The sequence below is a fragment of the Saccoglossus kowalevskii genome, chromosome 20 (genome assembly GCF_978046115.1).
Source record: "Saccoglossus kowalevskii chromosome 20, keSacKowa6.1, whole genome shotgun sequence".
NCBI classification, from domain to species: Eukaryota; Metazoa; Hemichordata; class Enteropneusta; family Harrimaniidae; genus Saccoglossus; species Saccoglossus kowalevskii.
In genome coordinates this window covers 2,635,115-2,707,203 of record NC_140660.1, presented here as the reverse complement: position 1 = coordinate 2,707,203, position 72,089 = coordinate 2,635,115, and the positions used below count along the sequence as shown (strand labels likewise).

Here is a 72,089-nt window from a genome sequence, read left to right as displayed (position 1 = left end):
GAACACGTTGCAAAACATTGAGATGGCTTATAGAAATGAATAGGGTCCATTTGCCAGCCAGTCACTGCGTATGTACGCGTCGCAAAACGTATAGATGGCCTATAGAAATGAATAGGGTCCATTTGCCAGCCAGTCACTGCGTATGTACACGTCGCAAAACGTATAGATGACCTATAGAAATGAATAGGGTCCATTTGCCTGCCAGTTACAGTGTATGTACACGTCGCAAAACATTTAAGTGGCCAATAGAAATGAATAGGGTCCATTTGCCAGCCAGTCACTGCGTTTGTACACGTCGCAAAACGTATAGATGTGCTATAGAAATGAATAGGGTCCATTTGTCAGCCAGTCACTGCGTATGTACACGCACACAACACGTATAGATGGCCTGTAGAAATGAATAGGATCCATTTGCCAGTCAGTCACTGCGTATGTACATGCACACAAAACGTATAGATGGCCAATAGAAATGAATAGGGTCCATTTGCCAGCCAGTCACTGCGTATGTACATGCACACAAAACGTATAGATGGCCTATAGAAATGAATAGGGTCCAATTGCCAGCCAGTCACTGCGTATGTACACGTCGCAAAACATATAGATGGCCTATAGAAATGAATAGGGTCCAATTGCCAGCCAGTCAATGCGTATGTACATGCACACAAAACGTATAGATGGAATATAGAAATGAATAGGGTCCATTTGCCAGCCAGTCACTGCGTATGTACATGCACACAAAACGTATAGATGGCCTATAGAAATGAATATGGTCCAATTGCCAGCCAGTCACTGCGTATGTACACGTCGCAAAACATATAGATGGCCTATAGAAATGAATAGGGTCCAATTGCCAGCCAGTCAATGCGTATGTACACGTCACAAAACATATAGATTGCCTATAGAAATGAATAGTGTCCATTTGCCAGCCAGTCACTGCATACGTACATGTCGCAATACATATAGATGGCCTATAGAAATGAATAGGGTCCATTTGCCAGCCAGTCATTGCGTATGTACACGTCGCAAAACATATAGATGGCCTATAGAAATAAATAGGGATCATATGCAAGTCAGTCATTGCGCATGAACACGTTGCAAAACATTGAGATGGCTTATAGAAATGAATAGGGTCCATTTGCCAGCCAGTCACTGCGTATGTACGCGTCGCAAAACGTATAGATGGCCTGTAGAAATGAATAGGGTCCATTTGCCAGCCAGTCACTGCGTATGTACACGTCGCAAAACGTATAGATGACCTATAGAAATGAATAGGGTCCATTTGCCTGCCAGTTACTGTGTATGTACACGTCGCAAAACATTTAAGTGGCCAATAGAAATGAATAGGGTCCATTTGCCAGCCAGTCACTGCGTTTGTACACGTCGCAAAACGTATAGATGTGCTATAGAAATGAATAGGGTCCATTTGTCAGCCAGTCACTGCGTATGTACACGCACACAACACGTATAGATGGCCTGTAGAAATGAATAGGATCCATTTGCCAGTCAGTCACTGCGTATGTACATGCACACAAAACGTATAGATGGCCTATAGAAATGAATAGGGTCCAATTGCCAGCCAGTCACTGCGTATGTACACGTCGCAAAACATATAGATGGCCTATAGAAATGAATAGGGTCCAATTGCCAGCCAGTCAATGCGTATGTACACGTCGCAAAACATATAGATGGCCTATAGAAATGAACAGGGTCCATTTGCCAGCCAGTCACTGCGTATGTACACGTGGCAAAACATATAGATGGCCTATAGAAATGAATAGGGTTCATTTGCCAGCCAGTCACGGCGTATGTACATGCACACAAAACGTATAGATTGCCTATAGAAATGAATAGTGTCCATTTGCCAGCCAGTCACTGCGTACGTACATGTCGCAATACATATAGATGGCCTATAGAAATGAATAGGGTCCATTTGCCAGCCAGTCATTGCGTATGTACACGTCGCAAAACATATAGATGGCCTATAGAAATAAATAGGGTTCATATACAAGCCAGTCATTGCGTATGTACATGCACACAAAACGTATAGATGGCCTATAGAAATGAATAGGGTCCAATTGCCAGCCAGTCACTGCGTATGTACACGTCGCAAAACATATAGATGGCCTATAGAAATGAATAGGGTCCAATTGCCAGCCAGTCACTGCGTTTGTACACGTCGCAAAACGTATAGATGGCCTATAGAAATGAATAGGGTCCATTTGCCAGCCAGTCACTGCGTATGTACGCGTCGCAAAACGTATAGATGGCCTATAGAAATGAATAGGGCCCATTTGCCAGCCAGTCACTGCGTATGTACACGTCGTAAAACGTATAGATGACCTATAGAAATGAATAGGGTCCATTTGCCAGCCAGTTACTGTGTATGTACACGTCGCAAAACATTTAAGTGGCCAATAGAAATGAATAGGGTCGATTTGCCAGCCAGGCACTGCGTTTGTACACGTCGCAAAACGTATAGATGGCCTATAGAAATGAATAGGGTCCATTTGCCAGCCAGTCACTGCGTATGTACACTACACGTCGCAAAACGTATAGATGGCCTATAGAAATGAATAGGGTCCATTTGCCAGCCAGTCACGGCGTATGTACACGTCGCAAAACGTATATATGGCCTATAGAAATGAATAGGGTCCATTTGCCAGCCAGTCACTGCGTATGTACATGCACACAAAACGTATAGATGGCCTATAGAAATGAATAGGGTCCATTTGCCAGCCAGTCACTGCGTATGTACATGCACACAAAACGTATAGATGGCCTATAGAAATGAATAGGGTCCAATTGCCAGCCAGTCACTGCGTACGTACATGTCGCAATACATATAGATGGCCTATAGAAATGAATAGGGTCCATTTGCCAGCCAGTCATTGCGTATGTACACGTCGCAAAACATATAGATGGCCTATAGAAATAAATAGGGTTCATATGCAAGCCAGTCATTGCGTATGTGCATGCACACAAAACGTATAGATGGCCTATAGAAATGAATAGGGTCCAATTGCCAGCCAGTCACTGCGTATGTACACGTCGCAAAACATATAGATGGCCTATAGAAATGAATAGGGTCCAATTGCCAGCCAGTCATTGCGTTTGTACACGTCGCAAAACGTATAGATGGCCTATAGAAATGAATAGGGTCCATTTGCCAGCCAGTCACTGCGTATGTACACGTCGCAAAACGTATAGATGGCCTATAGAAATGAATAGGGTCCATTTGCCAGCCAGTCACTGCGTATGTACATGCACACAAAACGTATAGATGGCCTATAGAAATGAATAGGGTCCATTTGCCAGCCAGGCACAGCGTATGTACATGCACACAAAACGTATAGATGGCCTATAAAAATGAATAGGGTTCAATTGCCAGCCAGTCACTGCGTATGTACACGTCGCAAAACATATGGATGGCCTATAGAAATGAATAGGGTTCATTTCCCAGCCAGTCACGGCGTATGTACATGCACACAAAACGTATAGATTGCCTATAGAAATGAATAGTGTCCATTTGCCAGCCAGTCACTGCGTACGTACATGTCGCAATACATATAGATGGCCTATAGAAATGATTAGGGTCCATTTGCCAGCCAGTCATTGCGTATGTACACGTCGCAAAACATATAGATGGCCTATAGAAATAAATAGGGTTCATATGCAAGCCAGTCATTGCGTATGTACATGCACACAAAACGTATAGATGGCCTATAGAAATGAATAGGGTCCAATTGCCAGCCAGTCACTGCGTATGTACACGTCGCAAAACATATAGATGGCCTATAGAAATGAATAGGGTCCAATTGCCAGCCAGTCACTGCGTTTGTACACGTCGCAAAACGTATAGATGGCCTATAGAAATGAATAGGGTCCATTTGCCAGCCAGTCACTGCGTTTGTACACGTCACAAAACGTATAGATGACCTATAGAAATGAATAGGGTCCATTTGCCAGCCAGTCACGGCGTATGTACACGTCGCAAAACGTATATATGGCCTATAGAAATGAATAGGATCCATTTGCCAGCCAGTCACTGCGTATGTACATGCACACAAAACGTATAGATGGCATATAGAAATGAATAGGGTCCATTTGCCAGCCAGTCACTGCGTATGTACATGCACACAAAACGTATAGATGGCCTATAGAAATGAATAGGGTCCAATTGCCAGCCAGTCAATGCGTATGTACACGTCGCAAAACATATAGATGGCCTATAGAAATGAATAGGGTCCATTTGCCAGCCAGTCACTGCGTATGTACACGTGGCAAAACATATAGATGGCCTATAGAAATGAATAGGGTTCATTTGCCAGCCAGTCACGGCGTATGTACACATCGCAAAACATGTAGATAACCTATAGAAATGAATAGGGTCCATTTGCCAGCCAGTCACTGCGTATGTACATGCACACAAAACGTATAGATTGCCTATAGAAATGAATAGTGTCCATTTGCCAGCCAGTCACTGCGTACGTACACGTCGCAAAACATATAGATGGCCTATAGATATGAATAGGGTCCATTTGCCAGCCAGTCACTGCGTATGTACATGCACACCAAACGTATAGATGGCCTATAGAAATGAATCGGGTTTATTTGCCAGCCTGTCACTGCGTATGTACACGTCGCAAAACATATAGATGGCCCATTGAAATTAATAGGGTCCATTTGCCAGCAGGTCACTGCATATGTAAACGCACACAAAACGTATAGATGTGCTATACAAATGAATAGGGTCCATTTGTCAGCCAGTCACTGCGTATGTACACGCACACAACACGTATAGATGGCCTGTAGAAATGAATAGGATCCATTTGCCAGTCAGTCACTGCATATGTACACGTCACAAAACGTATAGATGGCCTATATAAATGAATAGGGTCCATTTGCAAGTCAGTCATTGCGTGTGTAGACGTAACAAAACATATAGATGGCCTATAGAAATGAATAGGGTCCATTTGCCAGCCAGTCACTGCGTATGTACACACACTCAAAACATATAGATGGCCTATAGAAATGAATAGTTTCATTTGCCAGCCAGTCACTGCGTATGTACACGCACTCAAAACATATAGATGGCCTATAGAAATGAATAGGGTTCATTTGCCAGTCAGTCACTGCGTATGTACATGCACACAAAACGTATAGATGACTTATAGAAATGAATACAGTTAATTTGCCAGCCAGTCACTGCGTATGTACACGTCGCAAAATATATAGATGGCCTATAGAAATGAATAGGGTTCATTTGTCAGCCTGTCGCTGTGTATGTACACGCACAGAAAACGTATGGATGGCCTATGGAAATTAATAGAGTCCTTTTGTCAGCCAGTCACTGCGTATGTACACGCACACAAAACGTATAGATGGCCTATAGAAATGAATAGGGTTCATTTGTCAGCCAGTCACTGCGTATGTACATGCACACAAAACGTATAGATTGCCTATAGAAATGAATAGTGTCCATTTGCCAGCCAGTCACTGCGTACGTACATCTCGCAATACATATAGATGGCCTATAGAAATGAATAGGGTCCATTTGCCAGCCAGTCATTGCGTATGTACACGTCGCAAAACATATAGATGGCCTATAGAAATAAATAGGGTTCATATGCAAGCCAGTCATTGCGCATGAACACGTCGCAAAACATATAGGTGGCCTATAGAAATGAATAGGGTCTATTTGACAGCCAGTCACTGCGTATGTAAACGATGCAAAACATATAGATGGCCTACACAAATGAATAGGGTCCATTTGCCAGCCAGTCACTGCGTATGTACATGCACACAAAACAAATAGATGGCCTATAGAAATGAATAGGGTCCAATTGCCAGCCAGTTACTGTGTATGTACACGTCGCAAAACATATGGATGGCCTATAGAAATGAATAGGGTCCAATTGCCAGCCAGTCACTGCGTATGTACATGCACACAAAACAAATAGATGGCCTATAGAAATGAATAGGGTCCAATTGCCAGCCAGTTACTGTGTATGTACACGTCGCAAAACGTATAGATGACCTATAGAAATGAATACAGTTAATTTGCCAGCCAGTCACTGCGTATGTACACGTCGCAAAATATATAGATGGCCTATAGAAATGAATAGTGTCCATTTGCCAGCCAGTCACTGCGTACGTACATGTCGCAATACATATAGATGGCCTATAGAAATGAATAGGGTCCATTTGCCAGCCAGTCATTGCGTATGTACACGTCGCAAAACGTATAGATGGCCTATAGAAATGAATAGGGTCCATTTGCCAGCCATTCACTGCGTATGTACACGTCGCAAAACATATAGACGGCCTATAGAAATGAATACATTTAATTTGCCAGCCAATCACTTCGTATGTACACATCGCAAAACATACACATAGCCTATAGAAATGAATAGGGTCCATTTGCTAGCCAGTCACGGCGTATGTACACGTCGTAAAACGTATAGATGGCCTATAGAAATGAATACAGTTAATTTGCCAGCCAGTCACTGCGTATGTAGACGTGGCAAAACATATAGATGGCATATAGAAATGAATAGGGTCCATTTGCCAGCCAGTCACTGCGTATGTACATGCACACAAAAAAAATAGATGGCCTATAGAAATTAATAGGGTCCAATTGCCAGCCAGTCACTGCGTATGTACACGTCGCAAAACATATAGATGGCCTATAGAAATGAATACAGTTAATTTGCCAGCCACACTGCGTATGTACACGTCGCAAAACATACAGATAGCCTATATAAATGAATAGGGTCCATTTGCTAGCCAGTCACTGCGTATGTACACGTCACAAAACATTTAAGTGGCCAATAGAAATGAATAGGGTCGATTTGCCAGCCAGTCACTGCGTTTGTACACGTCGCAAAACGTATAGATGGCCTATAGAAATGAATAGTGTCCAATTGCCAGCCAGTCACTGCGTATGTACACGTCGCAAAACATATAGATGGCCAATAGAAATGAATAGGGTCCATTTGCCAGCCAGTCACTGCGTATGTGCACGTCGCAAAACATATATATGACATATAGAAATGAATAGGGTCCATTTTCCAGTCAGATACTGCATATGTACACGTCGCAAAACGTATAGATGGCCTATAGAAATGAATAGGGTCCATTTGCCAGCCTGTCATTGCGCATGAACACGTTGCAAAACATTTAGATGGCTTATAGAAATGAATAGGGTCCATTTGCCAGCCAGTCACTGCGTATGTACGCGTCGCAAAACGTATAGATGGCCTATAGAAATGAATAGGGTCCATTTGCCAGCCAGTCACTGCGTATGTACATGCACACAAAACAAATAGATGGCCTATAGAAATTAATAGGGTCCAATAGCCAGCCAGTTACTGTGTATGTACACGTCGCAAATCATATAGATGGCCTATAGAAATGAATAGGGTCCATTTGCCAGCCAGTCATTGCGTATGTACACGTCGCAAAACATATAGATGGCCTATAGAAATAAATAGGGTTCATATGCAAGCCAGTCATTGCGCATGAACACGTCGCAAAACATATAGGTGGCCTATTGAAATGAATAGGGTCTAATTGCCAGCCAGTCACTGCGTATGTAAACGACGCAAAACATATAGATGACATATAGAAATGAATACAGTTAATTTGCCAGCCAGTCACTGCGTATATGCACGTGGCAAAACATATAGATGGCCTGTAGAAATGAATAGGATCCATTTGCCAGCCAGTCGCTGCGTATGTACACGTCGCAAAACATATAGATGGCATATAGAAATGAAAAGGGTCCATTTGCCAGCCAGTCACTGCGTATGTACATGCACACAAAACAAATAGATGGCCTATAGAAATGAATAGGGTCCAATAGCCAGCCAGTTACTGTGTATGTACACGTCGCAAAACGTATAGATGACCAATAGAAATGAATACAGTTAATTTGCCAGCCAGTCACTGCGTATGTACACGTCGCAAAATATATAGATGGCCTATAGAAATGAATAGGGTCCATTTGCCAGCCAGTCATTGCGTATGTACATGCACACAAAACAAATAGATGGCCTATAGAAATTAATAGGGTCCAATAGCCAGCCAGTTACTGTGTATGTACACGTCGCAAATCATATAGATGGCCTATAGAAATGAATAGGGTCCATTTGCCAGCCAGTCATTGCGTATGTACACGTCGCAAAACATATAGATGGCCTATAGAAATAAATAGGGTTCATATGCAAGCCAGTCATTGCGCATGAACACGTCGCAAAACATATAGGTGGCCTATTGAAATGAATAGGGTCTATTTGCCAGCCAGTCACTGCGTATGTAAACAACGCAAAACATATAGATGACATATAGAAATGAATACAGTTAATTTGCCAGCCAGTCACTGCGTATATGCACGTGGCAAAACATATAGATGGCCTGTAGAAATGAATAGGATCCATTTGCCAGCCAATCGCTGCGTATGTACACGTCGCAAAACATATAGATGGCATATAGAAATGAAAAGGGTCCATTTGCCAGCCAGTCACTGCGTATGTACATGCACACAAAACAAATAGATGGCCTATAGAAATGAATAGGGTCCAATAGCCAGCCAGTTACTGTGTATGTACACGTCGCAAAACGTATAGATGACCTATAGAAATGAATACAGTTAATTTGCCAGCCAGTCACTGCGTATGTACACGTCGCAAAATATATAGATGGCCTATAGAAATCAATAGTGTCCATTTGCCAGCCAGTCATTCCGTACGTACATGTCGCAATACATATAGATGGCCTATAGAAATGAATAGGGTCCATTTGCCAGCCAGTCATTGCGTATGTACACGTCGCAAAACGTATAGATGGCCTATAGAAATGAATAGGGTCCATTTGCCAGCCAGTCACTGCGTATGTACACGTCGCAAAACATATAGACGGCCTATAGAAATGAATACATTTAATTTGCCAGCCAATCACTTCGTATGTACACGTCGCAAAACATACAGATAGCCTATAGAAATGAATAGGGTCCATTTGCCAGCCAGTCACGGCGTATGTACAGGTCGCAAAACGTATAGATGGCCTATAGAAATGAATACAGTTAATTTGCCAGCCAGTCACTGCGTATGTAGACGTGGCAAAACATATAGATAGCATATAGAAATGAATAGGGTCCATTTGCCAGCCAGTCACTGCGTATGGACATGCACACAAAAAAAAATAGATGGCCTAAAGAAATTAATAGGGTCCAATAGCCAGCCAGTTACTGTGTATGTACACGTCGCAAATCATATAGATAGCCTATAGAAATGAATAGGGTCCATTTGCTAGCCAGTCACTGCGTATGTACACGTCACAAAACATTTAAGTGGCCAATAGAAATGAATAGGGTCGATTTGCCAGCCAGTCACTGCGTTTGTACACGTCGCAAAACGTATAGATGGCCTATAGAAATGAATAGTGTCCAATTGCCAGCCAGTCACTGCGTATGTACACGTCGCAAAACATATAGATGGCCAATAGAAATGAATAGGGTACATTTGCCAGCCAGTCACTGCGTATGTGCACGTCGCAAAACATATATATGACATATAGAAATGAATAGGGTCCATTTTCCAGTCAGATACTGCATATGTACACGTCGCAAAACGTATAGATGGCCTATAGAAATGAATACAGTTAATTTGCCAGCCTGTCATTGCGCATGAACACGTTGCAAAACATTTAGATGGCTTATAGAAATGAATAGGGTCCATTTGCCAGCCAGTCACTGCGTATGTACGCGACGCAAAACGTATAGATGGCCTATAGAAATGAATAGGGTCCATTTGCCAGCCAGTCACTGCGTATGTACATGCACACAAAACAAATAGATGGCCTATAGAAATTAATAGGGTCCAATAGCCAGCCAGTTACTGTGTATGTACACGTCGAAAATCATATAGATGGCCTATAGAAATGAATAGGGTCCATTTGCCAGCCAGTCATTGCGTATGTACACGTCGCAAAACATATAGATGGCCTATAGAAATAAATAGGGTTCATATGCAAGCCAGTCATTGCGCATGAACACGTCGCAAAACATATAGGTGGCCTATAGAAATGAATAGGGTCTATTTGACAGCCAGTCACTGCGTATGTAAACGATGCAAAACATATAGATGACATATAGAAATGAATACAGTTAATTTGCCAGCCAGTCACTGCGTATATGCACGTCGCAAAACATATAGATGGCCTGTATAAATGAATAGGGGCCATTTGCCAGACAGTCGCAGCGTATGTACACGTCGCAAAACATATAGATGGCCTATACAAATGAATAGGGTCCATTTGCCAGCCAGTCACTGCGTATGTACATGCACACAAAACAAATAGATGGCCTATAGAAATGAATAGGGTCCAATTGCCAGCCAGTTACTGTGTATGTACACGTCGCAAAACATATGGATGGCCTATAGAAATGAATAGGGTCCAATTGCCAGCCAGTCACTGCGTATGTACATGCACACAAAACAAATAGATGGCCTATAGAAATGAATAGGGTCCAATTGCCAGCCAGTTACTGTGTATGTACACGTCGCAAAACGTATAGATGACCTATAGAAATGAATACAGTTAATTTGCCAGCCAGTCACTGCGTATGTACATGTCGCAAAATATATAGATGGCCTATAGAAATGAATAGTGTCCATTTGCCAGCCAGTCACTGCGTACGTACATGTCGCAATACATATAGATGGCCTATAGAAATGAATAGGGTCCATTTGCCAGCCAGTCATTGCGTATGTACACGTCGCAAAACATATAGATGGCCTATAGAAATAAATAGGGTTCATATGCAAGCCAGTCATTGCACATGAACACGTCGCAAAACATATAGGTGGCCTATTGAAATGAATAGGGTCTATTTGCCAGCCAGTCACTGCGTATGTAAACAACGCAAAACATATAGATGACATATAGAAATGAATACAGTTAATTTGCCAGCCAGTCACTGCGTATATGCACGTGGCAAAACATATAGATGGCCTGTAGAAATGAATAGGATCCATTTGCCAGCCAATCGCTGCGTATGTACACGTCGCAAAACATATAGATGGCATATAGAAATGAAAAGGGTCCATTTGCCAGCCAGTCACTGCGTATGTACATGCACACAAAACAAATAGATGGCCTATAGAAATGAATAGGGTCCAATAGCCAGCCAGTTACTGTGTATGTACACGTCGCAAAACGTATAGATGACCTATAGAAATGAATACAGTTAATTTGCCAGCCAGTCACTGCGTATGTACACGTCGCAAAATATATAGATGGCCTATAGAAATCAATAGTGTCCATTTGCCAGCCAGTCATTCCGTACGTACATGTCGCAATACATATAGATGGCCTATAGAAATGAATAGGGTCCATTTGCCAGCCAGTCATTGCGTATGTACACGTCGCAAAACGTATAGATGGCCTATAGAAATGAATAGGGTCCATTTGCCAGCCAGTCACTGCGTATGTACACGTCGCAAAACATATAGACGGCCTATAGAAATGAATACATTTAATTTGCCAGCCAATCACTTCGTATGTACACGTCGCAAAACATACAGATAGCCTATAGAAATGAATAGGGTCCATTTGCCAGCCAGTCACGGCGTATGTACAGGTCGCAAAACGTATAGATGGCCTATAGAAATGAATACAGTTAATTTGCCAGCCAGTCACTGCGTATGTAGACGTGGCAAAACATATAGATAGCATATAGAAATGAATAGGGTCCATTTGCCAGCCAGTCACTGCGTATGGACATGCACACAAAAAAAAATAGATGGCCTATAGAAATTAATAGGGTCCAATAGCCAGCCAGTTACTGTGTATGTACACGTCGCAAATCATATAGATAGCCTATAGAAATGAATAGGGTCCATTTGCTAGCCAGTCACTGCGTATGTACACGTCACAAAACATTTAAGTGGCCAATAGAAATGAATAGGGTCGATTTGCCAGCCAGTCACTGCGTTTGTACACGTCGCAAAACGTATAGATGGCCTATAGAAATGAATAGTGTCCAATTGCCAGCCAGTCACTGCGTATGTACACGTCGCAAAACATATAGATGGCCAATAGAAATGAATAGGGTACATTTGCCAGCCAGTCACTGCGTATGTGCACGTCGCAAAACATATATATGACATATAGAAATGAATAGGGTCCATTTTCCAGTCAGATACTGCATATGTACACGTCGCAAAACGTATAGATGGCCTATAGAAATGAATACAGTTAATTTGCCAGCCTGTCATTGCGCATGAACACGTTGCAAAACATTTAGATGGCTTATAGAAATGAATAGGGTCCATTTGCCAGCCAGTCACTGCGTATGTACGCGACGCAAAACGTATAGATGGCCTATAGAAATGAATAGGGTCCATTTGCCAGCCAGTCACTGCGTATGTACATGCACACAAAACAAATAGATGGCCTATAGAAATTAATAGGGTCCAATAGCCAGCCAGTTACTGTGTATGTACACGTCGAAAATCATATAGATGGCCTATAGAAATGAATAGGGTCCATTTGCCAGCCAGTCATTGCGTATGTACACGTCGCAAAACATATAGATGGCCTATAGAAATAAATAGGGTTCATATGCAAGCCAGTCATTGCGCATGAACACGTCGCAAAACATATAGGTGGCCTATAGAAATGAATAGGGTCTATTTGACAGCCAGTCACTGCGTATGTAAACAATGCAAAACATATAGATGACATATAGAAATGAATACAGTTAATTTGCCAGCCAGTCACTGCGTATATGCACGTCGCAAAACATATAGATGGCCTGTATAAATGAATAGGGGCCATTTGCCAGACAGTCGCTGCGTATGTACACGTCGCAAAACATATAGATGGCCTATACAAATGAATAGGGTCCATTTGCCAGCCAGTCACTGCGTATGTACATGCACACAAAACAAATAGATGGCCTATAGAAATGAATAGGGTCCAATTGCCAGCCAGTTACTGTGTATGTACACGTCGCAAAACATATGGATGGCCTATAGAAATGAATAGGGTCCAATTGCCAGCCAGTCACTGCGTATGTACATGCACACAAAACAAATAGATGGCCTATAGAAATGAATAGGGTCCAATTGCCAGCCAGTTACTGTGTATGTACACGACGCAAAACGTATAGATGACCTATAGAAATGAATACAGTTAATTTGCCAGCCAGTCACTGCGTATGTACACGTCGCAAAATATATAGATGGCCTATAGAAATGAATAGGGTTCATTTGTCAGCCTGTCGCTGCGTATGTACACGCACAGAAAACGTATGGATGGCCTATGGAAATTAATAGAGTCCTTTTGTCAGCCAGTCACTGCGTATGTACACGCACACAAAACGTATTGATTGCCTATAGAAATGAATAGTGTCCATTTGCCAGCCAGTCACTGCGTACGTACATGTCGTAATACATATAGATGGCCTATAGAAATGAATAGGGTCCAATTGCCAGCCAGTCACTGCGTATGTACACGTCGCAAAACATATAGATGGCCAATAGAAATGAATAGGGTACATTTGTCAGCCAGTCACTGCGTATGTGCACGTCGCAAAACATATATATGACATATAGAAATGAATAGGTTCCATTTTCCAGTCAGATACTGCATATGTACACGTCGCAAAACGTATAGATGGCCTATAGAAATGAATACAGTTAATTTGCCAGCCTGTCATTGCGCATGAACACGTTGCAAAACATTTAGATGGCTTATAGAAATGAATAGGGTCCATTTGCCAGCCAGTCACTGCGTATGTACGCGACGCAAAACGTATAGATGGCCTATAGAAATGAATAGGGTCCATTTGCCAGCCAGTCACTGCGTATGTACATGCACACAAAACAAATAGATGGCCTATAGAAATTAATAGGGTCCAATAGCCAGCCAGTTACTGTGTATGTACACGTCGCAAATCATATAGATGGCCTATAGAAATGAATAGGGTCCATTTGCCAGCCAGTCATTGCGTATGTACACGTCGCAAAACATATAGATGGCCTATAGAAATAAATAGGGTTCATATGCAAGCCAGTCATTGCGCATGAACACGTCGCAAAACATATAGGTGGCCTATAGAAATGAATAGGGTCTATTTGACAGCCAGTCACTGCGTATGTAAACGATGCAAAACATATAGATGACATATAGAAATGAATACAGTTAATTTGCCAGCCAGTCACTGAGTATATGCACGTCGCAAAACATATAGATGGCCTGTATAAATGAATAGGGGCCATTTGCCAGACAGTCGCTGCGTATGTACACGTCGCAAAACATATAGATGGCCTATACAAATGAATAGGGTCCATTTGCCAGCCAGTCACTGCGTATGTACATGCACACAAAACAAATAGATGGCCTATAGAAATGAATAGGGTCCAATTGCCAGCCAGTTACTGTGTATGTACACGTCGCAAAACATATGGATGGCCTATAGAAATGAATAGGGTCCAATTGCCAGCCAGTCACTGCGTATGTACATGCACACAAAACAAATAGATGGCCTATAGAAATGAATAGGGTCCAATTGCCAGCCAGTTACTGTGTATGTACACGTCGCAAAACGTATAGATGACTTATAGAAATGAATACAGTTAATTTGCCAGCCAGTCACTGCGTATGTACATGTCGCAAAATATATAGATGGCCTATAGAAATGAATAGTGTCCATTTGCCAGCCAGTCACTGCGTACGTACATGTCGCAATACATATAGATGGCCTATAGAAATGAATAGGGTCCATTTGCCAGCCAGTCATTGCGTATGTACACGTCGCAAAACGTATAGATGGCCTATAGAAATGAATAGGGTCCATTTGCCAGCCAGTCACTGCGTATGTACACGTCGCAAAACATATAGACGGCCTATAGAAATGAATACATTTAATTTTCCAGCCAGTCACTGCGTATGTAGACGTGGCAAAACATACAGATAGCCTATAGAAATGAATAGGGTCCATTTGCTAGCCAGTCACGGCGTATGTACACGTCGCAAAACGTATAGATGGCCTATAGAAATGAATACAGTTAATTTGCCAGCCAGTCACTGCGTATGTAGACGTGGCAAAACATATAGATAGCATATAGAAATGAATAGGGTTCATTTGCCAGCCAGTCACTGCGTATGTACATGCACACAAAAAAAATAGATGGCCTATAGAAATTAATATGGTCCAATTGCCAGCCAGTCACTGCGTATGTACACGTCGCAAAACATATAGATGGCCTATAGAAATGAATACAGTTAATTTGCCAGCCACACTGCGTATGTACACGTCGCAAAACATACAGATAGCCTATAGAAATGAATAGGGTCCATTTGCTAGCCAGTCACTGCGTATGTACACGTCACAAAACATTTAAGTGGCCAATAGAAATGAATAGGGTCGATTTGCCAGCCAGTCACTGCGTTTGTACACGTCGCAAAACGTATAGATGGCCTATAGAAATGAATAGTGTCCAATTGCCAGCCAGTCACTGCGTATGTACACGTCGCAAAACATATAGATGGCCAATAGAAATGAATAGGGTCCATTTGCTAGCCAGTCACGGCGTATGTACACGTCGCAAAACGTATAGATGGCCTATAGAAATGAATACAGTTAATTTGCCAGCCAGTCACTGCGTATGTAGACGTGGCAAAACATATAGATAGCATATAGAAATGAATAGGGTCCATTTGCCAGCCAGTCACTGCGTATGTACATGCACACAAAAAAAATAGATGGCCTATAGAAATTAATATGGTCCAATTGCCAGCCAGTCACTGCGTATGTACACGTCGCAAAACATATAGATGGCCTATAGAAATGAATACAGTTAATTTGCCAGCCACACTGCGTATGTACACGTCGCAAAACATACAGATAGCCTATAGAAATGAATAGGGTCCATTTGCTAGCCAGTCACTGCGTATGTACACGTCACAAAACATTTAAGTGGCCAATAGAAATGAATAGGGTCGATTTGCCAGCCAGTCACTGCGTTTGTACACGTCGCAAAACGTATAGATGGCCTATAGAAATGAATAGTGTCCAATTGCCAGCCAGTCACTGCGTATGTACACGTCGCAAAACATATAGATGGCCAATAGAAATGAATAGGGTCCATTTGCCAGCCGGTCACTGCGTATGTGCACGTCGCAAAACATATATATGACATATAGAAATGAATAGGGTCCATTTTCCAGTCAGATACTGCATATGTACACGTCGCAAAACGTATAGATGGCCTATAGAAATGAATAGGGTCCATTTGCCAGCCTGTCATTGCGCATGAACACGTTGCAAAACATTTAGATGGCTTATAGAAATGAATAGGGTCCATTTGCCAGCCAGTCACTGCGTATGTACGCGTCGCAAAACGTATAGATGGCCTATAGAAATGAATAGGGTCCATTTGCCAGCCAGTCACTGCGTATGTACATGCGCGCAAAACAAATAGATGGCCTATAGAAATGAATAGGGTCCAATTGCCAGCCAGTTACTGTGTATGTACACGTCGCAAAACATATGGATGGCCTATAGAAATGAATAGGGTCCAATTGCCAGCCAGTCACTGCGTGCACACAAAACAAAACAAATAGATGGCCTATAGAAATGAATAGGGTCCAATTGCCAGCCAGTTACTGTGTATGTACACGACGCAAAACGTATAGATGACCTATAGAAATGAATACAGTTAATTTGCCAGCCAGTCACTGCGTATGTACACGTCGCAAAATATATAGATGGCCTATAGAAATGAATAGGGTTCATTTGTCAGCCTGTCGCTGCGTATGTACACGCACAGAAAACGTATGGATGGCCTATGGAAATTAATAGAGTCCTTTTGTCAGCCAGTCACTGCGTATGTACACGCACACAAAACGTATTGATTGCCTATAGAAATGAATAGTGTCCATTTGCCAGCCAGTCACTGCGTACTTACATGTCGCAATACATATAGATGGCCTATAGAAATGAATAGGGTCCATTTGCCAGCCAGTCATTGCGTATGTACACGTCGCAAAACATATAGATGGCCTATAGAAATAAATAGGGTTCATATGCAAGCCAGTCATTGCGCATGAACACGTCGCAAAACATATAGGTGGCCTATAGAAATGAATAGGGTCTATTTGCCAGCCAGTCACTGCGTATGTAAACGACGCAAAACATATAGATGACATATAGAAATGAATACAGTTAATTTGCCAGCCAGTCACTGCGTATATGCACGTCGCAAAACATATAGATGGCCTGTAGAAATGAATAGGGGCCATTTGCCAGCCAGTCGCTGCGTATGTACACGTCGCAAAACATATAGATGGCATATAGAAATGAATAGGGTCCATTTGCCAGCCAGTCACTGCGTATGTACATGCACACAAAACAAATAGATGGCCTATAGAAATGAATAGGGTCCAATAGCCAGCCAGTTACTGTGTATGTACACGTCGCAAATCATATAGATGGCCTATAGAAATGAATAGGGTCCAATTGCCAGCCAGTCACTGTGTATGTACACGTCGCAAAACATATAGATGACCTGTAGAAATGAATAGGGTCCATTTGCCAGCCAGTCACTGCGTATGTACACGTCGCAAAACATACAGATGACATATAGATATGAATAGGGTCCATTTGCCAGCCAGTCACTGCGTATGTACAAGCACACAAAACAAATAGATGGCCTATAGAAATGAATAGGGTCCAAATGCCAGCCAGTTACTGTGTATGTACACGTCGCAAAACATATAGATGGTCTACATAAGTGAATAGGATCCATTTGCCAGCCAGTCACTGCGTATGTACATGCACACAAAACATATAGATGGCCTATAGAAATGAATAGTGTGCATTTGCCAGCCAGTCACTGTGTATATACACGTCGCAAAACGTATAGATGACATATAGAAATGAATAGGGTCCATTTGCCAGCCAGTCACTGCGTATGTACATGCACACAAAACAAATAGGTGGCCTATAGAAATGAATAGGGTCCAATTGCCAGCCAGTCACTGCGTATGTACACGTCGCAAAACATATAGACGGCCTATAGAAATGAATACAGTTAATTTGCCAGCCAATCACTGCGTATGTACACGTCGCAAAACATACAGATAGCCTATAGAAATAAATAGGGTCCATTTGCTAGCCAGTCACGGCGTATGTACACGTCGCAAAACGTATAGATGGCCTATAGAAATGAATACAGTTAATTTGCCAGCCAGTCACTGCGTATGTACACGTCGCCAAACATATAGATGGCCTGTAGAAATGAATAGGGTCCATTTGCCAGCCAGTCACTGCGTATATACACGTCGCAAAACATATAGATGGCCTGTAGAAATGAATAGGGTCCATTTGCCAGCCAGTCACTGCGTATGTACATGCACACAAAACAAATAGATGGCCTATAGAAATGAATAGGGTCCATTTGCCAGCCAGTTACTGTGTAAGTACACGTCGCAAAACATATAGATGGCCTATAGAAATGAATAGGGTCCAATTGCCAGCCAGTTACTGTGTATGTACACGTCGCAAAACATATGGATGGCCTATAGAAATGAATAGGGTCCAATTGCCAGCCAGTCACTGTGTATGTACATGTCGCAAAACATATAGATGACCTGTAGAAATGAATAGGGTCCATTTGCCAGCCAGTCACAGCGTATGTACACGTCGCAAAACATACAGATGACATATAGATATGAATAGGGTCCATTTGCCAGCCAGTTACTGCGTGTGTACAAGCACACAAAACAAATAGATGGCCTATAGAAATGAATAGGGTCCATTTGCCAGCCAGTCACTGCGTATGTACATCCACACAAAATATATAGATGGCCTAAATAAATGAATAGTGTGCTTTTTCCAGCCAGTCACGGCGTATGTACACGTCGCAAAACATATAGATGGCCTATAGAAATGAATAGGGTCCATTTGCCAGCCAGTCACTGCGTATGTACATGCACACAAAACAAATAGATGGCCTATAGAAATGAATAGGGTCCAATTGCCAGCCAGTCACTGCGTATGTACACGTCGCAAAACATATAGATGGCCTATAGAAATGAATACAGTTAATTTGCCAGCCATTCACTGCGTATGTACACGTCGAAAAACATACAGATAGCCTATATATATGAATAGGGTCCATTTGCTAGCCAGTCACTGCGTATGTACACGTCACAAAACATTTAAGTGGCCAATAGAAATGAATAGGGTCGATTTGCCAGCCAGTCACTGCGTTTGTACACGTTGCAAAACGTATAGATGGCCTATAGAAATGAATAGTGTCCAATTGCCAGCCAGTCACTGCGTATGTACACGTCGCAAAACATATAGATGGCCAATAGAAATGAATAGGGTCCATTTGCCAGCCAGTCACTGCGTATGTGCACGTCGCAATATATATATATGACATATAGAAATGAATAGGGTCCATTTTCCAGTCAGATACTGCGTATGTACACGTCGCAAAACGTATTGATGGCCTATAGAAATGAATACAGTTAATTTGCCAGCCAGTCATTGCGCATGAACACGTTGCAAAACATTTAGATGGCTTATAGAAATGAATAGGGTCCATTTGCCAGCCAGTCACTGCGTATGTACGCGTCGCAAAACGTATAGATGACCTATAGAAATGAATAGGGTCTATTTGCCAGCCAGTTACTGTGTATGTCCACGTCGCAAAACATTTAAGTGGCCAATAGAAATGAATAGGGTCGATTTGCCAGCCAGTCACTGCGTATGTACACGTCGCAAAACATATAGATGACCTATAGAAATGAATAGGGTCCATTTGCCAGCCAGTCACGGCGTATGTACACGTCGCAAAACGTATATATGGCCTATAGAAAAGAATGGGGTCCATTTGCCAGCCAGTCACTGCGTATGTACATGCACACAAAACGTATAGATGGCCTGTAGAAATGAATAGGTCCATTTGCCAGCCAGTCACGGCGTATGTACACATCGCAAAACATGTAGATAACCTATAGAAATGAATAGGGTCCATTTGCCAGCCAGTCACTGCGTATGTACATGCACACAAAACGTATAGATTGCCTATAGAAATGAATAGTGTCCATTTGCCAGCCAGTCACTGCGTACGTACACGTCGCAAAACATATAGATGGCCTATAGATATGAATAGGGTCCATTTGCCAGCCAGTCACGGCGTATGTACATGCACACCAAACGTATAGATGGCCTATAGAAATGAATAGGGTTTATTTGCCAGCCAGTCACTGCGTATGTACATGCACACAAAAAAAATAGATGGCCTATAGAAATTAATATGGTCCAATTGCCAGCCAGTCACTGCGTATGTACACGTCGCAAAACATATAGATGGCCTATAGAAATGAATACAGTTAATTTGCCAGCCACACTGCGTATGTACACGTCGCAAAACATACAGATAGCCTATAGAAATGAATAGGGTCCATTTGCTAGCCAGTCACTGCGTATGTACACGTCACAAAACATTTAAGTGGCCAATAGAAATGAATAGGGTCGATTTGCCAGCCAGTCACTGAGTTTGTACACGTCGCAAAACGTATAGATGGCCTATAGAAATGAATAGTGTCCAATTGCCAGCCAGTCACTGCGTATGTACACGTCGCAAAACATATAGATGGCCAATAGAAATGAATAGGGTCCATTTGCTAGCCAGTCACGGCGTATGTACACGTCGCAAAACGTATAGATGGCCTATAGAAATGAATACAGTTAATTTGCCAGCCAGTCACTGCGTATGTAGACGTGGCAAAACATATAGATAGCATATAGAAATGAATAGGGTCCATTTGCTAGCCAGTCACTGCGTATGTACACGTCACAAAACATTTAAGTGGCCAATAGAAATGAATAGGGTCGATTTGCCAGCCAGTCACTGCGTTTGTACACGTCGCAAAACGTATAGATGGCCTATAGAAATGAATAGTGTCCAATTGCCAGCCAGTCACTGCGTATGTACACGTCGCAAAACATATAGATGGCCAATAGAAATGAATAGGGTCCATTTGCCAGCCGGTCACTGCGTATGTGCACGTCGCAAAACATATATATGACATATAGAAATGAATAGGGTCCATTTTCCAGTCAGATACTGCATATGTACACGTCGCAAAACGTATAGATGGCCTATAGAAATGAATAGGGTCCATTTGCCAGCCTGTCATTGCGCATGAACACGTTGCAAAACATTTAGATGGCTTATAGAAATGAATAGGGTCCATTTGCCAGCCAGTCACTGCGTATGTACGCGTCGCAAAACGTATAGATGGCCTATAGAAATGAATAGGGTCCATTTGCCAGCCAGTCACTGCGTATGTACATGCACGCAAAACAAATAGATGGCCTATAGAAATGAATAGGGTCCAATTGCCAGCCAGTTACTGTGTATGTACACGTCGCAAAACATATGGATGGCCTATAGAAATGAATAGGGTCCAATTGCCAGCCAGTCACTGCGTATGTACATGCACACAAAACAAATAGATGGCCTATAGAAATGAATAGGGTCCAATTGCCAGCCAGTTACTGTGTATGTACACGACGCAAAACGTATAGATGACCTATAGAAATGAATACAGTTAATTTGCCAGCCACACTGCGTATGTACACGTCGCAAAATATATAGATGGCCTATAGAAATGAATAGGGTTCATTTGTCAGCCTGTCGCTGCGTATGTACACGCACAGAAAACGTATGGATGGCCTATGGAAATTAATAGAGTCCTTTTGTCAGCCAGTCACTGCGTATGTACACGCACACAAAACGTATTGATTGCCTATAGAAATGAATAGTGTCCATTTGCCAGCCAGTCACTGCGTACTTACATGTCGCAATACATATAGATGGCCTATAGAAATGAATAGGGTCCATTTGCCAGCCAGTCATTGCGTATGTACACGTCGCAAAACATATAGATGGCCTATAGAAATAAATAGGGTTCATATGCAAGCCAGTCATTGCGCATGAACACGTCGCAAAACATATAGGTGGCCTATAGAAATGAATAGGGTCTATTTGCCAGCCAGTCACTGCGTATGTAAACGACGCAAAACATATAGATGACATATAGAAATGAATACAGTTAATTTGCCAGCCAGTCACTGCGTATATGCACGTCGCAAAACATATAGATGGCCTGTAGAAATGAATAGGGGCCATTTGCCAGCCAGTCGCTGCGTATGTACACGTCGCAAAACATATAGATGGCATATAGAAATGAATAGGGTCCATTTGCCAGCCAGTCACTGCGTATGTACATGCACACAAAACAAATAGATGGCCTATAGAAATGAATAGGGTCCAATAGCCAGCCAGTTACTGTGTATGTACACGTCGCAAATCATATAGATGGCCTATAGAAATGAATAGGGTCCAATTGCCAGCCAGTCACTGTGTATGTACACGTCGCAAAACATATAGATGACCTGTAGAAATGAATAGGGTCCATTTGCCAGCCAGTCACTGCGTATGTACACGTCGCAAAACATACAGATGACATATAGATATGAATAGGGTCCATTTGCCAGCCAGTCACTGCGTATGTACAAGCACACAAAACAAATAGATGGCCTATAGAAATGAATAGGGTCCAAATGCCAGCCAGTTACTGTGTATGTACACGTCGCAAAACATATAGATGGTCTACATAAATGAATAGGATCCATTTGCCAGCCAGTCACTGCGTATGTACATGCACACAAAACATATAGATGGCCTATAGAAATGAATAGTGTGCATTTGCCAGCCAGTCACTGTGTATATACACGTCGCAAAACGTATAGATGACATATAGAAATGAATAGGGTCCATTTGCCAGCCAGTCACTGCGTATGTACATGCACACAAAACAAATAGGTGGCCTATAGAAATGAATAGGGTCCAATTGCCAGCCAGTCACTGCGTATGTACACGTCGCAAAACATATAGACGGCCTATAGAAATGAATACAGTTAATTTGCCAGCCAATCACTGCGTATGTACACGTCGCAAAACATACAGATAGCCTATAGAAATAAATAGGGTCCATTTGCTAGCCAGTCACGGCGTATGTACACGTCGCAAAACGTATAGATGGCCTATAGAAATGAATACAGTTAATTTGCCAGCCAGTCACTGCGTATGTACACGTCGCAAAACATATAGATGGCCTGTAGAAATGAATAGGGTCCATTTGCCAGCCAGTCACTGCGTATATACACGTCGCAAAACATATAGATGGCCTGTAGAAATGAATAGGGTCCATTTGCCAGCCAGTCACTGCGTATGTACATGCACACAAAACAAATAGATGGCCTATAGAAATGAATAGGGTCCATTTGCCAGCCAGTTACTGTGTAAGTACACGTCGCAAAACATATAGATGGCCTATAGAAATGAATAGGGTCCAATTGCCAGCCAGTTACTGTGTATGTACACGTCGCAAAACATATAGATGGTCTACATAAATGAATAGGATCCATTTGCCAGCCAGTCACTGCGTATGTACATGCACACAAAACATATAGATGGCCTATAGAAATGAATAGTGTGCATTTGCCAGCCAGTCACTGTGTATATACACGTCGCAAAACGTATAGATGACATATAGAAATGAATAGGGTCCATTTGCCAGCCAGTCACTGCGTATGTACATGCACACAAAACAAATAGGTGGCCTATAGAAATGAATAGGGTCCAATTGCCAGCCAGTCACTGCGTATGTACACGTCGCAAAACATATAGACGGCCTATAGAAATGAATACAGTTAATTTGCCAGCCAATCACTGCGTATGTACACGTCGCAAAACATACAGATAGCCTATAGAAATAAATAGGGTCCATTTGCTAGCCAGTCACGGCGTATGTACACGTCGCAAAACGTATAGATGGCCTATAGAAATGAATACAGTTAATTTGCCAGCCAGTCACTGCGTATGTACACGTCGCAAAACATATAGATGGCCTGTAGAAATGAATAGGGTCCATTTGCCAGCCAGTCACTGCGTATATACACGTCGCAAAACATATAGATGGCCTGTAGAAATGAATAGGGTCCATTTGCCAGCCAGTCACTGCGTATGTACATGCACACAAAACAAATAGATGGCCTATAGAAATGAATAGGGTCCATTTGCCAGCCAGTTACTGTGTAAGTACACGTCGCAAAACATATAGATGGCCTATAGAAATGAATAGGGTCCAATTGCCAGCCAGTTACTGTGTATGTACACGTCGCAAAACATATGGATGGCCTATAGAAATGAATAGGGTCCAATTGCCAGCCAGTCACTGTGTATGTACATGTCGCAAAACATATAGATGACCTGTAGAAATGAATAGGGTCCATTTGCCAGCCAGTCACAGCGTATGTACACGTCGCAAAACATACAGATGACATATAGATATGAATAGGGTCCATTTGCCAGCCAGTTACTGCGTGTGTACAAGCACACAAAACAAATAGATGGCCTATAGAAATGAATAGGGTCCATTTGCCAGCCAGTCACTGCGTATGTACATCCACACAAAATATATAGATGGCCTAAATAAATGAATAGTGTGCTTTTTCCAGCCAGTCACGGCGTATGTACACGTCGCAAAACATATAGATGGCCTATAGAAATGAATAGGGTCCATTTGCCAGCCAGTCACTGCGTATGTACATGCACACAAAACAAATAGATGGCCTATAGAAATGAATAGGGTCCAATTGCCAGCCAGTCACTGCGTATGTACACGTCGCAAAACATATAGATGGCATATAGAAATGAATACAGTTAATTTGCCAGCCAATCACTGCGTATGTACACGTCGAAAAACATACAGATAGCCTATAGATATGAATAGGGTCCATTTGCTAGCCAGTCACTGCGTATGTACACGTCACAAAACATTTAAGTGGCCAATAGAAATGAATAGGGTCGATTTGCCAGCCAGTCACTGCGTTTGTACACGTTGCAAAACGTATAGATGGCCTATAGAAATGAATAGTGTCCAATTGCCAGCCAGTCACTGCGTATGTACACGTCGCAATATATATATATGACATATAGAAATGAATAGGGTCCATTTTCCAGTCAGATACTGCGTATGTACACGTCGCAAAACGTATTGATGGCCTATAGAAATGAATACAGTTAATTTGCCAGCCAGTCATTGCGCATGAACACGTTGCAAAACATTTAGATGGCTTATAGAAATGAATAGTGTCCATTTGCCAGCCAGTCACTGCGTATGTACGCGTCGCAAAACGTATAGATGACCTATAGAAATGAATAGGGTCTATTTGCCAGCCAGTTACTGTGTATGTCCACGTCGCAAAACATTTAAGTGGCCAATAGAAATGAATAGGGTCGATTTGCCAGCCAGTCACTGCGTATGTACACGTCGCAAAACATATAGATGACCTATAGAAATGAATAGGGTCCATTTGCCAGCCAGTCACGGCGTATGTACACGTCGCAAAACGTATATATGGCCTATAGAAAAGAATGGGGTCCATTTGCCAGCCAGTCACTGCGTATGTACATGCACACAAAACGTATAGATGGCCTGTAGAAATGAATAGGTCCATTTGCCAGCCAGTCACGGCGTATGTACACATCGCAAAACATGTAGATAACCTATAGAAATGAATAGGGTCCATTTGCCAGCCAGTCACTGCGTATGTACATGCACACAAAACGTATAGATTGCCTATAGAAATGAATAGTGTCCATTTGCCAGCCAGTCACTGCGTACGTACACGTCGCAAAACATATAGATGGCCTATAGATATGAATAGGGTCCATTTGCCAGCCAGTCACGGCGTATGTACATGCACACCAAACGTATAGATGGCCTATAGAAATGAATAGGGTTTATTTGCCAGCCTGTCACTGCGTATGTACACGTCGCAAAACATATAGATGGCCCATAGAAATGAATAGGGTCCATTTGCCAGCCAGTCACTGCATATGTAAACGCACACAAAACGTATAGATGTGCTATAGAAATGAATAGGGTCCATTTGTCAGCCAGTCACTGCGTATGTACACGCACACAACACGTATAGATGGCCTGTAGAAATGAATAGGATCCATTTGCCAGTCAGTCACTGCGTATGTACAAGTCACAAAACGTATAGATGGCCTATAGAAATGAATAGGGTCCATTTGCCAGTCAGTCACTGCGTGTGTTGACGTAACAAAACATATAGATGGCCTATAGAAATGAATAGGGTTCATTTGCCAGCCAGTCACTGCGTATGTACACACACTCAAAACATATAGATGGCCTATAGAAATGAATAGGGTTCATTTGCCAGCCAGTCACTGCGTATGTACACGCACTCAAAACATATAGATGGCCTATAGAAATGAATAGGGTTCATTTGCCAGTCAGTCACTGCGTATGTACATGCACACAAAACGTATAGATGACCTATAGAAATGAATACAGTTAATTTGCCAGCCAGTCACTGCGTATGTACACGTCGCAAAATATATAGATGGCCTACAGAAATGAATAGGGTTCATTTGTCAGCCTGTCGCTGCGTATGTACACGCACAGAAAACGTATGGATGGCATATGGAAATTAATAGAGTCCATTTGTCAGCCAGTCACTGCGTATGTACACGCACACAAAACGTATAGATGGCCTATAAAAATAAATAGGGTTCATTTGTCAGCCAGTCACTGCGTATGTACACGCACACAAAACGTATAGATGGCCTATAGAAATGAATAGGGTCCATTTGCCAGCCAGTCACTGTGTATGTGCATGCACACAAAACATATAGATGGCCTATAGAAATGAATAGGGTCCATTTGCCAGCCAGTCACTGCGTATGTACACGTCGCAAAACGTATAGATGGCCTATAGAATTAAATATTGTCCATTTGCCAGCCAGTCACTGCGTATGGACACGCACTCAAAACGTATAGATGGCCTATAGAAATAAATACAGTTAATTTGCCAGCCAGTCACTGCGTATGTACACGTCGCAAAACATATAGATGGCATATAGAAATGAATAGGGACCATTTGCCAGCCAGTCACTGCGTATGTACATGCACACAAAACGTATAGATGGCTTATAGAAATGAATACAGTTAATTTGCCACCCAGTCACTGCGTATGTACATGTCGCAAAACATTTAGATGGCTTATAGAAATGAATAGGGTCCATTTGCCAGCCAGTCACTGCGTATGTACGCGTCGCAAAACGTATAGATGACCTATAGAAATGAATAGGGTCTATTTGCCAGCCAGTTACTGTGTATGTCCACGTCGCAAAACATTTAAGTGGCCAATAGAAATGAATAGGGTCGATTTGCCAGCCAGTCACTGCGTATGTACGCGTCGCAAAACGTATAGATGACCTATAGAAATGAATAGGGTCTATTTGCCAGCCAGTTACTGTGTATGTCCACGTCGCAAAACATTTAAGTGGCCAATAGAAATGAATAGGGTCGATTTGCCAGCCAGTCACTGCGTATGTACACGTCGCAAAACATATAGATGACCTATAGAAATGAATAGGGTCCATTTGCCAGCCAGTCACGGCGTATGTACACGTCGCAAAACGTATATATGGCCTATAGAAAAGAATGGGGTCCATTTGCCAGCCAGTCACTGCGTATGTACATGCACACAAAACGTATAGATGGCCTGTAGAAATGAATAGGTCCATTTGCCAGCCAGTCACGGCGTATGTACACATCGCAAAACATGTAGATAACCTATAGAAATGAATAGGGTCCATTTGCCAGCCAGTCACTGCGTATGTACATGCACACAAAACGTATAGATTGCCTATAGAAATGAATAGTGTCCATTTGCCAGCCAGTCACTGCGTACGTACACGTCGCAAAACATATAGATGGCCTATAGATATGAATAGGGTCCATTTGCCAGCCAGTCACGGCGTATGTACATGCACACCAAACGTATAGATGGCCTATAGAAATGAATAGGGTTTATTTGCCAGCCTGTCACTGCGTATGTACACGTCGCAAAACATATAGATGGCCCATAGAAATGAATAGGGTCCATTTGCCAGCCAGTCACTGCATATGTAAACGCACACAAAACGTATAGATGTGCTATAGAAATGAATAGGGTCCATTTGTCAGCCAGTCACTGCGTATGTACACGCACACAACACGTATAGATGGCCTGTAGAAATGAATAGGATCCATTTGCCAGTCAGTCACTGCGTATGTACAAGTCACAAAACGTATAGATGGCCTATAGAAATGAATAGGGTCCATTTGCCAGTCAGTCACTGCGTGTGTTGACGTAACAAAACATATAGATGGCCTATAGAAATGAATAGGGTTCATTTGCCAGCCAGTCACTGCGTATGTACACACACTCAAAACATATAGATGGCCTATAGAAATGAATAGGGTTCATTTGCCAGCCAGTCACTGCGTATGTACACGCACTCAAAACATATAGATGGCCTATAGAAATGAATAGGGTTCATTTGCCAGTCAGTCACTGCGTATGTACATGCACACAAAACGTATAGATGACCTATAGAAATGAATACAGTTAATTTGCCAGCCAGTCACTGCGTATGTACACGTCGCAAAATATATAGATGGCCTACAGAAATGAATAGGGTTCATTTGTCAGCCTGTCGCTGCGTATGTACACGCACAGAAAACGTATGGATGGCATATGGAAATTAATAGAGTCCATTTGTCAGCCAGTCACTGCGTATGTACACGCACACAAAACGTATAGATGGCCTATAAAAATAAATAGGGTTCATTTGTCAGCCAGTCACTGCGTATGTACACGCACACAAAACGTATAGATGGCCTATAGAAATGAATAGGGTCCATTTGCCAGCCAGTCACTGTGTATGTGCATGCACACAAAACATATAGATGGCCTATAGAAATGAATAGGGTCCATTTGCCAGCCAGTCACTGCGTATGTACACGTCGCAAAACGTATAGATGGCCTATAGAATTAAATATTGTCCATTTGCCAGCCAGTCACTGCGTATGGACACGCACTCAAAACGTATAGATGGCCTATAGAAATAAATACAGTTAATTTGCCAGCCAGTCACTGCGTATGTACACGTCGCAAAACATATAGATGGCATATAGAAATGAATAGGGACCATTTGCCAGCCAGTCACTGCGTATGTACATGCACACAAAACGTATAGATGGCTTATAGAAATGAATACAGTTAATTTGCCACCCAGTCACTGCGTATGTACATGTCGCAAAACATATATATGGCATATAGAAATGAATAGGGACCATTTGCCAGCCAGTCAGTGCGCATGTACACGCACACAAAACGTATAGATGGCCTATAGAAAAGAATACAGTTTAAAAAAAACAAAAAAAACAACAACAAAAACTTACCGGCTAGATTTCTTAGGTTACTTCCTATGCAAGTACTAACCACGGCCGATTGAACTTTATTTTCATGATAAGTCAATCACCTGACCTGATATAGATTCACATTCGCGATCTTTTAACTGCTGGTCTCGATAATGTAACAACATAGGTAACATTTCCATGTAAATCTGACAACTTTGCACGAGCTTTTCACAACTTTGTAAGCACTATGTTAATCACTTTGCGCTTGGGCAGTGATATAAATAGCTATATTAGATTTTTCATATTTTCGTTCTAAATTTAACTGCGGGGTTCTATATGAAATGTCTTAGTGGGAATATACACGCAAATCCACCAACTTTTTAAGTGCTTTTCACATTTTTAGGGTGTGTTTGTCCATATTACGGCGGGCTCACATGACAGTCTGCTTACATGGGAGGCTTCAAATGGATTTTATTCATTTTTCATACGTTATAACTGCAGGGTTCGATATAAAAAGAACTTAGGTCAAGTAAACACGCAAATCTACCAACTTTGTAATCGCTTTGAACAACTTTGCACGCAGTTTTAACAGCTTAAACCAAACAGGTGCAGACTGCAAAAAAAAAAAAAAAAACTTTCCGGCTAGTTTGCTCAGGATGTCTCCCATGCAAGTACTAACCACGACCGATTAAACTTTACTTTCATAAAAGGTCGATCACCTGACCACTCATCTATCAGAGTACTTTGAAATTTATCGTTATTGGCGGCCATTTAATGTTTGGAAGTGTTTCAAAATTCTACATCCTTCGGGGGCCACTGTGATACTCAAACCACTTTTACGACATATTTATTCACTTTCGCGAACATTTAACTGCTGGTCTCGATAATGTAACAACATAGGTAACATTTCCATGTAAATCTGACAACTTTGCACGAGCTTTTCACAACTTTGTAAGCACTATGTTAATCACTTTGCGCTTGGGCAGTGATATAAATAGCTATATTAGATTTTTCATATTTTCGTTCTAAATTTAACTGCGGGGTTCTATATGAAATGTCTTAGGGGGAATATACACGCAAATCCACCAACTTTTTAATTGCTTTTCACATTTTTAGGGTTTGTTTGTCCATATTTCGGCGGGCTCACATGACAATCTGCTAACATGGGAGTCTTCAAATGAATTTTATTCATTTTTCATACGTTATAACTGCAGGGTTCGATATAAGAACAATTTAGGTCAAATAAACACGCAAATCTACAAACTTTGCAATCGCTTTGGACAACTTTGCACGCTGTTTTAGCAGCATAGACCAACCCAAAAAAAAATTACCTGCTGGATTTCTCAGGTTGTCTCTCATGCAAGTACTAACCACGACCGATTAAACTTTACTTTCATAATAGGTCGATCACCTGACCACTCATCTATCAGAGTCCTTTGAAATTTATTGTCATTGGCGGCCATTTAATGTTTGGAAATGTTTCAAAATTCTATATCCTTCGGGGCCACTGTGATATTCAAACGACTTTTACGACATATTTATTCACTTTCGCGAACATTTAACTGCTGGTCTCGATAATGTAATAACATAGGTAACATTTCCATGTAAATCTGACAACTTTGCACGTGCTTTTCACAACTTTGTAAGCACTTTGTTAATCACTTTGCGCTTGGGCAGTGATGCAATCTGCTAATATAAATAGCTATATTAGATTTTTCATATTTTCGTTCTAAATTTAACTGCGGGGTTCTATATGAAATGTCTTGGGGGGGGGGGAATATACACGCAAATCCACCAACTTTTTAATTGATTTCACATTTTTAGAGTGTTTTTGTACATATTACGGCGGGCTCACATGACGGTCTGCTAACATGGGAGGCTTCAAATGGATTTTATTCATTTTTGATACGTTATAATTGCAGGGTTCGATATAAAAACAACTTAGGTCAAGTAAACACGCAAACCTACCAACTTTGCAATCGCTTTGGACAACTTTGCACGCTGTTTTAACAGCTTAAACCAAACAGGCGCAGACTGCAAAAAAGAAAAAAAACATACCGGCTAGTTTGCTCAGGTTGTCTCAAATGCAAGTACTGACCCCGACCGATTAAACTTTACTTTCATGATAGGTCGATCACCTAACCACTCATCTATCAGAGTCCTTTGAAATTTATCGTTATTGGCGGCCATTTAATGTTTAGAATTGCTTCCAAATTCTACATCCTTCGGGGGCCACTGTGATATTCAAACGACTTTTACGACATATTTATTCACTTTCGCGAACTTTTAACTGCTGGTCTCGATAATGTAACAACATAGGTAACATTTCCATGTAAATCTGACAACTTTGCACGTGCTTTTCACAACTTTGTAAGCACATTGTTAATCACTTTGCGCTTGGGCAGTGATGCAATCTGCTAATATAAATAGCTATATTAGATTTTTCATATTTTCGTTCTAAATTTAACTGCGGGGTTCTATATGAAATGTCTTAGGGGGAATATACACGCAAATCCACCAACTTTTTAAGTGCTTTTCACATTTTTAGGGTGTGTTTGTCCATATTACGGCGGGCTCACATGACAGTCTGCTAACATGGGAGGCTTCAAATGGATTTTATTCATTTTTCATACGTTATAACAGCAGGGTTCGATATAAAAAGAACTTAGGTCAAGTAAACACGCAAATCTACCAACTTTGTAATCGCATTGAACAACTTTGCACGCAGTTTTAACAGCTTAAACCAAACAGGTGCAGACTGCAAAAAAAAAAAAAAAACTTTCCGGCTAGTTTGCTCAGGATGTCTCCCGTGCAAGTACTAACCACGACCGATTAAACTTTACTTTCATAAAAGGTCGATCACCTGACCACTCATCTATCAGAGTCCTTTGAAATTTATCGTTATTGGCGGCCATTTAATGTTTGGAAGTGTTTCAAAATTCTACATCCTTCGGGGGCCACTGTGATACTCAAACGACTTTTACGACATATTTATTCACTTTCGCGAACATTTAACTGCTGGTCTCGATAATGTAACAACATAGGTAACATTTCCATGTAAATCTGACAACTTTGCACGAGCTTTTCACAACTTTGTAAGCACTATGTTAATCACTATGCGCTTGGGCAGTGATATAAATAGCTATATTAGATTTTTCATATTTTCGTTCTAAATTTAACTGCGGGGTTCTATATGAAATGTCTTAGGGGGAATATACACGCAAATCCACCAACTTTTTAATTGCTTTTCACATTTTTAGGGTTTGTTTGTCCATATTTCGGCGGGCTCACATGACAATCTGCTAACATGGGAGTCTTCAAATGAATTTTATTCATTTTTCATACGTTATAACTGCAGGGTTCGATGTAAAAACAATTTAGGTCAAATAAACACGCAAATCTACAAACTTTGCAATCGCTTTGGACAACTTTGCACGCTGTTTTAGCAGCATAGACCAACCCAAAAAAAAATTACCCGCTGGATTTCTCAGGTTGTCTCTCATGCAAGTACTAACCACGACCGATTAAACTTTACTTTCATAATAGGTCGATCACCTGACCACTCATCTATCAGAGTCCTTTGAAATTTGTTGTTATTGGCGGCCATGTAATGTTTGGAAATGTTTCAAAATTCTACATCCTTCGGGGGCCACTCTGATATTCAAACGGCTTTTACGACATATTTAGTCACTTTAGCGAACTTTTAACTGCTGGTCTCGATAATGTAACACCATAGGTAACATTTCCATGTAAATCTGACAACTTTGCACGAGCTTTTCACAACTTTGTAAGCACTCTGTTAATCACTTTGCGCTTGGGCAGTGATGCAATCTGCTAATATAAATAGCTATATTAGATTTTTCATATTTTCGTTCTAAATTTAACTGCGGGGTTCTATATGAAATGTCTTGGGGGGGGGGAATATACACGCAAATCCACCAACTTTTTAATTGATTTCACATTTTTAGAGTGTTTTTGTACATAATACGGCGGGCTCACATGACGGTCTGCTAACATGGGAGGCTTCAAATGGATTTTATTCATTTTTGATACGTTATAATTACAGGGTTCGATATAAAAACAACTTAGGTCAAGTAAACACGCAAACCTACCAACTTTGCAATCGCTTTGGACAACTTTGCACGCTGTTTTAACAGCTTAAACCAAACAGGCGCAGACTGCAAAAAAGAAAAAAAACATACCGGCTAGTTTGCTCAGGTTGTCTCAAATGCAAGTACTGACCACGACCGATTAAACTTTACTTTCATGATAGGTCGATCACATAACCACTCATCTATCAGAGTCCTTTGAAATTTATCGTTATTGGCGGCCATTTAATGTTTAGAATTGTTTCAAAATTCTACATCCTTCGGGGGCCACTGTGATATTCAAACGACTTTTACGACATATTTATTCACTTTCGCGAACTTTTAACTGCTGGTCTCGATAATGTAACAACATAGGTAACATTTCCATGTAAATCTGACAACTTTGCACGTGCTTTTCACAACTTTGTAAGCACATTGTTAATCACTTTGCGCTTGGGCAGTGATGCAATCTGCTAATATAAATAGCTATATTAGATTTTTCATATTTTCGTTCTAAATTTAACTGCGGGGTTCTATATGAAATGTCTTAGGGGGAATATACACGCAAATCCACCAACTTTTTAATTGCTTTTCACATTTTTAGGGTGTGTTTGTACATATTACGGCGGGCTCACATGACAGTCTGCTAACATGGGAGGCTTCAAATGGATTTTATTCATTTTTCATACGTTATAACTGCAGGCTTCGATATAAAAACAACTTAGGTCAAATAAACACGCAAATCTACCAACTTTGCAATCGCTTTGGACAACTTTGCACGCTGTTTTAACAGATTAAACCAAACAGGTGCAGACTGCAAAAAAAAAACTTACCGGCTAGTTTGCTCAGGTTGTCTCCCATGCAAGTACTAACAACGACCGATTAAACATCACTTTCATAATAGGTCGATCACCTGACCACTCATCTATCAGAGTCCTTTGAAATTTATTGTTATTGGCGGCCATTTAATGTTTGGAAGTGTTTCAAATTTCTACATCCTTCGGAGACAACTGCGATATTCTACCGGCCTTTTACGACATATTTATTCACTTTCGCGAACTTTTATCTGCTAGTCTCGATAATGCAACAACATAGGTAACATTTCCATGTAAATCTGACAACTTTGCACGAGCTTTTCACAAGTTTGTAAGCACTTTGTTAATCACTTTGCGCTTGGGCAGTGATGCAATCTGCTAATATAAATAGCTATATTAGATTTTTCATATTTTCGTTCTAAATTTAACTGCGGGGTTCTATATGAAATGACTTAGGGGGAATATACACGCAAATCCACCAACTTTTCCATGGCTTTTCACATTTTTCGTTGTGTTTGTACTTATTACGGCGGGCGCACATGAAAGTCTGCTAACATGGGAGGCTTCAAATGGATTTTATTCATTTTTCATACATTATAACTACAGGGTTCGATATAAAAACAACTTAGGTCAAATAAATACGCAAATCTTCCAACTTTGCAATCGCTTTGGACAACTTTGCACGCTGATTTAAAAGCTCAGACTAAATAGGTGCAGTCTGAAAAAAAAACTTACCGGCTAGATTTCTTAGGTTGTCTCACATGCAGTACTAACCACGACCGATTAAACTTTACTTTCATAATAGGTCGATCACCTGACAACTCATCTATCAGAGTCCTTTGAAATTTATTGTTATTGGCGGCAATTTAATGTTTGGAAGTGTTTCAAAATTCTACATCCTTCGGGGGCCACTCTGATATTCAAACGGCTTTTACGACATATTTATTCACTTTCGCGAACTTTTAACTGCTGTTCTCGATAATGTAACAACATAGGTAACATTTCCATGTAAATCTGACAACTTTGGACAAGCTTTTCGCAACTTTGTAAGCACTTTGTTAATCACTTTGCGCTTGGGCAGCGATGAAATCTGCTAATACAAATAGCTATATTAGATTTTTCATATTTTCGCTCTAAATTTAACTGCGGGATTCTATATGAAATGTTTTAGGGGGAATATACACCCAAATCCACCAACTTTTCAATCACTTTTCACATTTTTAGGGTGTGTTTGTACATAGTACGGCGGGCTCACATGAGAGTCTGCTAACATGGGAGGCTTCAAAAGGATTGCATTCATTTTTCATACTTTATAACTGCAGGATTCGATATAAGAACAACTTAGGTCAAATAAACACGTAAATTCACCAACTTTGCAATCGCTTTGGACAACTTTGCACACTGTTTTAACGGCTTAGACCAAAGAGGTGCAGACTGCAAAAAACCCAAAAAAACTTACCTGCTAGTTTTCTTAGGTTGTCTCCTATGCAAGTACTATCCACGACCGATTAAACTTTACTTTCCTGATAGGTCGATCACCTGACCACTCATCTATCAGAGTCATTTGAAATTTATCGTGATTGGCGGCCATTTAATGTTTTGAAGTGTTTCATAATTCTACATTCTTCAGGGGCAACCGTGATATTCATACGACCGTTTACGACATATTTATTCACGTTCGCGAACTTTTAACTGCTGGTCTCGATAATGTAACAACAAAGGAAACATTTCCATGTAAATCTGGCAACTTTGCACGAGGTTTTCACAACTTTGTAAGCACTTTGTCAATCACTTTGCCCTTGGGCAGTGATGCAATCTGCTAATATAAAAAGTTGTATTAGACTTTTTCATATTTTCGTTCTAAAGTTTACTGTGGGGTTCTATATGAAATGTCTTAAAGGGAATATACACGCAAATCTACTAACTTTTCAATCGCTTTTCACATTTTAGAGTGTGTTTGTACATATTACGGCGGGCTCACATGACAGTCTGCAAACACGGGAGGCTTAAAAAGGATTTTATTCATTTTTCATACTTTATAACTGCAGAGTTCGATATAAAAACACATTAGGTCAAATAAACACGCAAATCTACCAACTTTGCAATCGCTTTGGACAACTTTGCACGCTGTTTTAACAGCTTAGACCAAATAGGTGCAGACTGCAAAAAAACAAACAAAAAAAACTCACCCGCTAGTTTGTTTAGGTTGTCTCCCATGTAAGTACTAACCACGACCGATTAAACTTTACTTTCATGATAGGTCGACCTCCTGACCACTCATCTATCAGAGGCATTTGAAATTGTTCGTAATTGGCGGCCATTTATTGTTTGGAAGTGTTTCAAAATTCTACATCCTTCGGGGGCCACCGTGATATTCAAACGACCTTTTACGACATATTTATTCACTTTCGCGAACTTTTAACTGCTGGTCTCGATAATGTAACAACGTAGGTAACATTTCCATGTAAATCTGACAATTTTGCACGAGCTTTTCACAACTTTGTAAGCACTTTGTTAATCACTTTGCGCTTGGACAGTGATGCAATCTGCTAATATAATTAGCTATATTAGATTTTTTCATATTTTCGTTTTAAAGTTTACTGTGGGGTTCTATATGAAATGTCTTAAAGGGAATATACACGCAAATCTACTAACTTTTCAATTGCTTTTCACATTTTAGAATGTGTTTGTACATATTACGGCGGGCTCACATGACAGTCTGCTAACACGGGAGGCTTAAAAAGGATTTTATTCATTTTTCATACTTTATAACTGCACGGCTCGATATAAAAACAAATTAGGTCAAATAAACACGGAAATCTACCAACTTTGCAATCGCTTTGGACAACTTTGCACGCTGTTTTAACAGCTTAGACCAAATAGGTGCAGACTGCAAAAAAAAAAAAAAAAACTCACCCGCTAGTTTTCTTAGGTTGTCTCCCATGCAAGTACTAATCATGACCGATTAAACTTTACTTTCATGACAGGTCGATCACCTGACCACTCATCTATCAGAGTCATTTGTAATTTATCGTAATTGGCGGTCAGTTAATGTTTGGAAGTGTTTCAAAATTCTACATCCGTCGGGGGCCACTGTGATATTCAAACGACCTTTTACGACATAATTATTCACTTCCTTTTAACTGCTGTTCTCGATAATGTAACAGGAGATTTTTTATTCGCAAGTTTAAAAGGCAATTAACATTGCATTAATAAAGATATGTACATTAAGTAATTAAAAACACTGCTAGAAAAAGCGAGAAAAATATAGAAATCTCGATTGATTGCTAGCGATTCACATCGTATACTTATCAATGCAGTTCTGATATATTTATGTGTTGGCATGTTCATCAGCATCATTCCTCAGCTAACCATCATCTCCATTAAGCATGTAGCCCGTGTACTCTAGTAGTTGTCCAGCAACAGTGGATATGGCATCGTTGATGCACCAAAGCGATATAAATTTATTTAGAGAACGAGTCGCCATATAGTAGTTATACTCATTTCTCAACCTTTGCCTGATTCTGGTTTTAAAGTACTCCACTACATCAGTCTGGAAGAGTTCATTCATCTTATAGAATCTAGTCACGTGTATAGCTGCTTTCATGGTGGTGATGATAAAGCATAAGAGGCGGTGACTTGGAGTTGGTCGCTTACATGGTGGACCTAGTATGTACCAGGACAATTGAACTTTGTCAATGTCAAGTAGTCTGTCGACGATAATCTTAAAAAGGTTGAATAGTGGTGCTAATCTTGGGCACTCGATAAAAATGTGAGCCAGGTCATCGGTTTCATGGCAAAAGAGACATGCATCAGTGTTATGTACTGGACTTAAGCAAAAAACCGCCCGTGCGGTATCCGCCATGCAGTAGGCGCCATTGTAGGTCACCCTCTTTCTTAGTGATCGGAGCTAGATAGCAGTCCTTGAAATTGGGAATGTCTTCATGATTGAAAGATAAGATGTCCCTCCATACAGTATCATAGCGGCTTGCATATTTCCTGAATTTTGCTTTGCTATGATAAATTTGTATATTTCCCCCTTCTCGAATTTATATAGGGGACAGTTTAGAAGAATGTCTTCATCTTCATCAATATACAAAAGCTCAAGTGAGTACTTTAGATCAAGTGGTATGATATCACTCTCAATGTCATGTCTATTTAAAATAGTTTTCCATTTTGCCGGTATGGCTCGATGTACAACGTTGAGGGCGGTTGCCAGCAGTCTTTTTGAATAAATCGGCACGGATCCATGTAATGCTGCAACATTCAGCCAATTACCATTTTCCAAAAAATCTCCAATTTTCGTCAGTCTTGACTCACGGAAGTGCAGAAGGTTTAGTGGTTTGTGTTGCAAAGGGTGCAAAATCAAATTGTTGAAAAACAACGGTTCTTCACATACTTCTTGGTAAGTATGTGGTTCGTCTTTCCTTAATGATGTACATGAGTACCATGTTTTCAATATATCGCTATAGAAATCTGAGACACAAGTGAAAGAGTTGGGTGGAATAATAACAAATAGTTGTTTGTCGTAGTTTAAGCCATTTACCTGCCTTAAAAAATAGTCCGTGAATATAAAACTCGGATGTTTTAAACCTGAGTAAAAATATCGCTGTAAATATTGTAGACGGAAGGCGGCTATTCGTGAAGTAAGGTGAATTAAGCCCTGTCCACCCGCGTGGTTTGACATATAGAGTAATTCCGCTGGAATCCAGTGGCGTCCCTGCCAAAAGAACTCAAGAAAAAGAGTCTGCAAGCAGTCGACCATGTGTTTCGGCGGACGCAGACACATAAACCGGTGTAATAACTTTGAGGCGACGAGCTGAATTATTACTAGGGTGCGCCCTTTATATGAAATTGCTGGTGCATACTTGGTCCACCCTTCCAATTTTGTTTTAACGTTTTCTATAATGTCATCCCAGTTTTTAGCTATGTATTCATGTTTATTTCCGAGGAATGTTCCAAGGACCTTCAACCCGTCACTATTCCAATCGATACCCAGATGTGCGTCAGTTCTATCTCGCCACTTCCCAACCCATAACCCTTGCGACTTTGTGTAGTTCACACGCGAGTTGCTGGCGCCTTCATAAATTCGCAGCCATTTCTCAAGTTTAGAAAAGTCGCACTGCTGGGTAAGAAAGAAACTGATATCATCAGCATAGGCGGTGAGATTCACGTGTTGTCCACCAGAGTCATTTACTTCAACACCATGTATATCGCTCTTGGTTCTTATTTTATTACAAAAGTGGTTCAATAGCAATAGTATAAAGTTGACCGGAGAGTGAACAACCTTGGCGTATGCCGCGTAGAAAGGGTATAGGAGTTGCTAGGGTATTACTAATACAAGACTCTGCGTGCCAGTATATATCAGTTTCATGTATTTTAAAAATGTTTTCCCAAAACCGAATGCTTCAAGTGTTTTAAAAAGATAACAATGATTCACTCGATCAAAGGCTTTCTCTTGATCCAGTACGACAATGCCGAGCTGAATGTTATTGTGGTTGGAGTATGTAATTAAGTCGCGCACTAAGTTTATGTTTGTCTACCAGGTATGGAGTAAGTTTGATCATCATGAATGATGTTACCAATTGCGGATTTTAGCCTGATTGAGAGTGATTTCGTTAAAACTTGTAGTCCGCACATAGAAGACTCACCGGTCTCTAATTTTTCAATAAGCAGTTGTTGCCCTTCTTAGGTAGAAGCGTAATCACTGCACGCCGACATGAGGAAGTTGACCGTCCTCAAGAGAAGCAGAGAAAACTTGGTGGAGATCAGGACCCAGAAGAGACCAGAAGTGCCTGTAAAACTCACCAGGTAAACCATCAATGCTTGGAGAACTACCTTTAGATAACATTTTAACGGCCACAGAAAGCTCATCAAACGACAAATGTGCATCGCAATCCTCTTTCAAGGCGTTTTCAAGTTGAGGGAGATATTCTAAAATGATATTTTGGGACACAACTGACACCGGATCAGGGGAGAAGAGATCGGTATTTAATTGTTTAGTCAACATGCATATTTCGGCCTGGGAGTCAGTGGTTGTACCGTCTGGCTTTTGTAGTTAGGTCATAATCTTTTTGCTCCCATTGTGTTTTTCAATGTTAAAGAAAAAGGCAGTTGGTGCGTCATTTTCGTTCAGGATTTTGTGGCGAGCCTTTATAGCTGCCCCTTTGCATTCATTTTTTATTAAGTCATCAAGTAACGTCTTTTTTTATTTAGTTGTGCAGCGACTAAGTTACTTGGTTCATGTACTTGTTCTAGTTCATTGACTTCTTTACAGAGGTTGTGTTTGGTTTGTTTATAACTATGAGTGAGCTTAGCACTATATTGTTTAGTTAGCTCTTTTATTTTATGTTTATCGACATCCCACCATATTTGAACAGAGTCAAAACGTGTTTTTGTATACGCCATGACAACCAGTAATCATTAAGTATTTGACAGTATTCGTCGTCCTGTATCAGGTTTAAATTAAAGCACCATATCAGGTTATGGTTGCTGATCTGCTTAAACGACAAACGAAGCTTGACCGGGCAATGGTCGAAAAAATCGTGATTAGGCTGAATAGATGCAACTTTAATTCTGGCAGCAAGAGATTTAGATAAAAAGAAAGTGTCAATACGGGATTTACTTTGATTTCTTGACCATGTGTATTCCGTGATGTGGTATTGAAATAACGCCATGAGTCAGTAAGTTTGAAGCGCCTTACAGTGTTTGATAAAAATTAGCGGATGGAGAATGTGGTTCGGGGCTGTCTAATTTGTCCATAACAGGGTTTGCAGTACAATTATAGTCTCCTCCTATGATGACAGGATCTTGATTTAGACCATTTAGAAATTGTTTTAAAACCTTGAAAAAAGCAAGCCGTTCCACACCATTGGTCGGAGCGTAAACGTTGATCAGATGAAGAGGAGAGCCTTCAACAGTCAAGTGGATATGTAATAACCGACCAGGAACTACATCGTTGCAGCTCAGTGCTGTAACATTGTTTTTAGGATTAAGGATGCTGTGTAGGTTTTTTTGCTTTGAAACCCCAAATTCTACTTTTTTGTATTTTTCAATGCTTGACTACAAGGAGCAAACACTCAGTAGGAAAAAAAGTGATTTGGATGTTTTTATTGGGTGTAAAAATCAATTTTTGTTAATTAAAAACAAAAGCACATGTCATTGTTTTGAAAGCTATGTTTTAATTAATCAGCCAAAGACATAATAGACAGATAATTTGCATAATAGTCACCACCCATCGCAAATATAAACAGTCTCTTGCATTCAGTACAAGCTCAGACTAGTAATACAAGTATTAATTTCGTTGAATTTCTCGCTCTTCAAACAGTCGATTATGAAACCGTCTTGGGGTCGACTATCATGACAGTGACGAAAGAAAACGAATCCAAAGAAATTTAGAGAAGAACGTTGACAGTATGTAAAGCGATTATTATTAAAATTTAATCATGAAAGGTACTAACGTTAGTACCTTCCACGATTTTATCGACTAGACCATGGAGGTATAAACAGAATGTAGAAAATTTGAGCACATGGCAGACTTAGTTTTCATGACCAAATTACGTGTCATGGACTCCGACCACAATGAGTCGGAAGTGAAACACTTGGCCACACCACCGTCCCTCAACACGTGGCCACACGTAAAGCCTGAGACAAGCAGCTGTAAAAGAAAACGTACGCGTCTGTGTGTGTGAGCATCCTTGTTTTACCTGTTTTATTTTTCTTAATCTTCACATTCTCAATAAATAACTTGACGGATTCAATTAAGTTAGATTTGTTGTACATGATATAGAAAGTGAACTGAATGTAAGATACCGGGAGTGGTCCCCGCCAGCGGTTGTTCCGGTACTATGCATTACGCGTTGAAGATGGAAGAAGAATCTTCACACTAATTTTGTCACAACAGTTTCGGGAACTAAAAAACGGAAAACTCGATTTATGGCGAACAGGTTATTTCACAAATCTACAAAATAATAACGCAAAAGCAAACAAACTGAAAATTCACCGCCCGGTCGACAGACAATTTTAAACCCAAGCGATCGCAACTCCCGATTCAGTTCAGTACTCGCTGTGACTTCTCTCACCCCCATTGCCATTCAAATCAGATAATACAGATCTTCGTCGAGACATCTCGCGTTGTAAAAACAAAACTTGGAAAGAAAACTACATGTAGTTGACTCTGGTGGTGCGTTCAGCCACGGTTACTGGTTCAGCAGCGGAGCAAGAGAATGACCTTCCATAGAGGGCAATGTATGGTAATGAGTCTTCCAGAAAAGGAGTGTCTCCTCCCACAACTTAATAATGAATATGTAAATCATGACGTCATTTTGGCGCGACTTTGTCACGCCGTGAAACAGTGTTTCCTATTGGATTCGGAAGCATAATTTCGTACTTTATAACCAATTGCAACCACGCATATCCACAACATCTGCGTGATTATGACAGACAGATACCATGACTAGTCGTTATGAGTTTGTTTTGATCCAAGGGACAAACGGATTTTGAGTTAGCCGACGATACGTTGCTGCTAAGTTGTTTTTGCCGTTTTCTCGGTTAAACAAAACAGCGATTCACGGCAACTGCAGGCCTTTGATCTCGAGTTCTAGTGGACGAATTATACTAATTTTTCGCACAGACACTCTAGTAGTTTAAGTTGGACTATAGGGACGACCATGAGGGCGCTGTTCATAATCGGATGCGATGACGTCATACGAACAGCGCCCTCATGGTCGTACCTATAGTCCAGCTTTAGCATAAATAATGACGTCACAATGGGAATTCGTGCATAAATTAGCATAAATGAGGAGCAATGCCGTAAAGGGGATCATTTGAATGAGGATGACGTCACAATGGGATATTGTGAATACATTTGCATACATAAAATTGATGTGAATACGAGGTCGTGTCGAGGTCATCGTGAATACATTTGCATAAATTACTATCAATTTTTTAATTATTTTTTTAATTATTTTTAATTATTTTTAATTATTTTTTAATTGGACAAGCGTGGACGAAAGATTTTTCAGAATGTTTCGTAGAGGGCGCTCACACACACACACACACACACACACACGTTAATAAATACACGTCATTTTGAAAACTAATGGAGTTTATTGCACAAAAGAAGTAAACAAGAATGAAATATTGACATGGAGTATATATTTATGACATGGTTGAGTATTTTTTTAACGTCACAAAAAAACATACGATGTGAGTAAGGAAAATAGTTGTGTAGTGTATAAATGTTTAGCGTGATTAAATATTTCTTTGTTAACACCTCGAAAAATACGTAGATACATGTAAATGTGCGGCGTGGTTAAATTTATTTTTAATGCCACAAAAATACGAGTACATAAACGATTCGATTAAAACACAGAAACGAGAAAAGCCAATAATAGTAAACATTGATCAATAAAAAATAATTCATTCTATATATACATATGTTGTTTATTTTTACATTTCTTACTTCCTTTCAATGAGTCAAGCAGTCTGTACACTTTTTTTTTATTCCATCACTATAATCAGAATCGCTCATCTGTCGTACAAGAAAGAGAGAGAGAGAGAGGATAATATTAAAAACCGATAGTTATATAAAGAAAGTAAAAGTTATGTGTTGAAAATTTAATAGTATGAATTATCCCGTAAAACTGCGGTCATCAATCCGCTAAAATGCAAAGTATGCAAAATCGGTTGATCGACGTACAGTTTGTTTTTCAAAAAAATGGCGGACTACGCTACTATGAGTTAAAATGTATAATTACCTGATCGTTTCACAGAATAACTTTTGACATACATAATCATCACACGGAATGAGTTTACGGTGTAACGTAGCGATTTTCGTTTTTCCCTCGACGAAGAAAATATGTCCTCGCTTCTTGCCAAAGATTCAAAGGCGGTAGACCAAGTTTGACCTTCCGTGAAAAGTTCATCTCATGGACACTACGAGTCATACAGGACGTATTGGCAACACATGGCTTGAAAGTATTTGATGATTGTAGATCCACGTACGTGAAATCTTATAAATTCCATGACATGACTACCGTACGAGTCATAATAGTCTTCGTGGTAAGGGTATTTCAGACAGAAAGTGGCCCAACGCGTTCCACTCGCGAATATCAACGGTGTTTGATATAAGCGATGTGTATCATTCCGAAGCACACTTGTGAATGCCAGTCTGAACTCAATCACAAGATTAAATGTAAGGCGTGTCTAGTCCTAAGTGTTCCCAACGTGAAATAGACCTCACACGTAGATGATAAACAACAGATGTTGGTATATTTATGTTATCTAAAACATGAACACTCACAAACAGCCTGAGGGATATCGAGTTTCAAGTTGAAAGCGTGAATTTCGACCTGCGTGTATGGGATACTGATAACATGACTCGACATTCTGTTGACCCCGGCACTATCAGTCAATTCACTGACTTAAACCACAGTCACTCTACTAGGACGGTTAGGAAGCGCCGCGTCATTCTATTGTACCCACCCTTGTCTCCATAAACATTGAAACAAGAGAGGTGTTAACGAGTTAAGAAGTCATTAGCATTAAACAGGCGACGGAAAACACGCGATAAATCATGAGACAGTGCGAGAGTTGCGTCATTTTCCCCCACAAAGCATTGCAATACATGGCACTTTGACCTTTCAACGAAGAGCAGTCTCAAATGCGGAAATGAACATGCTTTGTATATACACGTTTTTCGCGAGAAAATCTTGCTGTCTTGTATGGCATTCTGAAATTATAAATAGTTAATAGAATACTATATTAGTGAATTTCCCCCAAAAGTCGCCCCTGTCTCGACTGAATCAAAACATGTTGAACGGGATTTGTATCAGTCGTCAAATAAAGCGAATGGAGGGATATGAAAGCACGACAATCAAAAATCTCTTTTGTCCAATTACCTCCTATGAAAACTATGCAATAAAGCAACACGGTGACCACCTCCATAGACGAAAACATGCAAAACTTCGCCATAAAGTGACTCTAAAAACACACAAAAAATACGAGAATGGACAAAGGAATATTGTAAAGGTTTGCAGACATCAATGTTTTTAGCGATAAAATTGTTTCTAAACTGAGTGAGGGGTTTATTTTACGGACCGAAAGACTGTTAGAGATCAAGACAAAGAGACTGTCAACAAAACACCGTTTTTCTCGAGTAAAGCATCTTCAAGATTGCAAAAGAATGCTCATCTGAAAAAATACAATATCACTCCTAGTCACAGTTCAGTTGAGATTGTAGTTTGATGTAAAAATAAAGCACAATTTAAAAAAGTTCACGGTCTTCTCGAGGGTCTTCTCGAGCAACATCGAACGCAATAAATAATGGTGAAAAATAGTGCATTCCAATGACAAATACGTCATAGTTTTGAGACCAGCATAGGTTCTCAGAAGCTGCTCGTTCACACCTTTAACCAATAGAGCTTCCTAACCGTCCTAGTAGAGTGACTCCTAGTAGAGTGACTGTGCTTAAATTATTTTTATCAATTAGCCTTTGCTAAAATACTACCGTCATTTTCCACGTCATTAAAAAAACATGCCCCGCAGCGGAGGGATTTGAAATAAAACACGTTCAATCTCGTAATGACGCGTTCTCCGTGTCAATGTTACGATTATACTCGAAATTGACTATTTGGGGGATAAAAACTGGGTCAACTTGATTCAGTCAACATGAATCTGACCCAGGCAGTATGATGATTCCAGTCCGTCACCAATTCACTTGTATGAAAAGGCACACCCCAAGGGTGTATGACGCCTTGTCTCAATTCAGGCCGAATCAAAGACTGTGCACGCCGTCGATCTATATCTGTGATCGATGTAGACGAGAAACATTCCACCACTCTGATCGTTTTTATATCATCGGTAATTCAGTGTACCGCTCGAATGTAATGCATCAATCAATAGTTTAGTTTTGAAGGTTTATTTTACAAAAACTGGAAAACCGACCGAAATCGCGAAATTTTAGGATTCAATCTTTACTCAGTCAAACATCAAAACGAAGTATTCAGTTCATTCTCTCTTCACTAATAAAATGGCAGTACTCAGCAAACTATCATTCATCGTTTTTTAAACATCATTTCGAGTATCCACGATTTCGAAATACTAGAAGAGGCAAGAACGAACGTTACATTTGAATGGTCAAATGACAAGGGGCTGACCCCGCTCGAACGTGCAACAGAATGTATTAAATACATTGACCCATTTGAAAAACAGAGTCAACCTCAAAACATTGAGAGCCATAGCCGATGCTTCAAACAACGAGTTTCTCTTCAAATGGTTCAAAACCAAATTAAATGAAGCACTATGATTCGTCACAAATTACGCTGACATCCTTAGCAGCCTGGCAAAAGAAATCACTCAACTAACCACACCACCAGATTCAGATTTCCACGATCAACGACAAAAAAGAAACATTATAGACGATCTCCTGTTCGAGGTAACGGCCTTGGCTTGGCTACAAAGAGACAATTGTAGTTACTAGCTCGAGAAATTGACCCATATTTCTAAGACAAAATTAACCAAATTTTGAAATTATACATATTTTAATACCAAACTTGTTATTTTTACCAACAAACTACTGAATCACAGTACGTATAATAACGTATACCATTGACAAATTCAGACTCCGCTTATAAATTATACTCGATTATGTCTTTACCACTAATTTAAAATAAACAGTTATATTGGAAAGAATGAGATGAAATTTTATTATTATCATTGTAGATTCAATAAGCAAACTGGAAGCGGGTCAAGAAATCGTAAATGTTTCATATTATAGAGATGGTGCGTAGTTTGTTCTTTGACGGTAAACACGTACGCATTTTCAATGGCGAACATCGACCAGTAATAATGGCATACACTTTGTATGCTAATTCATGTTTAATAAAATGCGCTAAGTTTTGATTATTCCCAAGATGTACAGAGAGCACTCGCTTATCCATTAGACAGATTCCACTATACAATTATAATATCCTGACCGCATTGTTTAAACTCTCGTAAATCGACTGTTTGACGTGACTGGGGCACCGGTGGACGAGAAATGCGTGCGTGCACATTACATTTCGTTAACACTTTCATTCATAATAGTATCACTTGCAATATGGCGTAATATCAATCGACGATCCTCAAAATACTGTATGTATGTATGCACGTTGTAGTTCGAATGATTAGATATTTCTTTTATTTTTCCATTTTTGTCGATTCTTTCATTATGAACAGTGTTGACTTGCTCTCGAAATAAATACTTTACACCGATGTTACCGTTTGTAATGTTTATAGTGTATACGTGAAAGATATTCGCCTTTGAAATAATAATTGAAGACACAACTATATAGTCTTCAAATCAGCTGGGTGTTATTATTGAAGTAACGCACGACGCGTGATATTGTTTTAATGGGGTCTGATCGCGTTTCATAACTCCTGTATTGAATAATGCCATGAATCAAATTGTCCTAACAACATGGTAAACACGGGTCAGCAATAAGTAGCTATTTTATCGGTGAGGAAAGATCTGCTTCTTGATTGCGATTATGATTATGTCTAATATAATTTATAATAATCTATTACTCTACGTACACAACTTGAAGCGGGCTTTTCAATTCAACTCACTGCGGCCATACACAACATGGCTAGTTCCCCCTTCGAAAGAGTGCGTGCGTGTGCTGCGTTAGCAACACTATCTGTGACCACTGAGCTTTTCAAATATTTACAAAGCACGATGTGATAACTGAGGTGGTAAACTGACCATGATGTCAATATCCAACCATCTAATTTGCACAATAATAATTAAAATTGAAACCGTATTCATGCGTGGGATCTTGGTTGGAAATACAACGAAGTAACAAAAAACCAGCAAAGTGTAACAATAATAAAATCACAAACATGTGAATGTAAAGCAAAAAAAAAAAAAAAAAAAAAAAAAAAATATTTGGTGGTTGGTTTAGGCATTTGGCATTTTAGGATTTTTTTTTTCTTATCGTGCCCTGAATCAGATGTGGACGAATGTTCCTAGCTCAATGATTGTTTTGTCATTTTAACTTTTTTAGTATACCTGTTAGGTGTTCATCATCTGTCCTAAAGTTGATTTTATTGTATTTAATATTTTAATCATGATTTTTTTTGTTTCTTATTGTATAGATTACAAATGAGAAGATATTGTTTTTCGTTCACTGTTTTGTCATTTTAACTTTTTTTAGTATACCTGTTAGGTGTTCATCATCTGTCCTAAAGTTGATTTTATTGTATTTAATATTTTAATCATGATTTTTTTTGTTTCTTATTGTATAGATTACAAATGAGAAGATATTGTTTTTTGTTCACAATTTTCTAGTTGTCACAAACTGAGCAAATTCAGTCTTCAGCTATAAGATTATATACAATAAAGTAACAAAAATAAGCAATGTGTAACAATAATAAAATCACAAACATTTGAATGTAAAGAAAAACAAATTATTTTGTGATTGGTTTAGACATCTGGTATTTTAGTTTTTTTTTCTTGTCGTAACCTGAAACAGATGTGGACGAATTTTCCTAGCTCAATGATTATTTTGTCATTTTAACTTCTTAGTATATCTGTTAGGTGTTCATCGTCCGTCCTAAAGTTGATTTTATTGTATTTAATATTTTAATCATGATTATTTCGTTCCTCCATGTATAGATTACAATTGAGAAGTTGTTTTTCGTTCTCAATTTTCTAGTTGTCACAAACTGGGCAAATTTAGTCTTCAGCTATAAAGTTATTATATCTACCCCTTTCCATTTTAAGGGTATGAGCCCTTATTCCGAGTTTCGCCTTAGCGCAGCACTATGTTTTAGATTTTTGATTGTGGTGATATATTTTTTTATATGCAAATTCTGTTTTAATTTTTCTGTAAGTTCGTAACTTGTTTTTATGATGTGTACTTTTATTTGCATCGTGTAATGTTTCTGTGCTATGAATTTCTAAAGGATTTTTCGAATTACCTGTCAATGTTTCAATGATTTTCTTTTTTGTCATCCTGAGATTTATGTGTATTCCAAATATTATTTTTTCCATAGTCAAATTGTTTAAAATCTGATTCATGTCTTTTACAAGGATATTTTCTCAACTCTAGCAGGCTTGCCAAATTTCTTGGTTTGCTATTTACTTTGATCCATGTCTTTTACCCAGTTGTCTTTTCCCTTTTCGTCAATATGTATTCCATTCTTGTTTTACGATGAATATTCCTGATTTGTGTGTTTTTAGTATGCAGGTATATGTAGGTTTTTGTATATTCAAGTTCTCCCCCATCAGCATAAAATTTCGCTTCATAAAAATGAAATTTGTACGAGGGAGAACATCCACACACAAAATCCCGTCTTATGGCAAATCTGTCTAGACCAATGGAAAAAAAATGAAAATATATTACTGCAAATACCTTCTAAAATTAAATAGCAAAGCAAGAAATTTCGCTAGCCTGCTAGAGTTGGGAAAATATCCTCCCCCCATAGCAACTAGATTGAAATATTGGATCAAAATAAATAATTCTAACCCAAACTCGCTAGTTCACGAAGCTCACAAACTTGGAATACATATTGACGAAAAGGGAAAAGACAACTGGGTAAAAGACATGAATCAAAGTAAATAGCAAACCAAGAAATTTGGCAAGCCTGCTAGAGTTGAGAAAATATCCTTGTAAAAGACATGAATCAGATTTTAGACAATTTGACTATGGAAAAAAATATTTTGGAATACACATAAATCTCAGGATGACAAAAAAGAAAATCATTGAAACATTGACAGGTAATTCGAAAAATCCTTTAGAAATTCATAGCACAGAAACATTACACGATGCAAATAAAAGTACACATCATAAAAACAAGTTACGAACTTACAGAAAAATTAAAACAGAATTTGCATATAAAAAAATATATCACCACAATCAAAAATCTAAAACATAGTGCTGCGCTAAGGCGAAACTCGGAATAAGGGCTCATACCCTTAAAATGGAAAGGGGTAGATATAATAACTTTATAGCTGAAGACTAAATTTGCCCAGTTTGTGACAACTAGAAAATTGAGAACGAAAAACAACTTCTCAATTGTAATCTATACATGGAGGAACGAAATAATCATGATTAAAATATTAAATACAATAAAATCAACTTTAGGACGGACGATGAACACCTAACAGATATACTAAGAAGTTAAAATGACAAAATAATCATTGAGCTAGGAAAATTCGTCCACATCTGTTTCAGGTTACGACAAGAAAAAAAACTAAAATACCAGATGTCTAAACCAATCACAAAATAATTTGTTTTTCTTTACATTCAAATGTTTGTGATTTTATTATTGTTACACATTGCTTATTTTTGTTACTTTATTGTATATAATCTTATAGCTGAAGACTGAATTTGCTCAGTTTGTGACAACTAGAAAATTGTGAACAAAAAACAATATCTTCTCATTTGTAATCTATACAATAAGAAACAAAAAAAATCATGATTAAAATATTAAATACAATAAAATCAACTTTAGGACAGATGATGAACACCTAACAGGTATACTAAAAAAAGTTAAAATGACAAAACAGTGAACGAAAAACAATATCTTCTCATTTGTAATCTATACAATAAGAAACAAAAAAAATCATGATTAAAATATTAAATACAATAAAATCAACTTTAGGACAGATGATGAACACCTAACAGGTATACTAAAAAAGTTAAAATGACAAAACAATCATTGAGCTAGGAACATTCGTCCACATCTGATTCAGGGCACGATAAGAAAAAAAAAATCCTAAAATGCCAAATGCCTAAACCAACCACCAAATATTTTTTTTTTTTTTTTTTTTTTTTTTGCTTTACATTCACATGTTTGTGATTTTATTATTGTTACACTTTGCTGGTTTTTTGTTACTTCGTTGTATTTCCAACCAAGATCCCACGCATGAATACGGTTTCAATTTTAATTATTATTGTGCAAATTAGATGGTTGGATATTGACATCATGGTCAGTTTACCACCTCAGTTATCACATCGTGCTTTGTAAATATTTGAAAAGCTCAGTGGTCACAGATAGTGTTGCTAACGCAGCACACGCACGCACTCTTTCGAAGGGGGAACTAGCCATGTTGTGTATGGCCGCAGTGAGTTGAATTGAAAAGCCCGCTTCAAGTTGTGTACGTAGAGTAATAGATTATTATAAATTATATTAGACATAATCATAATCGCAATCAAGAAGCAGATCTTTCCTCACCGATAAAATAGCTACTTATTGCTGACCCGTGTTTACCATGTTGTTAGGACAATTTGATTCATGGCATTATTCAATACAGGAGTTATGAAACGCGATCAGACCCCATTAAAACAATATCACGCGTCGTGCGTTACTTCAATAATAACACCCAGCTGATTTGAAGACTATATAGTTGTGTCTTCAATTATTATTTCAAAGGCGAATATCTTTCACGTATACACTATAAACATTACAAACGGTAACATCGGTGTAAAGTATTTATTTCGAGAGCAAGTCAACACTGTTCATAATGAAAGAATCGACAAAAATGGAAAAATAAAAGAAATATCTAATCATTCGAACTACAACGTGCATACATACATACAGTATTTTGAGGATCGTCGATTGATATTACGCCATATTGCAAGTGATACTATTATGAATGAAAGTGTTAACGAAATGTAATGTGCACGCACGCATTTCTCGTCCACCGGTGCCCCAGTCACGTCAAACAGTCGATTTACGAGAGTTTAAACAATGCGGTCAGGATATTATAATTGTATAGTGGAATCTGTCTAATGGATAAGCGAGTGCTCTCTGTACATCTTGGGAATAATCAAAACTTAGCGCATTTTATTAAACATGAATTAGCATACAAAGTGTATGCCATTATTACTGCTCGATGTTCGCCATTGAAAATGCGTACGTGTTTACCGTCAAAGAACAAACTACGCACCATCTCTATAATATGAAACATTTACGATTTCTTGACCCGCTTCCAGTTTGCTTATTGAATCTACAATGATAATAATAAAATTTCATCTCATTCTTTCCAATATAACTGTTTATTTTAAATTAGTGGTAAAGACATAATCGAGTATAATTTATAAGCGGAGTCTGAATTTGTCAATGGTATACGTTATTATACGTACTGTGATTCAGTAGTTTGTTGGTAAAAATGACAAGTTTGGTATTAAAATATGTATAATTTCAAAATTTGGTTAATTTTGTCTTAGAAATATGGGTCAATTTCTCGAGCTAGTAACTACAATTGTCTCTTTGTAGCCAAGCCAAGGCCGTTACCTCGAACAGGAGATCGCCTATAATGTTTCTTTTTTGTCGTTGATCGTGGAAATTTGAATCTGGTGGTGTGGTTAGTTGAGTGATTTCTTTTGCCAGGCTGCTAAGGATGTCAGCGTAATTTGTGACGAATCATAGTGCTTCATTTAATTTGGTTTTGAACCATTTGAAGAGAAACTCGTTGTTTGAAGCATCGGCTATGGCTCTCAATGTTTTGAGGTTGACTCTGTTTTTCAAATGGGTCAATGTATTTAATACATTCTGTTGCACGTTCGAGCGGGGTCAGCCCCTTGTCATTTGACCATTCAAATGTAACGTTCGTTCTTGCCTCTTCTAGTATTTCGAAATCGTGGATACTCGAAATGATGTTTAAAAAAACGATGAATGATAGTTTGCTGAGTACTGCCATTTTATTAGTGAAGAGAGAATGAACTGAATACTTAGTTTTGATGTTTGACTGAGTAAAGATTGAATCCTAAAATTTCGCGATTTCGGTCGGTTTTCCAGTTATTGTAAAATAAACCTTCAAAACTAAACTATTGATTGATGCATTACATTCGAGCGGTACACTGAATTACCGATGATATAAAAACGATCAGAGTGGTGGAATGTTTCTCGTCTACATCGATCACAGATATAGATCGACGGCGTGCACAGTCTTTGATTCGGCCTGAATTGAGACAAGGCGTCATACACCCTTGGGGTGTGCCTTTTCAGACAAGTGAATTGGTGACGGACTGGAATCATCATACTGCCTGGGTCAGATTCATGTTGACTGAATCAAGTTGACCCAGTTTTTATCCCCCAAATAGTCAATTTCGAGTATAATCGTAACATTGACACGGAGAACGCGTCATTACGAGATTGAACGTGTTTTATTTCAAATCCCTCCGCTGCGGGCCATGTTTTTTTTTAATGACGTGGAAAATGACGGTAGTATTTTAGCAAAGGCTAATTGATAAAAATAATTTAAGCACAGTCACTCTACTAGGAGTCACTCTACTAGGACGGTTAGGAAGCTCTATTGGTTAAAGGTGTGAACGAGCAGCTTCTGAGAACCTATGCTGGTCTCAAAACTATGACGTATTTGTCATTGGAATGCACTATTTTTCACCATTATTTATTGCGTTCGATGTTGCTCGAGAAGACCCTCGAGAAGACCGTGAACTTTTTTAAATTGTGCTTTATTTTTACATCAAACTACAATCTCAACTGAACTGTGACTAGGTGTGATATTGTATTTTTCAGATGAGCATTCTTTTGCAATCTTGAAGATGCTTTACTCGAGAAAAACGGTGTTTTGTTGACAGTCTCTTTGTCTTGATCTCTAACAGTCTTTCGGTCCGTAAAATAAACCCCTCACTCAGTTTAGAAACAATTTTATCGCTAAAAACATTGATGTCTGCAAACCTTTACAATATTCCTTTGTCCATTCTCGTATTTTTTGTGTGTTTTTAGAGTCACTTTATGGCGAAGTTTTGCATGTTTTCGTCTATGGAGGTGGTCGCCGTGTTGCTTTATTGCATAGTTTTCATAGGAGGTAATTGGACAAAAGAGATTTTTGATTGTCGTGCTTTCATATCCCTCCATTCGCTTTATTTGACGACTGATACAAATCCCGTTCAACATGTTTTGATTCAGTCGAGACAGGGGCGACTTTTGGGGGAAATTCACTAATATAGTATTCTATTAACTATTTATAATTTCAGAATGCCATACAAGACAGCAAGATTTTCTCGCGAAAAACGTGTATATACAAAGCATGTTCATTTCCGCATTTGAGACTGCTCTTCGTTGAAAGGTCAAAGTGCCATGTATTGCAATGCTTTGTGGGGGAAAATGACGCAACTCTCGCACTGTCTCATGATTTATCGCGTGTTTTCCGTCGCCTGTTTAATGCTAATGACTTCTTAACTCGTTAACACCTCTCTTGTTTCAATGTTTATGGAGACAAGGGTGGGTACAATAGAATGACGCGGCGCTTCCTAACCGTCCTAGTAGAGTGACTGTGGTTTAAGTCAGTGAATTGACTGATAGTGCCGGGGTCAACAGAATGTCGAGTCATGTTATCAGTATCCCATACACGCAGGTCGAAATTCACGCTTTCAACTTGAAACTCGATATCCCTCAGGCTGTTTGTGAGTGTTCATGTTTTAGATAACATAAATATACCAACATCTGTTGTTTATCATCTACGTGGGAGGTCTATTTCACGTTGGGAACACTTAGGACTAGACACGCCTTACATTTAATCTTGTGATTGAGTTCAGACTGGCATTCACAAGTGTGCTTCGGAATGATACACATCGCTTATATCAAACACCGTTGATATTCGCGAGTGGAACGCGTTGGGCCACTTTCTGTCTGAAATACCCTTACCACGAAGACTATTATGACTCGTACGGTAGTCATGTCATGGAATTTATAAGATTTCTCGTACGTGGATCTACAATCATCAAATACTTTCAAGCCATGTGTTGCCAATACGTCCTGTATGACTCGTAGTGTCCATGAGATGAACTTTTCACGGAAGGTCAAACTTGGTCTACCGCCTTTGAATCTTTGGCAAGAAGCGAGGACATATTTTCTTCGTCGGGGGGAAAAACGAAAATCGCTACGTTACACCGTAAACTCATTCCGTGTGATGATTATGTATGTCAAAAGTTATTCTGTGAAACGATCAGGTAATTATACATTTTAACTCATAGTAGCGTAGTCCGCCATTTTTTGAAAAACAAACTGTACGTCGATCAACCGATTTTGCATACTTTGCATTTTAGCGGATTGATGACCGCAGTTTTACGGGATAATTCATACTATTAAATTTTCAACACATAACTTATACTTTCTTTATATAACTATCGGTTTTTAATATTATCCTCTCTCTCTCTCTCTTTCTTGTACGACAGATGAGCGATTCTGATTATAGTGATGGAATAAAAAAAAGTGTACAGACTGCTTGACTCATTGAAAGGAAGTAAGAAATGTAAAAATAAACAACATATGTATATATAGAATGAATTATTTTTTATTGATCAATGTTTACTATTATTGGCTTTTCTCGTTTCTGTGTTTTAATCGAATCGTTTATGTACTCGTATTTTTTGTGGCATTAAAAATAAATTTAACCACGCCGCACATTTACATGTATCTACGTATTTTTCGAGGTGTTAACAAAGAAATATTTAATCACGCTAAACATTTATACACTACGCAACTATTTTCCTTACTCACATCGTATGTTTTTTTGTGACGTTAAAAAAATACTCAACCATGTCATAAATATATACTCCATGTCAATATTTCATTCTTGTTTACTTCTTTTGTGCAATAAACTCCATTAGTTTTCAAAATGACGTGTATTTATTAACGTGTGTGTGTGTGTGTGTGTGTGTGTGTGAGCGCCCTCTACGAAACATTCTGAAAAATCTTTCGTCCACGCCTGTCCAATTAAAAAATAATTAAAAATAATTAAAAATAATTAAAAAATAATTAAAAAAAAATGATGGTAATTTATGCAAATGTATTCACGATGACCTCGACACGACCTCGTATTCACATCAATTTTATGTATGCAAATGTATTCACAATATCCCATTGTGACGTCATCCTCATTCAAATGATCCCCTTTAAGGCATTGCTCCTCATTTATGCTAATTTATGCACGAATTCCCATTGTGACGTCATTATTTATGCTAAAGCTGGACTATAGGGACGACCATGAGGGCGCTGTTCGTATGACGTCATCGCATCCGATTATGAACAGCGCCCTCATGGTCGTCCCTATAGTCCAACTTAAACTACTCACTCTTCGATATGTTGCCTCTCAAGCGGCGCTGGGATTTTTCTATTTTCCTATTTGTTTCGAAATTACGTTCTAATTTCTGAATACCGAAGAGAACAAGATCGCACTGTTTTTTCAAGATAGCTAAATTATTATTTCTTCTCCAACTATCATGTAGATATATATCTCAATCAACGCAGAATGGTGGTGAGCGTCGTCTGAAAAACTGTTTTGTTGCCAATGTTCCACTAAATTCGTTTATTCATTGGTTCAATAATTTTTTTACCGAAAATGGCTTCTGTGTTTACACAGAGATCACGTGACTTTACACGTCCATACACACACTATCTTGTCGATTTCACATTCAGTGTGAAATAAGCTTTCCATCAATATATAGCTTTGTATGGTTCAGTAAATATTTTATATGGAAACACCCGTTTAGAAAATCAATACCAAAAACCTATACAGCATCCTTAATTAATATGGCGATACCAGCGGAGTGCGTAGTCCCGTGAGAGAAGAACGTGGGCCCTCTCCACACAACTTGCCATTGTGGCTCATCTGAAGTAATGTTGTGGGTTTCTTGAAGCAGATAAAAGAAATTCAATTCAAAAAGTCGGTAACGCTTCATTGAGTCGCGACACCCGTTTACATTCCATGTAACCGCTGAGATGTTCGCCATAAGGAAATATAATAAACACCAGTCAACAATATGTTTTGCGCTTTGTGTCATTCTTAGCATGTGATTTTCCATTTCCATATCCAGTGTACCATGTTGGCGGAAAAAGAAGTCCGACACCCATACAGCCCCCATGTGGTTGTCGGGTCACGTAGTTAAGTGAGAGAAAACCTGGTGAGCTAAAGAAGGAACGTTTCATATAATCATTCCCGCTTTGCAATTGGAATAATATATCAAAGTCATGAGACCATGTCATGGCATACAGAAATACAGCACCAATACAACTTGCAGACGCTAGTCTAGTCACGTGACCACACCAAGCTAAGGAAATATGTATCAGTGACAGGCAAGGTGGTTGTTTGGATTTATTGTTCCTCGGGTTTAAACGGAGGTGAACGGCACTCAAACAGCCCCCATGCGGCAGATGAGTCACGTGATTAAGCAAAGCTACCACAAGCTTGGTAACGATATGATTCGTATATTTATTTGCAAATAACAGATTAAGCGTTAAATTGGATTCATAGCCTCTCTGCGACAGTGATCGGCCAATTAAGTGGAAAAAAGCCATCCGAGATGCACGAAACGGTGCTGACAATATTACAGAGCAATAAGCATGTAGCTTAGTGTAAGTTGTAGCCAGCCGGATGACATAGTACATATATGCGCTAAATATAATGACGACAGAAACCAAAAAAAGACAGTACTGTCACAAAGAACATAATTTGTATTACGTTTTTTATTATTGTGTTCCATGATTAAAGATAGAAGAAAACGGTTTAATTTCCTTTCTTTGATTTCCACTATGACTGGTAGGAAGGCCACGTTTCATGAGGAGTACTTGGTCAGCCGCTCGTTCATCATTGGTGTCTTCATGGTCTGTAATTTGTTTCTTTTTTATATTCAGGAAGTGTTTTGCTATTCTGGATGACATTCTCTGTATCCTGGTTTTTTCTTTACTTGCCAGTTCTGTGTTCTTGCGGTAATGCGTCAATAATCTCACTAAAAGTCTGTGGTCGGGACAGAATGAGGTTGCATGATCAATAAGTTTTCTTGATTTGAACGAATCGCTAAGGAAAGTAGCAAGTGATTCGTGGGAAAGTAGATTTTTTGTTCTCATTAGAACAGTCCTCCATAAAAACCTCAGACAAGTCAGATATGTCAGAGGCGATAGACTCAACCTCTTCCCTGTCGTCTGATGGGTTTCCGACCTGTCGATCAAAGACATCAAAAGACCGAAAACCACTCCGTGCGTCTCCAGGGCCGGGAAAGGGAGGAGGATCAGGCCCGTCCGTGGGTGAGGGGAGTGAGGGAGGGGTTCGTACCCTCTCCTCAACAGCAGGGGTTTCAGGTACCTTATTGTCATTTGACAATGACGGACTACCACCAACGTTTTCAACACCTGTTATGTTAGCGCTGCTGGCATTAGGCTTAACAGTGGGATAGTTATTTTGAGTGAGCTCATTTCCATTTGTATTGTTTATACACGTGTTTTGTTGATCGGCGCTTGCTTTGGTTTGACTTGTGGCATTGTTTTCTGTTTGATAATCGGTTGATTTTTTTGTTTTGCATAGTTTACAGTAGTGTCGGTAATATTATCTATGTAAACGTGATCGGGTTTATTTTGGTTTGGTGGTTCAGTGGTTGGTTGCATGTCGTTGTCATTGAGTTTGTTATTGTTTTCACTCACGACTACTGTTAATGGTTCGTGTGTGTTGCTTTCATCAATTTCCATATCAATTGTATCAACTTTTTTATGACTATGTTGATCTATTTGGTCGATGTCAATGGTTTTGTTTGTGTTTGTACCAGTTTCGGAGTCAGTATGCAAAATAGTTTCAACGTTAGAATTTACGTCATGATCAGTGATGTTTTGGTGACCAGTTGGTGATTTATATGGGTGCGGTAAATTGGATTTTTCTCTGCAATTGCGTTGAATATGCCCCTTTTTATGACATTTGTTGCAGGTAATTTCATCAGTTGACAGATAAATTCTGTATGGTCGCTCTTCGTGTGTAACTGTAATGACGCCTTCTAATTTGTCCTCACAGGTCATATAGACCTGTCTTCTGAAAGACTTGACGTGTCTTAGATCTTAGATTTTTAACACCCCAGCGGTATTATACGTATTGTACTCACAACACGCCCATAACGCTTTAATGCTTCCTCAAGGACTGTATTTGCTATAAATGGTGGCACACCGGATAATACAATTATAGTAGCTGATTTCACCAGCGGTTCAACGTACATAAACGTGTCACCCAAAATACTGACACCGATCGTACATAAGTCTTCAACCAATTTCAGAGAGTCGAGAAAAACAAGAACACTCCCACTGACACGAGAAGCAGCGATCATATTAGTTGCACCTATGATTTCAGAAATGGCGTTAACATACGCCTCTATACTAACACCGGCAATGGATTCACATCGAATGCCATGTTTTCTGGTCAAGCCCGTGAACGGGTTGAAACGAGTATTGTTAACACCTGTATTGGCGGCCATCTTGACCGACACACTGGTCGCGGGTCTGAACAGACCCACGTACTAAAATAGACGGAGATAATAAGGCGACAAAACGCCCGAAGAACGAATAAATGCAATCAGGGGAATCAGGAAATACTAAAAGGCACCTTAAACAGGTTAGATTACTCACAGTAGTCAATGACAAGCCAAACAACGGAGTTTTCCGTGAGTTCGGGAGCGACGTGTGCGTGACAACATAGGTAACATTTCCATGTAAATCTGACAACTTTGCACGAGCTTTTCACAACTTTGTAAGCACTTTGTTAATCACTTTGCGCTTGGGCAGTGATGCAATCTGCTAATATAAATAGCTATATTAATCTTTTTTATATTTTCGTTCTAAATTTAACTGCGGGGATCTACATGAAATGTCTTAGGGGGAATATACACGGAAATCCACCAACTGTTCAATCGCTTTTCATGACAGTCTGCTAACATGGGATAGATTTCATTCATTTTTCATACTTTATAACTGCAGGGTTCGATATAAAAACAACTTAGGTCAAATAAACACGCAAATCCACCAATTTTGCAATCGCTTTGGACAAATTTGCACGCTGTTTTAACAGCTTAAACCAAATAGGTGCAGACTGCAAAAAAAAAAAAAAAAATATTACCGGCTAGTTTTCTTAGGTTGTCTCCCATGCAAGTACTAACCACAACCAATTAAACTTTACTTTCAGGATAGGTCGATCACCTGACCACTCATCTGTCAGATGCATTTGAAATTGACCGTTATCGGCGGCCATTTAATGTTTGGAAGTGTTTCAAAATTCTACAACCTTCGAGGACCAATACGATATTCAAACGGCCGTTTACGACATATTTATTCACTTTCGCGAACGTCTAACTGCTGGTTTCGATAATGTAACAATATAGGTAACATTTCCATGTAAATCTGACAACTTTGCACGAGCTTTTCACAACTTTGTAAGCACTTTGTTAATCACTTTGCGCTTGGACAGTGATGCAATCTGCTAATATAAATAGCTGTATTAGACTTTTTCATATTTTCGTTCAAAATTTAACTGCGGGGTTCTATATGAAATGTCTTAGGGGGAATATACACGCAAATCCACCAACTTTTCCATCGCTTTTCACATTTTTAGGGTGTGTTTGTACATATTACGGCGGGCTCACATGACAGTCTGCTAACATGGGAGGCTTCAAATGGATTTTATTCACTTTTCATACTTTAAAACTGCAGGGTTCGATATAAAAACAACTTAAGTCAAATAAACACGTAAATCTACCAACTTTGCAATCGCTTTGGACAAATTTGCACGCTGTTTTAACAGCTTAAACCAAATAGGTGCAGACTGCAAAAAAAAAAAAAAAACTTACCGGCTAGTTTTCTTAGGTTGTGTCCCATGCAAGTACTAACCACGACCGATTAAACTTTACTTTCATGATAGCTCGATCACCTGACCACTCATCTATCAGAGGCATTTGAAATTGATCGTTATCGGCGGCCATTTAATGTTTGAAAGTGTTTCAAAATTCCACAACCTTCGAGGACCACTACGATATTCAAACGGCCTTTTACGACATATTTATTCACTTTCGCGAACTTTTAACTGCTAGTCTCGATAATGTAATAACATAGGTAACATTTCCATGTAAATCTGACAACTTTGCACGAGCTTTTCACAACTTTGTAAGCACTTTGTTAATCACTTTGCGCTTGGGCAGTGATGCAATCTGCTAATATAAATAGCTATATTAGATTTTTCATATTTTCGTTCTCAATTTAACTGTGGGGTTCTGTATGAAATGTCTTAGGGGGAATATACACGCAAATCCACCAACTTTTTAATTGCTTTTCACATTTTTAGGGTGTGTTTGTACATATTACGGCGGGCTCACATGACAGTCTGCTAACATAGGAGGCTTCAAATGGATTTTATTCATTTTTCATACGTTAAAACTGCAGGGTTCGATATAAAAACAACTTAGGTCAAGTAAACACGCAAATCTACCAACTTTGCAATCGCTTTGGACAACTTTGCACGCTGTTTTAACAGCTTAAACCAAACAGGTGCAGACTGCAAAAAAAAAAAAAAAAACTTACAGGCTAGTTTGCTCAGGTTGTCTCCCATGCAAGTACTAACCACGACCGATTAAACTTTACTTTCATAATAGGTCGACCACCTGACCACTCATCTATCAGAGTCCTTTGAAATTTACCGTTATTGGCGGCCATTTAATGTTTTGAAGTATTTCAAAATTCTACATCCTTCGGGGGCCACTGTGATATTCAAACGACTTTTTCGACATATTTATTCACTTTCGCGAACATTTAACTGCTGGTCTCGATAATGTAACAACATAGGTAACATTTCCATGTAAATCTGACAACTTTGCACGAGCTTTTCACAACTTTGTAAGCACTTTGTTAATCACTTCGCGCTTGGGCAGCGATGCAATCTGCTAATATAAATAGCTATATTAGATTTTTCATATTTTCGTTCTAAATTTAACTGTGTGGTTCTGTATGAAATGTCTTAGGGGGAATATACACGCAAATCCACCAACTTTTTAATTGCTTTTCACATTTTTAGGGTGTGTTTGTACATATTACGGCGGGCTCACATGACAGTCTGCTAACATAGGAGGCTTCAAATGGATTTTATTTATTTTTCATACGTTAAAACTGCAGGGTTCGATATAAAAACAACTTAGGTCAAGTAAACACGCAAATCTACCAACTTTGCAATCGCTTTGGACAACTTTGCACGCTGTTTTAACAGCTTAAAACAAACAGGTGCAGAATGCATAAAAAAAAAAAAAAACTTACCGGCTAGTTTGCTCAGGTTGTCTCCCATGCAAGTACTAACCACCACCGATTAAACTTTACTTTCATAATAAGTCGATCACCTGACCACTCATCTGTCAGAGTCCTTTGAAATGTACCGTTATTGGAGGCCATTTAATGTTTTGAAGTATTTCAAAATTCTACATCCTTCGGGGGCCACTGTGATATTCAAACGACTTTTACGACATATTTATTCACTTTCGCGAACATTTAACTGCTGGTCTCGATAATGTAACAACATAGGTAACATTTCCATGTAAATCTGACAACTTTGCACGAGCTTTTCACAACTTTGTATGCACTTTGTTAATCACTTCGCGCTTGGGCAGTGATGCAATCTGCTAATATAAATAGCTATATTAGATTTTTCATATTTTCGTTCTCAATTTAACTGTGGGGTTCTGTATGAAATGTCTTAGGGGGAATATACACGCAAATCCACCAACTTTTTAATTGCTTTTCACATTTTTAGGGTGTGTTTGTAAATATTACGGCGGGCTCACATGACAGTCTGCTAACATAGGAGGCTTCAAATGGATTTTATTCATTTTTCATACGTTAAAACTGCAGGGTTCGATATAAAAACAACTTAGGTCAAGTAAACACGCAAATCTACCAACTTTGCAATCGCTTTGGACAACTTTGCACGCTGTTTTAACAGCTTAAACCAAACAGGTGCAGACTGCAAAAAAAAACAAACTTACAGGCTAGTTTGCTCAGGTTGTCTCCCATGCAAGTACTAACCACGACCGATTAAACTTTACTTTCATAACAGGTCGACCACCTGACCACTCATCTATCAGAGTCTTTTGAAATTTACCGTTATTGGCGGCCATTTAATGTTTTGAAGTATTTCAAAATTCTACATCCTTCGGGGGCCACTGTGATATTCAAACGACTTTTTCGACATATTTATTCACTTTCGCGAACATTTAACTGCTGGTCTCGATAATGTAACAACATAGGTAACATTTCCATGTAATTCTGACAACTTTGCACGAGCTTTTCACAACTTTGTAAGCACTTTGTTAATCACTTCGCGCTTGGGCAGCGATGCAATCTGCTAATATAAATAGCTATATTAGATTTTTCATATATTCGTTCTAAATTTAACTGTGTGGTTCTGTATGAAATGTCTTAGGGGGAATATACACGCAAATCCACCAACTTTGTAATTGCTTTTCACATTTTTAGGGTGTGTTTGTACATATTACGGCGGGCTCACATGACAGTCTGCTAACATAGGAGGCTTCAAATGGATTTTATTTATTTTTCATACGTTAAAACTGCAGGGTTCGATATAAAAACAACTTAGGTCAAGTAAACACGCAAATCTACCAACTTTGCAATCGCTTTGGACAACTTTGCACGCTGTTTAAACAGCTTAAAACAAACAGGTGCAGACTGCAAAAAAAAAAAAAAAAACTTACCGGATAGTTTGCTCAGGTTGTCTCCCATGCAAGTACTAACCACCACCGATTAAACTTTACTTTCATAATAAGTCGATCACCTGACCACTCATCTATCAGAGTCCTTTGAAATGTACCGTTATTGGCGGCCATTTAATGTTTTGAAGTATTTCAAAATTCTACATCCTTCGGGGGCCACTGTGATATTCAAACGACTTTTACGACATATTTATTCACTTTCGCGAACATTTAACTGCTGGTCTCGATAATGTAACAACATAGGTAACATTTCCATGTAAATCTGACAACTTTGCACGAGCTTTTCACAACTTTGTAAGCACTTTGTTAATCACTTTGCGCTTGGGCAGTGATGTTATCTGCTAATATAAATAGCATTATTAGATTTTTCATATTTTCGTTCTAAATTTAACTGCGGGGTTCTATATGAAATGTCTTAGGGGGAATATACACGCAAATCCACCAACCTTTTAATTGCTTTTCACATTTTTAGGGTGTGTTTGTACATATTACGGTTGGCTCACATGACAGTCTGCTAACATGGGAGGCTTCAAATGGATTTTATTCATTTTTCATACTTTAAAACTGCAGGGTTCGATATAAAAACAACTTAGGTCAAGTAAACACGCAAATCTACCAACATTGCAATCGCTTTGGACAACTTTGCACGCTGTTTTAACAGCTTAAACCAAACAGGTGCAAACTGCAAAAGAAAAACACTTACCGGCTAGTTTGCTCAGGTTGTCTCCCATGCAAGTACTAACCACGACCGAATAATCTTTACTTTCATAATAGGTCGACCACCTGACCACTCATCTATCAGAGTCCTTTGAAATTTACCGTTATTGGCGGCCATTTAATGTTTTGAAGTATTTCAAAATTCTACATCCTTCGGGGGCCACTGTGATATTCAAACGACTTTTTCGACATATTTATTCACTTTCGCGAACATTTAACTGCTGGTCTCGATAATGTAACAACATAGGTAACATTTCCATGTAAATCTGACAACTTTGCACGAGCTTTTCACAACTTTGTAAGCACTTTGTTAATTACTTCGCGCTTGGGCAGCGATGCAATCTGCTAATATAAATAGCTATATTAGATTTTTCATATTTTCGTTCTAAATTTAACTGTGTGGTTCTGTATGAAATGTCTTAGGGGAATATACACGCAAATCCACCAACTTTTTAATTGCTTTTCACATTTTTAGGGTGTGTTTGTACATATTACGGCGGGCTCACATGACAGTCTGCTAACATGGGAGGCTTCAAATGGATTTTATTCATTTTTCATACGTTATAACTGCAGGGTTCGATATAAAAAGAACTTAGGTCAAGTAAACACGCAAATCTACCAACTTTGTAATCGCTTTGAACAACTTTGCACGCAGTTTTAACAACTTAAACCAAACAGGTGCAGACTGCAAAAAAAAAAACTTACCGGCTAGTTTGCTCAGGTTGTCTCCCATGCAAGTACTAACCACGACCGATTAAACTTTACTTTCATAATAGGTCGACCACCTGACCACTCATCTATCAGAGTCCTTTGAAATTTACCGTTATTGGCGGCCATTTAATGTTTTGAAGTATTTCAAAATTCTACATCCTTCGGGGGCCACGGTGATATTCAAACGACTTTTTCGACATATTTATTCACTTTCGCGAACATTTAACTGCTGGTCTCGATAATGTAACAACATAGGTAACATTTCCATGTAAATCTGACAACTTTGCACGAGCTTTTCACAACTTTGTAAGCACTTTGTTAATCACTTCGCGCTTGGGCAGCGATGCAATCTGCTAATATAAATAGCTATATTAGATTTTTCATATTTTCGTTCTAAATTTAACTGTGTGGTTCTGTATGAAATGTCTTAGGGGGAATATACACGCAAATCCACCAACTTTTTAATTGCTTTTCACATTTTTAGGGTGTGTTGTACATATTACGGCGGGCTCACATGACAGTCTGCTAACATAGGAGGCTTCAAATGGATTTTATTCATTTTTCGTACGTTAAAACTGCAGGGTTCGATATAAAAACAACTTAGGTCAAGTAAACACGCAAATCTACCAACTTTGCAATCGCTTTGGACAACTTTGCACGCTGTTTTAACAGCTTAAACCAAACAGGTGCAGACTGCAAAAAAAAAAAAACTTACAGGCTAGTTTGCTCCGGTTGTCTCCCATGCAAGTACTAACCACGACCGATTAAACTTTACTTTCATAATAGGTCGACCACCTGACCACTCATCTATCAGAGTCTTTTGAAATTTACCGTTATTGGCGGCCATTTAAGGTTTTGAAGTATTTCAAAATTCTACATCCTTCGGGGGCCACTGTGATATTCAAACGACTTTTTCGACATATTTATTCACTTTCGCGAACATTTAACTGCTGGTCTCGATAATGTAACAACATAGGTAACATTTCCATGTAATTCTGACAACTTTGCACGAGCTTTTCACAACTTTATAAGCACTTTGTTAATCACTTCGCGCTTGGGCAGCGATGCAATCTGCTAATATAAATAGCTATATTAGATTTTTCATATATTCGTTCTAAATTTAACTGTGTGGTTCTGTATGAAATGTCTTAGGGGGAATATACACGCAAATCCACCAACTTTGTAATTGCTTTTCACATTTTTAGGGTGTGTTTGTACATATTACGGCGGGCTCACATGACAGTCTGCTAACATAGGAGGCTTCAAATGGATTTTATTTATTTTTCATACGTTAAAACTGCAGGGTTCGATATAAAAACAACTTAGGTCAAGTAAACACGCAAATCTACCAACTTTGCAATCGCTTTGGACAACTTTGCACGCTGTTTAAACAGCTTAAAACAAACAGGTGCAGACTGCAAAAAAAAAAAAAAAAAACTTACCGGCTAGTTTGCTCAGGTTGTCTCCCATGCAAGTACTAACCACCACCGATTAAACTTTACTTTCATAATAAGTCGATCACCTGACCACTCATCTATCAGAGTCCTTTGAAATGTACCGTTATTGGCGGCCATTTAATGTTTTGAAGTATTTCAAAATTCTACATCCTTCGGGGGCCACTGTGATATTCAAACGACTTTTACGACATATTTATTCACTTTCGCGAACATTTAACTGCTGGTCTCGATAATGTAACAACATAGGTAACATTTCCATGTAAATCTGACAACTTTGCACGAGCTTTTCACAACTTTGTAAGCACTTTGTTAATCACTTTGCGCTTGGGCAGTGATGTTATCTGCTAATATAAATAGCATTATTAGATTTTTCATATTTTCGTTCTAAATTTAACTGCGGGGTTCTATATGAAATGTCTTAGGGGGAATATACACGCAAATCCACCAACCTTTTAATTGCTTTTCACATTTTTAGGGTGTGTTTGTACATATTACGGTTGGCTCACATGACAGTCTGCTAACATGGGAGGCTTCAAATGGATTTTATTCATTTTTCATACTTTAAAACTGCAGGGTTCGATATAAAAACAACTTAGGTCAAGTAAACACGCAAATCTACCAACATTGCAATCGCTTTGGACAACTTTGCACGCTGTTTTAACAGCTTAAACCAAACAGGTGCAAACTGCAAAAGAAAAACACTTACCGGCTAGTTTGCTCAGGTTGTCTCCCATGCAAGTACTAACCACGACCGAATAATCTTTACTTTCATAATAGGTCGACCACCTGACCACTCATCTATCAGAGTCCTTTGAAATTTACCGTTATTGGCGGCCATTTAATGTTTTGAAGTATTTCAAAATTCTACATCCTTCGGGGGCCACTGTGATATTCAAACGACTTTTTCGACATATTTATTCACTTTCGCGAACATTTAACTGCTGGTCTCGATAATGTAACAACATAGGTAACATTTCCATGTAAATCTGACAACTTTGCACGAGCTTTTCACAACTTTGTAAGCACTTTGTTAATTACTTCGCGCTTGGGCAGCGATGCAATCTGCTAATATAAATAGCTATATTAGATTTTTCATATTTTCGTTCTAAATTTAACTGTGTGGTTCTGTATGAAATGTCTTAGGGGAATATACACGCAAATCCACCAACTTTTTAATTGCTTTTCACATTTTTAGGGTGTGTTTGTACATATTACGGCGGGCTCACATGACAGTCTGCTAACATGGGAGGCTTCAAATGGATTTTATTCATTTTTCATACGTTATAACTGCAGGGTTCGATATAAAAAGAACTTAGGTCAAGTAAACACGCAAATCTACCAACTTTGTAATCGCTTTGAACAACTTTGCACGCAGTTTTAACAACTTAAACCAAACAGGTGCAGACTGCAAAAAAAAAAACTTACCGGCTAGTTTGCTCAGGTTGTCTCCCATGCAAGTACTAACCACGACCGATTAAACTTTACTTTCATAATAGGTCGACCACCTGACCACTCATCTATCAGAGTCCTTTGAAATTTACCGTTATTGGCGGCCATTTAATGTTTTGAAGTATTTCAAAATTCTACATCCTTCGGGGGCCACGGTGATATTCAAACGACTTTTTCGACATATTTATTCACTTTCGCGAACATTTAACTGCTGGTCTCGATAATGTAACAACATAGGTAACATTTCCATGTAAATCTGACAACTTTGCACGAGCTTTTCACAACTTTGTAAGCACTTTGTTAATCACTTCGCGCTTGGGCAGCGATGCAATCTGCTAATATAAATAGCTATATTAGATTTTTCATATTTTCGTTCTAAATTTAACTGTGTGGTTCTGTATGAAATGTCTTAGGGGGAATATACACGCAAATCCACCAACTTTTTAATTGCTTTTCACATTTTTAGGGTGTGTTGTACATATTACGGCGGGCTCACATGACAGTCTGCTAACATAGGAGGCTTCAAATGGATTTTATTCATTTTTCGTACGTTAAAACTGCAGGGTTCGATATAAAAACAACTTAGGTCAAGTAAACACGCAAATCTACCAACTTTGCAATCGCTTTGGACAACTTTGCACGCTGTTTTAACAGCTTAAACCAAACAGGTGCAGACTGCAAAAAAAAAAAAACTTACAGGCTAGTTTGCTCCGGTTGTCTCCCATGCAAGTACTAACCACGAACGATTAAACTTTACTTTCATAATAGGTCGACCACCTGACCACTCATCTATCAGAGTCTTTTGAAATTTACCGTTATTGGCGGCCATTTAAGGTTTTGAAGTATTTCAAAATTCTACATCCTTCGGGGGCCACTGTGATATTCAAACGACTTTTTCGACATATTTATTCACTTTCGCGAACATTTAACTGCTGGTCTCGATAATGTAACAACATAGGTAACATTTCCATGTAATTCTGACAACTTTGCACGAGCTTTTCACAACTTTATAAGCACTTTGTTAATCACTTCGCGCTTGGGCAGCGATGCAATCTGCTAATATAAATAGCTATATTAGATTTTTCATATATTCGTTCTAAATTTAACTGTGTGGTTCTGTATGAAATGTCTTAGGGGGAATATACACGCAAATCCACCAACTTTGTAATTGCTTTTCACATTTTTAGGGTGTGTTTGTACATATTACGGCGGGCTCACATGACAGTCTGCTAACATAGGAGGCTTCAAATGGATTTTATTTATTTTTCATACGTTAAAACTGCAGGGTTCGATATAAAAACAACTTAGGTCAAGTAAACACGCAAATCTACCAACTTTGCAATCGCTTTGGACAACTTTGCACGCTGTTTAAACAGCTTAAAACAAACAGGTGCAGACTGCAAAAAAAAAAAAAAAAAACTTACCGGCTAGTTTGCTCAGGTTGTCTCCCATGCAAGTACTAACCACCACCGATTAAACTTTACTTTCATAATAAGTCGATCACCTGACCACTCATCTATCAGAGTCCTTTGAAATGTACCGTTATTGGCGGCCATTTAATGTTTTGAAGTATTTCAAAATTCTACATCCTTCGGGGGCCACTGTGATATTCAAACGACTTTTACGACATATTTATTCACTTTCGCGAACATTTAACTGCTGGTCTCGATAATGTAACAACATAGGTAACATTTCCATGTAAATCTGACAACTTTGCACGAGCTTTTCACAACTTTGTAAGCACTTTGTTAATCACTTTGCGCTTGGGCAGTGATGTTATCTGCTAATATAAATAGCATTATTAGATTTTTCATATTTTCGTTCTAAATTTAACTGCGGGGTTCTATATGAAATGTCTTAGGGGGAATATACACGCAAATCCACCAACCTTTTAATTGCTTTTCACATTTTTAGGGTGTGTTTGTACATATTACGGTTGGCTCACATGACAGTCTGCTAACATGGGAGGCTTCAAATGGATTTTATTCATTTTTCATACTTTAAAACTGCAGGGTTCGATATAAAAACAACTTAGGTCAAGTAAACACGCAAATCTACCAACATTGCAATCGCTTTGGACAACTTTGCACGCTGTTTTAACAGCTTAAACCAAACAGGTGCAAACTGCAAAAGAAAAACACTTACCGGCTAGTTTGCTCAGGTTGTCTCCCATGCAAGTACTAACCACGACCGAATAATCTTTACTTTCATAATAGGTCGACCACCTGACCACTCATCTATCAGAGTCCTTTGAAATTTACCGTTATTGGCGGCCATTTAATGTTTTGAAGTATTTCAAAATTCTACATCCTTCGGGGGCCACTGTGATATTCAAACGACTTTTTCGACATATTTATTCACTTTCGCGAACATTTAACTGCTGGTCTCGATAATGTAACAACATAGGTAACATTTCCATGTAAATCTGACAACTTTGCACGAGCTTTTCACAACTTTGTAAGCACTTTGTTAATTACTTCGCGCTTGGGCAGCGATGCAATCTGCTAATATAAATAGCTATATTAGATTTTTCATATTTTCGTTCTAAATTTAACTGTGTGGTTCTGTATGAAATGTCTTAGGGGGAATATACACGCAAATCCACCAACTTTTTAATTGCTTTTCACATTTTTAGGGTGTGTTTGTACATATTACGGCGGGCTCACATGACAGTCTGCTAACATGGGAGGCTTCAAATGGATTTTATTCATTTTTCATACGTTATAACTGCAGGGTTCGATATAAAAAGAACTTAGGTCAAGTAAACACGCAAATCTACCAACTTTGTAATCGCTTTGAACAACTTTGCACGCAGTTTTAACAACTTAAACCAAACAGGTGCAGACTGCAAAAAAAACAACTTACCGGCTAGTTTGCTCAGGTTGTCTCCCATGCAAGTACTAACCACGACCGATTAAACTTTACTTTCATAATAGGTCGACCACCTGACCACTCATCTATCAGAGTCCTTTGAAATTTACCGTTATTGGCGGCCATTTAATGTTTTGAAGTATTTCAAAATTCTACATCCTTCGGGGGCCACGGTGATATTCAAACGACTTTTTCGACATATTTATTCACTTTCGCGAACATTTAACTGCTGGTCTCGATAATGTAACAACATAGGTAACATTTCCATGTAAATCTGACAACTTTGCACGAGCTTTTCACAACTTTGTAAGCACTTTGTTAATCACTTCGCGCTTGGGCAGCGATGCAATCTGCTAATATAAATAGCTATATTAGATTTTTCATATTTTCGTTCTAAATTTAACTGTGTGGTTCTGTATGAAATGTCTTAGGGGGAATATACACGCAAATCCACCAACTTTTTAATTGCTTTTCACATTTTTAGGGTGTGTTTGTACATATTACGGCGGGCTCACATGACAGTCTGCTAACATGGGAGGCTTCAAATGGATTTTATTCATTTTTCATACGTTATAACTGCAGGGTTCGATATAAAAAGAACTTAGGTCAAGTAAACACGCAAATCTACCAACTTTGTAATCGCTTTGAACAACTTTGCACGCAGTTTTAACAACTTAAACCAAACAGGTGCAGACTGCAAAAAAAAAAACTTACCGGCTAGTTTGCTCAGGTTGTCTCCCATGCAAGTACTAACCACGACCGATTAAACTTTACTTTCATAATAGGTCGACCACCTGACCACTCATCTATCAGAGTCCTTTGAAATTTACCGTTATTGGCGGCCATTTAATGTTTTGAAGTATTTCAAAATTCTACATCCTTCGGGGGCCACGGTGATATTCAAACGACTTTTTCGACATATTTATTCACTTTCGCGAACATTTAACTGCTGGTCTCGATAATGTAACAACATAGGTAACATTTCCATGTAAATCTGACAACTTTGCACGAGCTTTTCACAACTTTGTAAGCACTTTGTTAATCACTTCGCGCTTGGGCAGCGATGCAATCTGCTAATAT

At 39.2% G+C, this 72,089-nt stretch overlaps 3 long non-coding RNA genes across 3 annotated transcripts; 1 reads left to right on the top strand and 2 right to left on the bottom strand.

The window, feature by feature from the left end:
• Positions 1-43,575: 43,575 nt before the first annotated feature.
• LOC146729888 (uncharacterized) lies at positions 43,576-44,726 on the bottom strand. Its single transcript, XR_014927767.1, has 2 exons — positions 44,035-44,726; positions 43,576-43,808 (listed from the first exon to the last, which is right to left on the bottom strand). It is a non-coding gene; the product is annotated as an uncharacterized LOC146729888 (long non-coding RNA).
• Positions 44,727-54,604: 9,878 nt separating this feature from the next.
• Positions 54,605-55,528, top strand: LOC102801775 (uncharacterized). The gene is made up of 2 exons (XR_438169.2): positions 54,605-55,239; positions 55,465-55,528. It is a non-coding gene; the product is annotated as an uncharacterized LOC102801775 (long non-coding RNA).
• Positions 55,529-57,735: 2,207 nt separating this feature from the next.
• LOC146729887 (uncharacterized) lies at positions 57,736-59,740 on the bottom strand. The gene is made up of 2 exons (XR_014927926.1): positions 59,672-59,740; positions 57,736-58,025 (listed from the first exon to the last, which is right to left on the bottom strand). It is a non-coding gene; the product is annotated as an uncharacterized LOC146729887 (long non-coding RNA).
• Between the last annotated feature and the right edge of the window lie 12,349 nt (positions 59,741-72,089).